This window comes from Coregonus clupeaformis, chromosome 10 (genome assembly GCF_020615455.1).
Source record: "Coregonus clupeaformis isolate EN_2021a chromosome 10, ASM2061545v1, whole genome shotgun sequence".
NCBI lineage: Eukaryota > Metazoa > Chordata > Actinopteri > Salmoniformes > Salmonidae > Coregonus > Coregonus clupeaformis.
In genome coordinates, this window is record NC_059201.1 from 22656467 (window position 1) to 22728118 (window position 71652).

The 71652-nt window shown below is 44.1% G+C and overlaps 3 protein-coding genes across 10 annotated transcripts; all 3 read left to right on the plus strand.

Moving 5' to 3' along the window:
* The first annotated feature begins 7504 nt into the window (after positions 1 to 7504).
* LOC121575363 (4'-phosphopantetheine phosphatase) lies at positions 7505 to 26390 on the plus strand. 3 transcript variants are annotated; one of them, XM_041888408.1, is made up of 20 exons: positions 7505 to 7652; positions 8005 to 8087; positions 8656 to 8864; positions 8991 to 9174; positions 9263 to 9355; positions 18214 to 18367; positions 18992 to 19173; positions 19657 to 19738; positions 20251 to 20351; positions 20689 to 20694; positions 21306 to 21461; positions 21584 to 21696; positions 21919 to 22006; positions 22285 to 22436; positions 22597 to 22652; positions 22772 to 22821; positions 23027 to 23131; positions 23299 to 23399; positions 23487 to 23555; positions 24820 to 26390. In XM_041888408.1, the coding sequence occupies exons 1-20, from the start codon at positions 7532 to 7534 to the stop codon at positions 25073 to 25075; spliced, it is 2361 nt and encodes a 786-aa protein (XP_041744342.1). In that variant the 5' UTR covers positions 7505 to 7531; the 3' UTR covers positions 25076 to 26390. The 3 variants fall into 3 exon arrangements, with proteins under 3 accessions (XP_041744342.1, XP_041744343.1, XP_041744344.1); XM_041888410.1 differs by having other exon boundaries at positions 7545 to 7635; XM_041888409.1 differs by lacking the exon at positions 20689 to 20694.
* Positions 26391 to 27007: 617 nt separating this feature from the next.
* Positions 27008 to 37456, plus strand: draxina (dorsal inhibitory axon guidance protein a). 5 transcript variants are annotated; one of them, XM_045222892.1, is made up of 8 exons: positions 27008 to 27183; positions 29753 to 29908; positions 33193 to 33718; positions 34097 to 34323; positions 36176 to 36296; positions 36827 to 36919; positions 37093 to 37182; positions 37331 to 37456. In XM_045222892.1, the coding sequence occupies exons 3-8, from the start codon at positions 33214 to 33216 to the stop codon at positions 37441 to 37443; spliced, it is 1149 nt and encodes a 382-aa protein (XP_045078827.1). In that variant the 5' UTR covers positions 27008 to 27183; positions 29753 to 29908; positions 33193 to 33213; the 3' UTR covers positions 37444 to 37456. The 5 variants fall into 5 exon arrangements, with proteins under 5 accessions (XP_045078827.1, XP_045078826.1, XP_045078829.1 ...); XM_041888411.2 differs by lacking the exon at positions 27008 to 27183 and adding an exon at positions 28396 to 28814; XM_045222893.1 differs by lacking the exon at positions 27008 to 27183 and adding an exon at positions 28396 to 28538.
* Positions 37457 to 41846: 4390 nt separating this feature from the next.
* On the plus strand, positions 41847 to 47467 carry LOC121575960 (type-1 angiotensin II receptor-associated protein-like). Of its 2 annotated transcripts, none has more exons than XM_041889252.1 (5): positions 41847 to 41995; positions 42414 to 42448; positions 42856 to 42964; positions 43208 to 43418; positions 45849 to 47467. In XM_041889252.1, the coding sequence occupies exons 1-5, from the start codon at positions 41876 to 41878 to the stop codon at positions 45977 to 45979; spliced, it is 606 nt and encodes a 201-aa protein (XP_041745186.1). In that variant the 5' UTR covers positions 41847 to 41875; the 3' UTR covers positions 45980 to 47467. The 2 variants fall into 2 exon arrangements, with proteins under 2 accessions (XP_041745186.1, XP_041745187.1); XM_041889253.1 differs by having other exon boundaries at positions 45852 to 47467.
* Positions 47468 to 71652: the final 24185 nt, after the last annotated feature.

Here is a 71652-nt window from a genome sequence, read left to right on the forward strand (position 1 = left end):
GATCAGGAACAGTCAACACCGGCATCTGAGTGTTGTCTCCAGGCACTCTCCAACCTATCTTAATATCATAGCTTTCTCAAAGGTCAGTAACAAATTACAAACCTCACATAGTGTTATCAAAGCTGCCATTAAAATGTAACCCATCACTGCCCCTACTGGCCTAATTGATCTTGCAACCAAATCCTCTCAGATCTCCCAAGTGCATCCCTTATAATGCATATATAACCCCAGTGATATTATCTGAACTATCTGGACTCAAAGTATAACTAATATTTATCAATATGATCTTCCCAAATGTTACACCATACCATGAATAAAGTCCCCCCTTCTCCCTTAGACTTATTCTTCAATGATAGGCTTGAAGACTATGACATGTAGCCTGTCTCTTTTCATCCAATTTCAAATCTAGCTTCAGATTTCTGTGTCCGGTGCTACCCCTCTTCTAATGGTAAAAACCTCATATGGAAGCTTCAACGTTGACATGTAACAAAATCCTATCCATCCATAATGTAAGAATATATACTTTATCACCACAAACCCTCAAAATATCTCTAAAATTCCCCATAGTCACATTGTCAAGCAAAAGCTAATCTTTTAACCCTCAAAGTCCTGCTGTTCCTACTACCTGGTACATAAAAATTACATTATATTTGTCATCTCTAACCTTATGTTCATGCTTATCCAAAGTCATCATATAATCATCACAATCTGATATTCCCATAAACATACCCTTTACCTCATATGTTTTATTAGAACAAAAACAACTTTTAGCCCTCAATGTTTCACCTGAATACTTCAGGGTTCCGTTGTTACCTGATTTTCCTTTCCCATTTAACAATTCCCATAGGTTAATTCACTTAACCTAATAACACCTAACCCTAGGCTTAAACAAATGTTTTGATAACGACATTATTCTATCTGTTACTGATTGCTGTAGCTGATACCATAGTCATGACAACGCATAAGATTGACACATACTTGATAGAGGTCGACCGACCGTCTCTAACATGTGTGGTTCTGGAATTCTCACCAGACATGGACCCTCAAAATTCCTCACTGATATTACAGAATAAGCTGCTGGAACCTGCCCATCTATCTCTAATCTTCACAACAGAAGAATCAAACCACTCCCTTTAGTTTCTCTCTTCCCTAACGAGCGGTACTGATCAGATACCTCTCCTTGTCTGTCATCAAAATCAAAGACCTCATTCTGTCCTCCATGATAGTATCCTTCACTATTTCAGATGAATCTATATTGACTCTCTACCATTATCTGCTCTCCTATTTTAACCCTATTCGTACTATCATTGATAGCACTCTCCAACCGTAACATAACCCCTGAGTCCTTCTTGCTAACCCCCTTTAATTTCAGAACAGTTGTTGTCGGTGTCATACTTCCTACATTTACTATTGACCTAATATTATCATTAATCCCTTCCAAAGTTACCATTAAAGTAGTTGATTTAGCTGCTGTATCAACCCTAATTACTTCTAGTGCAAAAGTTCCCATTATCCTATGTGTATTATTCACTGTTGGAGTGGCTACTGTAATCTACTCCTCCTGAACTCCTTCGGTGACTGCGGAAGCTTCAACAGATTTCAAATCTTCCATTATCGGCATCACTTTACGAATTACATAGCCTTTTAACCAATAATTCTTAACCGGAACAAATTTTAATGCTTGCACTAGATAAGTACACATATATTCTCCCTGACCTTTCTCTGTAACATTACGCAACATAAGTGAACAGTCACTCCTAACCTCTTCCACTTCATATCGTTGTACAAACTATCCCTCCTTTGACTAGGGGCAACAGCTTCTACTCCTGGTCCTGATAACAATACTTATTCTCCATAATTATCTCTCCATATGGGAGGAACGTCACCATCCTAACCCTAATAACAGTCTTTTCCCCCTATAATTGGTGCTGGACCCTTATAATCAAATGCGATATATTTATGACTTTAATAACTATCAATGTTGAAAGAGTTAAATTGCTTCTCACTGTTGTTTTACTAGACTCACGTGTTGATGTCCTTATTGTTGTTACTTCTAATTTCCCCAGTTTTCCCCTAAGACTTTGAACTCTTTACTTGTACTTCCCTCTATCACCACTAGTGTCACTTTTTCCCACTCTCAGTCCTACCTCTAAACTTTCAAACTTTTGATTATAACAAATACACCTATAATTACCTTGATCTTCCTACTCTACAGTGTCCTTCACCATTGTTCTCTCTCTTACTACTAACTTTGAAACTTAGCTTACTGTCTCAGAGTTCCTTCAACCCTAATCTACTCCTAACTTATTTTAATCTAATGTTTTCTCTCATAACATTTAAAACTTTTTCCCCTGATTTATTCACAAAATCCCTTACCACCAAATTTTTAGAATATGTGATTGGGAAAGTTCCCCACCTGCTTCTGACTCATTACACACAGACTTGGCAAACGACTAAACACCTTTTAGCCTAGCCTGAAATCTCTTAGTGTAAGAATGTAACCCTGAATAATAGTCACCCCTTTTAACTTTATTTTTCCAGACAGATTGTCTAATAGACAGAAACAATGCATCTCTTCCCAACACTGCAATAACAGTATCTTCTAATATTAGTACCTTAAGAGTAATTAACTGTTTTACTACCTCAAATCCCTATCCTAATTAGTTATCAATTAGTGAGATGTTTAACCTCTTTAGGCTGAACCCAGATAAGTTTTCCCCTATTCACTATCACTTCTAATGGTCGGTTGTTTCAACTGTTAGCTATTTTCTCTTCTTCTCTAATCGATGCTCTCAGCTGATACCCCCCTTCCGGATCTTCTAAGCACTCTAGAATTCTTAGGATTCACCTGGAGAACAGGTGATCTTGAATTGCCCCTGTATCTTCCTTAAAAATGTTCTCTGTTGTTTCCTCCTGACTTGTTGCATTAACAGGTAAAGTACCCAATCTGTCCACAATTATAACAGTCTTCTGAAAGTTGCTGGAAGTGTAGCTGAAATCTTCCTCCTCCTATTATTTCTTCTCGTCCTCTTCAATTCTGTGTCTGTCCAGAAACTGGCTTTGGATATAGAACAGCTGATACCCCCTTGGCTGGTACAATTGCATTTGATATTGTTCAGTTGAAGCTGTAACAGTGATTGTTGATTCGGTTCACTCTGATTCTTCATAACCAAAACTTATCTTCTCCACCCATTGTATGATTGAGTTTTCAGAGTTTCTTCGTCCTGTTCTTTCTTCTTCTCCAATTCTTGGGATCCTTTTCTCAGCAGTTTCTCCTCTTCTGTATCTTCAGCTGTGTTACTTCTAAACTATTTGCTTTATCCAGGCATGATAAGCATCGGTCTATATCTCTATTTCTTCTTTGCTAGTCATTGTAAGATAAAATCCTCTTGAACATAAAGCACCTTTAATCTCCAAATCTTCATCGCTTTCTTCATCTTCAACTTCCATCAGAGATCAAATCTCGTGTATCCTTCTTCTTTCCTCTCTTGCCAACTTCCTTCTGATCACAGAGTCATATCCACCCATGACCTCTCTCAATCACTCTCATCTTCATCATCCTCATCTTCTTTAAGTTCCATCCTCCTTAACCTTCCTCTTTTCTTCCAGACCTCACATTTTCTTCCTTCTGGAGTTTTGATCCATCTTCATCGTCGTTTCTGCTTGTCCTCTATCTATTATTCGTCTTCATCTCTGATGTAACCATCACCCTGCTGGATGATCACTGAAAGCTGAGGATAACCATCCCTAAGCTGTACTTTTTGCTGAATCCGTATGTGAGAAAGGTGTACTAACTTCTGCCATTAGTTTCTCCTAACACTACTTTCTAACACTACTTTAGTTAAAGGATTACTATTTTTCCTATATCAATCGGTGTAATCACCTTCATCTAGCCTTGCTGTCCTTTCTCCCCATTGTAACTACTCTTTTATATTCCTTTATTATGAATTATCTTATTTTAGACTGTATAGCCTATGGCTTCCCCCCCTCTAATTATTAATATAAAACTAACAACTCAATTAAATCAATTAAAAATCCTGAATAATTAAAACCAATTTTTATTCCTATATCCTATGTCACCAACTTATCCATTAGTGGTGGCTATATTACCACAACCCATCAAATGCAAGTAAATGAGTTTAGTCAACTTCAAAGCAATCCCAAAAACAAAGCCTCTAACCCTTCAATACTCCAATTCCCATAACCCCTTGCTCTATCAGCGTCTAATTATCTTAAATTTACAGAATAATGTCAATCCTTGATTCCCAACACAACTCCCATCAAACCCCAGTGATACACAGAGCATCCCAAATGCAATTTTTAATGAAATAGTATTTGCCAAGCCTATGTAAAATTGTCATAACATCACATATCTTGTAACAGTCTCAAAACCTTATTTTTTGACTTGATCCTCTGCCGCGTCACGTGATCACTTCCTGTATCTCCTCGCTCCCCCTCTCTCCTGTCTCTCATGACAAGGGACAAAGACACAGAAACAGCTTTTAGTAGTTAATGCAATCACTGAGTATTTCCAACCATTCAATATTCGTTCGTTCTACATTATTCACTCTAAGACTAACCTCAGAACTAAATAGATCGCTCAAAAACATTTTTATTTTATTTTAATCCGTCATTTAATTTAATTCATTATACTTCGCCAACATATATTTAATGTATAAATTCAATAGGTCACAAAACAAGTTTCATCTTTAACCATCGCCGATTAAACTAGAATACTCGTGTTAAAATCTCTCCTCTTTGTCTGTGTCCATTTCCCTTGCAGGGTAACGCCAAATGGGACCTATGACCTTAACCCACCATTTTGGTTTGTAGTTTTACAATACCCTCGTGTTGTAGTTTAGTGCCGTAAACCAAAACGTGTCCTAATCTCGTGCCATAAACTCCCCCTTTCTGTAGTGTAGTGTCGCAAAATTAAACGCATGCGCACATCCATTCAAAAATACTTTTTCACCGTGGACTCTCCCCAATCCCAAATAGACGGTTAACAGTCCAGCTGTAACTCCCGTTTCCCCCTTATAGTCAAACAACATTTAACAGCGCTCACAAAACATATAACCTGACTTACACACAGAGACAAATTTAAGAGACTTTAATCCATCGCAATGGAGTCTCTAAGGATACATTAGCATGTAGCACACAACACAATTAGCATTTAGCATTAGCCACGATGTACCATGTAGCATGAAACACACTCCCATTTATCACTAACCTTAGCCTTAGCCTTTAGCTAACTGCGGCCTACCCAGCCCTAAGTAACCTGCACCGTGGCCAAATCATTGTCCATCATTATCCATATCTCCGCCTAACTTTATGCTGCCGTAAGTTCTGGATAATCATAGAGAGGTTACCCCATGCATTATACTTCGTCAACTATACGATGAGCATAACATGCATATAATCCATCCAGCTTATAATTCCCAGAATCAACCTTACCACACCGAACGCGTTGCAAGGATTTCATGGCCCATTCCTAAAGAATCGCCTCGCTTCGAGGTCTTTACCAGATTCACGGTGCCCTAAAGAATGCGCATATCGGCCTTCTCTAAATTTCCCATTGTCAACCGTTACCAATGGCATCTATCTTAATGCTCCAAATTTCCCCATTGCCACCCGTTACCAATGGAATCTATCTTAATGCTCTAAATTTCCCCATTGCCACCCGTTACCAATGGAATCTATCTTAATGCTCTAAATTTCCCCATTGCCACCCGTTACCAATGGAATCTATCTTAATGCTCTAAATTTCCCCATTGCCACCCGTTACCAATGGAATAACATTTTAGCAGACTCTAGTCAACAGCAACAACGCCACCCGAGGCAAGGTCTTATGGTACATCTCTCCAGTGTACACAAGTCGTATCCAATCTAACAAACTCCGAAGCGGTAAGAAACACTCACCCTTTTTTGGCCATGCTTCAAAGCGAGTTAGCCTGGCGGTTGACTGAAACAAGGAAGAGACGCAAACCCAGCCCCACGTTGGGCGCCATTATGTCGTATCGGGTGAATGGTGGCCATTATTGCTGTCAACAAAGAGTCCGTCTATGCTGCATCGTGTTAGAGGCTTTTATTAAAATCACGAGGTTACAGCATAAATGACAGGTGACATGACACCCGGGGAGCGACGCCTCAGAATGGCTGCTCGTTCTTCCTCTCTTCTTCGTTTAACCCCCCTATTTATAAACAATGAAGCTCCCTCTTCTGGCCAATCCCCAGTCTCCCCTGTCTACAACACACTTCCGGTCTGCTGTATATGACGTCACACCCAAAACATTCCCTCTTGATACTAACACAAACAACATTCCATTTCTTCATGAAAAACATTTAACAAAGGCATAATCTTCAGATACGATAATCAGTTGTCAGAGCACCTTACCGATCACTGCACCTGTACACAGCCCATCTGAAATTAGCCCACCCAACGACCTCACCCCCATATTGTTATTAATTTTGCTCATTTGCACCCCAGTATCTCTATTTGCACATAATCTCTTGCACATCTATCATTCCAGTGTTAATACTAATTGTAATTATTTTGCACTATAGCCTATTTATTGCCTTACCTCCATTACTTGCTACATTTGCACACACTGTATATATATTTTCTGTTGTATTTTTGACTTTATGTTTTGTTTTACCCCATATGTAACTCTGTGTTGTTGTTTTTATCGCACTGCTTTGCTTTATCTTGGCCAGGTCGCAGTTGTAAATGAGAACTTGTTCTCAACTGGCTTACCTGGTTAAATAAAGGTGAAATAAAAATATATAAATAAATAAATGTGTCTATTGCAGATTGAAGAAAAACTTTCTCAAAACTCTTGTTTATTTTCAACATTCCAGTGTCTTTTGTAAAGACAGTAAATGTAGTCAATATCCCCATACCCCAGCCTGGAAGCCCATACTCTGTTAGAGTATGTCTTGGAGATTTTTCCAAGTTCTGTTTGTGATGTTTAATCACTTTGCACAGCGTCTCATTGAGACAATTTTAATACATTCAAAAACAATCAAATGAAATACTTTTTTTTCTTGTTCTTTATTTACTTTTTCTCATCTTTACTATGATAGCCTACATTTCAGCTCAATAATTGTGTTGGTGTAGGCCTAAACGTTAAATGCTTTTAAATTACCATTTTGTTATGAATATATTCCCATCACATCAGTATGATGTGCAGGAGGTTTATGATGATATGATATTGATTTTAGTTGCTCATCAAATGTGTGCCAAATAGTTTCGTCTTTTCACAAATGTTCACCTATGTGTATGTATGTAGGTTTACAGAAAATATCACAGAAGACCAGAGATTTCCTACAACAATATCACAGAAGTCCAGGGCCATGTTCAGTTGCCAAACGTTTTCGAACGTTGCAGATAGAAATTCCACGAATAGAGCCGATGTGATTCCTTATTCTACATGTCAGAGACCCTCTGAACATTCCAAAACGTTGCGTTCTACTGAACGCCCCAGAGATTTTTCCATTTGTTCCGTACCTGAACGTCATTGCGCAACACAAGATGGCGGCGGAAAGTGAGAGAGTGGACAGGAGTAGTCACAGCATGGATAAAAGCATAACTCTTCCACCCGATGAGATCTTCAGGAATTTGGAAAATGCAAAGAGGTTCGCAATAGACATAGGTATACGCTAAGTTATATATTCGTATCGCTACTTGAATGTATTCACTTGGCTTCTTACTTTGACAACACTGCAGCCACGCACGAGAGGCTAGCAAGCAACGACGTGTTGTCTGGCTGGCTTGTTAGCTTATTTAAGTAGTTAGCGACCGGTAGCTGGGAAGTTACCGTCGCGCCACTGACTTGCCACATAAATGTTAGCTGGCTAATTAGCGTTTGTTTATGTGCTAGATAGCTGCAGGTTTCTCAAATGGCAAGCTAACTAAGCCAGCTAATTTGACCGCTGAGTTGTCAATAGTCGACTGACGCAATTATCTATCTCACGTGAGCACAAACCTTTTTTTCTCCCACACAGGTGGATCTCTGACGAAACTCGCCTATTACTCCACTGTTCAACACAAAGTAGCGAAAGTACGGTCATTCGACCATACTGCAAAGGTATGTGGTGTCAATAAACTTTGGAACACTGTCAGTAACTAACGTTAGGTCCAAAGGAGCAGAGGACATAGCTACATAAGAGCTTGCGTCCAACGTGTATTGTACTATTTAAGCCATTTACTCGGCAACAATAACATCAAATGTCAGTGTTCCATTGAGGGGCTAAAGTGATTTGCTGCCCAAGTGCACTGCTATGCAGTGTTATTACAATGTTTAGGCCTGGAGGACTCCTGCCAGAAGAGTTGGGCTTATCTCTCAGCACACTGAACTGTTTCTTGTCTCAGGTCTCCAATGGGCCAACCTGATAAGTGTGTGAATGTAGCTACGGAAAAGTAAACAAATTAAGCTTGTATTAGTTAGAGAGTAGCCAATATGTGATTGCTTGAGTGTGGGGGTTGTGGTAGACATATAGGCTACTGATTCATGATGTAGGGCTTCAAAAAGGTGTGTACCTTGGGACAGTGAATGTGTAGACATACAGGTCTTACTGAGCCCACTCAGGTTGCCCTGGTGGTCTCGGGTCTGCAGTGCTGGCCTGGTTCTTTATCTGTGTGTCCCTCTTTACCAGGACACTGAGGATGACCCCCTCTATGAGATCTCTATGCAGGAGGAGATCTTGGCTCGCCTTCACTTCATCAAGTTTGAAAATGCCTACATCGAAACCTGCCTGGACTTTATCAAAGACCACCTGGTCAACACTGACACCAAAGTCATCAAAGCCACCGGTGGAGGGGCTCACAAGTTCAAAGATCTCATAGAGAAGAAACTGAAGCTCAGGTGAGAAAGGAATATATTGTTTTGAGGTATTTTGTTAAAATCTAAAACAGCTTTATTTTTAAAGACATCTTGACCAGTATAAGGTTGTGCTTATTATAATGTAGCTGCTCTTCATGTTTTGACTAGGGTGGACAAGGAGGATGAAATGACATGCCTGATCAAGGGCTGCAACTTTGTGCTGAGGAACATCCCCCATGAGGCTTTTGTCTATGCCAAGCATGCAGACTCTGAGTTCCGCTTCCAGAACACTCACCCTGACATCTTCCCTTACCTGCTCATCAACATCGGCTCAGGGGTGTCCATCATCAAGGTACCAATGCCTGACACAAATCCAGATCTGGTGTGACATGTGGCCTATGTACCAATTCATTCAACAAACAATATTTCTCTCCAAACAGGTGGAATCGGAGGATAAATTTGAGCGTGTTGGAGGAAGCTCCATAGGTGGGGGTACATTCTGGGGCCTTGGAGCTCTGCTCACAAAAACAAAGGTAAAACCCCTCCTCACCCCTATGCTGACACTTCAAGCAATAGGCTTTTTAAATAGTCAGGTTACCAAATTAACTGAAATGTATATTCTTATTTTCTGTTGGTTCTTGACAAATATCTTTCCAGTTGACATTACTGCAACTTTCATTTTTATTATCTGGAAGAATGCCCTCTGTACTTACAAGCTCTCATTCTGATTAGGGTTCAGGGGTTTTTCTGCATAGAAAAGTATTGGACTGGCCGCCTATGTCCAAACAGCATGACCATTATATAGGTGCACCTTGTGCTGGGGACAATAAAAGGCCACTCTAAAATGTACAGTTTTGTCACACAGCACAATGCCACATATGTCTCAACTTTTGAAGGACTGTGCAATTGGCAGGAATGTCCACCAGAGCTGTTGCCAGATAATTGAATGTTCATTTCTCTACCATAAGCAGCCTCAATGTCGTTTTAGAATTTGGCCGTACGTCCTCCCGGCCTCACAACCGCAGACCACGTGTTACCAGACCAGCCCAGGACCTCCACATCAGGCTTCTTCACTTGTGTCTGAGACCAGCCACCTGGACAGCTGATGAAACTGTGGGCTTGCACAACCGAATAATTTCTGCTCAAACTGTCTCATCTGCGTGCTCATCATTCTCACCAGGGTCTTGACCTGACTGCAGTTTCGCATCATAAACGACTTCAGTGGGAAAATGTTCACCTTCGATGGCCACTGGCACGATGGAGAAGTTTCTTCACGGATTAATCACTATTTCAACTGTGCCGGGAAGATGACTGACAGCGTGTATGGCATCGTGTGGGCGAGCGGTTTGCTGATGTCAATATTGTGAACAGTGTCCCATGGTGGCGGTGGGGTTATGGTATGGGCAGGCATAAGCTACGAACACCATTTTATTTTATTGATGGCAATTTGAATGCACAGAGATAACGTAATGAGGGGTCCCATGTGACTCAGTTGGTAGAGCATGGCGCTTGCAATGCCAGGGTTGTGGGTTTGATTCCCACGGGGGACCAGTAAGGAGAGAAAAAGTATAAAATATATGCACTCACTACTGTAAGTCGCTCTGGATATGAGCTTCTGCTAAATGACTAAAATGTGATGAGATGCTGAGGCCCATTGTCGTGCCATTCATCCGCCGCCATCACCTCATGTTTCAGCATGAAGGTGCATGGCCCCGTGTCGCAAGGATCTGTACACAATTCATGGAAGCTGAAAATGTCCCAGTTCATCCATGGCCTGCATACTAACCAGATATGTTACCTATTGGGCATGTTTGGGATGCTCTGGATCGACGTGTACGACAGCGTGTTCCAGTTCACACCAATATCCAGCAACTTCGCACAGCCATTGAAGAGGAGTGGGTCAACATTCCGCAGGCCACACTCAATAGCCTGATCATCTCTATGCGAAGGAGATGTCACGCTGCATGAGGCAAATGGTCACCAGGAAATAAAATTAACGCCTGCCAAATGCGGGTAGATTTAGGTATTGGCGGGTAAGAATGTCTATTTCACCAGCCACGTTGGCGGGTGGTCAATTTGCTTGGCTCTACAGTGCGAGCATTACATTTGTGGATAAAAATAGTCAAAAGTCAAGTATAATCACGTTACAAAAATGCTGCAGTAGCTGTTTTCAAAGTATTTTTGCTGCTTTGTTTCATAGCTGCTAATTGCACAAATAAATATTAATCCTATATCCCACCTTGCGCAGCAAGACTGCCTGGCAGTAAAGTGCAGATACTGTAGATGCAATTTTGGAGGCGCTGAGCACAGGCATACAAATTGTTCTAATTTACTCAAGTCTACAAAGTGAGACTTTGTCCCCTTGTTTCTTGTCTATTTACATTGTTTTGTTCACAAGCTCGGTTGTTTTTCAACTTTAGTTTGAGTCTGCTGCTTCAATTAATAGTCAGATCCCAAATCTCACACAGACACGTGACAGGACTCGAGTGGCCCCATTACCACGGTAATCTCCTGGCCTTAAAAGGGGCAGCTGAACATTTTATCTCTGCTATTTTGATTAAAAGACTCGGGTCACAAAAAATTAAATTAAATTAAAAAACATACCACATTATATTTTCTTTTTTTTTAGGAACATTACAAAGCATGGTCATCATAATATTTTAAAAAATCTGTGACCAACAGATGCATATCTGTATTCCCAGTCATATAAATCCATAGATTAGGGCCTAATGAATTGATTTCAATTGACTGATTTCCTTATAGGAACTGTAACAGTAAAATCTTTGAAATTGTTGCATTAATATTTTTGTTCAGTGTGTGAATATACAGTGGGGGAAAAAAGTATTTAGTCAGCCACCAATTGTGCAAGTTCTCCCACTTAAAAAGATGAGAGGCCTGTAATTTTCATCATAGGTACACGTCAACTATGACAGACAAAATTAGAAAATAAAATCCAGAAAATCACATTGTAGGATTTTTAATGAATTTATTTGCAAATTATGGTGGAAAATAAGTATTTGGTCACCTACAAACAAGCAAGATTTCTGGCTCTCACAGACCTGTAACTTCTTCTTTAAGAGGCTCCTCTGTCCTCCACTTGTTACCTGTATTAATGGCACCTGTTTGAACTTGTTATCAGTATAAAAGACACCTGTCCACAACTTCAAACAGTCACACTCCAAACTCCACTATGGCCAAGACCAAAGAGCTGTCAAAAGACACCAGAAACAAAATTGTAGACCTGCACCAGGCTGGGAAGACTGAATCTGCAATAGGTAAGCAGCTTGGTTTGAAGAAATCAACTGTGGGAGCAATTATTAGGAAATGGAAGACATACAAGACCACTGATAATCTCCCTCGATCTGGGGCTCCACGCAAGATCTCACCCCGTGGGGGTCAAAATGATCACAAGAACAGTGAGCAAAAATCCCAGAACCACACGGGGGGACCTAGTGAATGACCTGCAGAGAGCTGGGACCAAAGTAACAAAGCCTACCATCAGTAACACACTACGCCGCCAGGGACTCAAATCCTACAGTGACAGACGTGTCCCCCTGCTTAAGCCAGTACATGTCCAGGCCCGTCTGAAGTTTGCTAGAGTGCATTTGGATGATCCAGAAGAGAATTGGGAGAATGTCATATGGTCAGATGAAACCAAAATATAACTTTTTGGTAAAAACTCAACTCGTCGTGTTTGGAGGACAAAGAATGCTGAGTTGCATCCAAAGAACACCATACCTACTGTGAAGCATGGGGGTGGAAACATCATGCTTTGGGGCTGTTTTTCTGCAAAGGGACCAGGACGACTGATCCCTGTAAAGGAAAGAATGAATGGGGCCATGTATCGTGAGATTTTGAGTGAAAACCTCCTTCCATCAGCAAGGGCATTGAAGATGAAACGTGGCTGGGTCTTTCAGCATGACAATGATCCCAAACACACCGCCCGGGCAACGAAGGAGTGGCTTCGTAAGAAGCATTTCAAGGTCCTGGAGTGGCCTAGCCAGTCTCCAGATCTCAACCCCATAGAAAATCTTTGGAGGGAGTTGAAAGTCCGTATTGCCCAGCGACAGCCCCAATACATCACTGCTGTAGAGGAGATCTGCATGGAGGAATGGGCCAAAATACCAGCAACAGTGTGTGAAAACCTTGTGAAGACTTACAGAAAACGTTTGACCTGTGTCATTGCCAACAAAGGGTATATAACAAAGTATTGAGAAACTTTTGTTATTGAACAAATACTTATTTTCCACCATAATTTGCAAATAAATTCATAAAAAATCCTACAATGTGATTTTCTGGATTGTTTTTTCTCATTTTGTCTGTCATAGTTGACGTGTACCTATGGTGAAAATTACAGGCCTCTCTCATCTTTTTAAGTGGGAGAACTTGCACAATTGGTGGCTGACTAAATACTTTTTTTCCCCACTGTATGTATGTATGTGTATATATATATATATATATATATATATATATATATATATAAATAATAATATTTTTGAACATTTTAGGGAAGGAAAAATGTTTTCAGTGTAAACTTAAACAAGATATAAAGTATGTAGAAACGATAATGGACCTATATATTTTTAATTAAGATCATCTTTGAGAACTAATAATCACCAAAAATAAAAGGTAGACAGTCAGGGAGAAACAATTGTATTATGTTTGAGTCACTCAAATAGCATAAGCCATGGCCAAATGTGTAGAATTGCAGGAAATACGTTTTGAAACAGCTAAATTAGGATAGGATGAACTTTGGAAAATTGTCTTCAACACACCGTATTGCTGTATACAAAATACACTGTACATTACACACTCAACATGTACCAAACATTTGGAACGCCTTCCTAATATTGAGTTGCACCCCCACTCCCCTTTTGCCCTCAGAACATCAATCAATCAAATGTATTTATAAAGCCCTTTTTACATCTGCAGATGTCACAAAGTGCTTGTACAGAAACCCAGGCTAAAACCCCAAACAGCAAACAATGCAGATGTAGAAGCACGGTGGCTAGGAAAAACTCCCTAGAAAGGCAGGAACCTAGGAAGAAACCTAGAGAGGAACCAGGCTCTGAGGGGGGGGGTGGGCAGTCCTCTTCTGGCAGTGCCGGGTGGAGATTATAAGAGTACATGGCCATTAACACCAGATCGTTCTTCAAGATGTTCATAGATGACCAGCAGGGTCAAATAATAATCACAGTGGTTGTAGAGGGTGCAACCGGTCAGCATCTCAGGAGTAAATGTCAGTTGGATTTTGATAGCCGAGCATTGAGGTCGAGACGGAGAGAGAGAAAAAAAACAGCAGGTCCGGGACAAGGTAGCACGTCCGGTGAACTGGTCAGGGTTCCAAAGCCACAGGCAAAACAGCAGAAACTGGATCAGCAGCACGACCAGGTGGACTGGGGACGGGGACAGCCAGGAGTCATCAGGCCAAGTGGTCCTGAGAGAGAGAGAATACTTAAGTTCACACAGGACACCAGATAAGACGGGAGAATTTCACCAGACAGGACAGACTGACCCTAGCCCCCCCGGCACATAGACTATTGCAGCATAGATACTGGAGGCTGAGACAGGGGAGGTCGGGGTGACACTGGCTCTCTCCGACGATACCCCCGGACAGGGCCAACCAGGCAGGGATATAACCCCACCAACTTTGCCAAAGCTCAGTCCCCACACCACTAGAGGGATTTCAACAGACCTCCAACTTACTACCCTGAGACAAGGCTGAGTATAGCCCACAAAGATCTCCGAGACCGTGGGGGCACAAAACCGGACAGGAAAATCACGTCAGTAACTCAGCCCACTCAAGTCAAGTATTGCGGAAAAAGCCTTGAAGGGACGGCATGGAAGAGCACTAGTAAGCAAGTGACTTCGCCCTAGTAATAGGGTCAGAGGCAGAGAATCCCAGTGGAGAGAGGGGAGCCGGCCAGGCAGAGACAAAAAGGGCGGTTCATCACTCCAGTGCCTTGCCGTTCATTTTCGCACCCCTGGGCCAGACTACACTCAATCATAGGACCTACTGAAGAGATGAGTCTTTAGTAAATACTTAAGGTCTAGACCGAGTCTGCGTCTCTCACATGGATAGGCAGACCATTCCATAAAAATTGAAAGCCCTGCCTCCAGCTGTTTGCTTAGAACTTCTAGGGACAATAAGGAGGCCTGCATCTTGTGACGGTAGCGTACGTGTAGGTATGTATGGCAGGACCAAATCGTGGAGCTAGGTAGGAGCAAGTCCAGCTAATGCTTTGTAGTTTAGCAGAAAAACCTTAAAATCAGCCCTAGCCTTAACAAGAGGCTAGCACTTGAGAAATATTATCACATTTTTTGGTTCTAGTCAAGATTCTGGCAGCTGTATTTAGCACTAACTGAAGTTTATATAGTGCTTTATCCGGGTAGTGAAGCGTGATTCATCACTCCAGAGAACACGTTTCCAATGCTCCAGTTCAATGGCGGTGAGCTTTACAAAACTCCAGCCGACGCTTGGCATTGCACATGCTGATGTTCGGCTTATGTGCGGCTGCTCGGCCAAGGAAACCCATTTTCATGATGCTCCCGATGAACAGTTATTGTGCTGACAGTCACTGAGCTCTTCAGTAAGGCCATTCTACTGCCAATGCTTGTCTATGGAGATTGCATGGCGGTGTGCTCGATTTTATACACCTGTCAGCAATGGGTGTGCTGACATAGCTGAATCCACTAATTTGAAGGGGTGTCCACATACTTTTGTATATACAGTTGAAGTCGGAAGCTTACATACACCTTAGCCAAATACATTTACATTACATTTTAGTCATTTAGCAGACGCTCTTATCCAGAGCGACTTACAGTTAGTGAATACATGTTTTTATTTTTATTTTTATTTTTTTTATACTGGCCCCCTGTGGGAAACGAACCCACAACCCTGGCGTTGCAAACGCCATGCTCTATCAACTGAGCTACATCCCTGCCGGCCATTCCCTCCCCTACCCTGGACGACGCTGGGCCAATTGTGCGCCGCCCATGAGTCTCCCGGTCGCGGCCGGCTGCGACAGAGCCTGGATTCGAACCAGGATCTCTAGTGGCACAGTTAGCACTGCGATGCAGTGCCTTAGACCACTGCTCAAAAAAATAAAGGGAACACTTAAACAACACAATGTAACTCCAAGTCAACACTTCTGTGAAATCAAACTGTCCACTTAGGAAGCAAGACTGATTGACAATAAATTTCACATGCTGTTGTGCAAATGGAATAGACAACAGGTGGAAATTATAGGCAATTAGCAAGACACCCCCAATAAAGAAGTGGTTCTGCAGGTGGTGACCACAGACCACTTCTCAGTTCCTATGCTTCCTGGCTGATGTTTTGGTCACTTTTGAATGCTGGCGGTGCTTTCACTCTAGTGGTAGCATGAGACGGAGTCTACAACCCACACAAGTGGCTCATGTAGTGCAGCTCATCCAGGATGGCACATCAATGCGAGCTGTGGCAAGAAGGTTTGCTGTGTCTGTCAGCGTAGTGTCCAGAGCATGGAGGCGCTACCAGGAGACAGGCCAGTACATCAGGAGACGTGGAGGAGGCCGTAGGAGGGCAACAACCTGGTGGAGGGTCCGTCATGGTCTGGAGTGGTGTGTCACAGCATCATCGGACTGAGCTTGTTGTCATTGCAGGCAATCTCAACGCTGTGCGTTACAGGGAAGACATCCAACTCCCTCATGTGGTACCCTTCCTGCAGGCTCATCCTGACATGACCCTCCAGCATGACAGTGCCACCAGCCATACTGCTCGTTCTGTGCGTGATTTCCTGCAAGACAGGAATGTCAGTGTTCTGACATGGCCAGCGAAGAGCCCGGATCGCAATCCCATTTAGCACGTCTGGGACCTGTTGGATCTGAGGGTGAGGGCTAGGGCCATTTCCCCCCCCCCAGAAATGTCTGGGAACTTGCAGGTGCCTTGGTGGAAGAGTGGGGTAACATCTCACAGCAAGAACTGGCAAATCTGGTGCAGTCCATGAGGAGGAGATGCACTGCAGTACTTAATGCAGCTGGTAGTCACACCAGATACTGACTGTTACTTTTGATTTTGACCCTCCCTTTGTACAGGGACACATTATTCAGTTTCTGTTAGTCACATGTCTGTGGAACTTGTTCAGTTTATGTCTGTTGTTGAATCTTATGTTCATACAAATATTTACACATGTTAAGTTTGAAAATAAACGCAGTTGACAGTGAGAGGACGTTTCTTTTTTTGCTGAGTTTTATAAGGTTGATTTCCAACCTATGAACACAATCATCAATATCAATGGAGCCAATCACATTATCACACTCGACAGAGAAGACCTTTTAGGTGCCTTTTGGCAAACTCCAAGCAGGCTGGTGTGCCTTTTGCTGAGGAGTGGCTTCCGTCTGGCCACTACCATAAAGGCCTGATTGGTGGAGTGCTGCAGAGATGGTTGTCCTTCTGGAAGATTCTCCCATCTCCACAGAGGAACTCTGGAGCTCTGTCAGAGGGACCATCGGGTTCTTGGTCACCTCCCTGACCAAGGCCCTTCTCCCCTGATTGCTCAGTTTGGCCGGGTGGCCAGCTCTAGGAAGAGTCTTGGTGGTTCCAAACTTCTTCCATTTAAGAATGATGGAGGCCACTGTGTTCTTGGGTACCTTCAATGCTGCAGAAATGTTTTGGTACCCTTCCCCAGATCTGTGCCTCGACACAATCCTGTCACGGAGCTCTACGGACAATTCTTTCGACCTCATGGCATGGTCTTTGCTCTGACATGCACTGTCAACTGTGGGACCTTACATAGACAGGTGTGTGCCTTTCCAAATCATGTCCAATCAATTTAAATTACCACAGATGGACTCCAATCAAGTTATATTAACATCTCAAGGATGATCAATTGTAACCGGTTGCACCTGAGCTTAATTTCGAGTCTCATAGCAAAGGGTCTGAATACTTATGTAAATAAGATATTTCAGTGTTTTATTTTCTATACATTTGCAAAACAATGTAACAAAAAAAACTTCGTATTGTGTATAGATTGAGGAAAACATTTCATTTAATAAATGTTTGAATAAGGCTGTAATATAACTGTGGAAAAAGTCAAGAGGTCTGAATACTTTCCAAATGCACTGTACAATCTTGCGTAAAAAAAACATTTAATTAATTTGCTTTGGTCAGCTCATCTGGTGTGTACAAGGATTTTTTTGCAGGGTTCATGTTGGTGATTGTGTCAATAGGAGGGCCAACAGGAGGGCCTCTAAAACTTTCAGTTGGCAACTGCACCACTGGTCACGCCAATCACCTAAGCCCATTTTGATCCAGAAAAAAACATGGGGATGTTACAAATAGCTAGGCTATCTGGGTGAAAGTGCTGTTTTTAAAACTACTGTATTCCTATGTCCTCCTGCTCTCACCTAGAGATTTGATGAACTACTTCAGTTGGCCTCGAAGGGGCAGCACACAAGCGTTGACATGCTTGTCAAAGACATCTACGGGGGATCTTATGGGTCCTTGGGCTTGACTGGGGACCTTATAGCAAGCAGCTTTGGAAAATCTGCTACTGCTGACAAAGGTAAAGAGAGAACAGAGCCCTTGCAGTACGTTTATTCTTTGGCACCATAACCTGTTTTTCATTGCACTGTCTTCAGGAGTGGACTCCCTGGCATGCGATCTACCAGTGGAGGCTGGTGGGAGGAGCTATAGGAGGATGGGCTCATTGTAGTTGCTGAAATAGATTTAATGGAACGGAGTCAAACGTGGTTTCCATATGTTTGATACGTTCCATTTATTGAATTCCATTCCAGCCATTACAAGGAGCCCATCCTCCTATAGCTCCTCCCACCAGCCTCCACTGCTAAATACTGTAATGTAGGCTACATTCCTGTTGAGCACTAACTGATTGATTGACCTCTTACCCAGTTGCTGTGGCCTTGTCCCCTCTAGGCTGTGTGGTTACTGTTGAGAAATAGATGAGGCAGACAGCCATGGAGGCAAAGCAAGCCACTCATTCACTCACTCTATTAGATCGTTTATGTTTTTAATGTAGTGCGAAATAATACCTGACACTAACTGTCAATACATAAACCAACACTTTACTTACTTACTTCAATGGGATCTGGGCTTGTTGTCTAGAGTGACTCCATGTTTCTGGAGCTTCACTTGGCAGTATGTTGACTTTTGTTTCCTCCTGAATCAGAGTTCTCTAAAGAAGACATGGCTAAGAGCCTGCTCCATATGATCAGCAATGACATTGGGCAGCTGGCCTGCCTCTATGCCCGGCTCCACAACTTGACCAGGGTCTACTTTGGGGGCTTCTTCATCCGAGGACACCCTGTCACTATGCACACCATCACTTACAGTATCAACTTCTTCACCAAGGCAAGCCCCCCCCCCCCACCACCAATGTACCTCCTTAGCAAGCATTTCTTTCTCAATCCATGTTTTGCTCTCAGGTACATTTGATTGAGCTCAATATTTACCCCTGACAGAGCTGGATCTGATGTCAGCTGACTAAAATCAGGGATATGTCCCTTGGGCCTAGTTCAGAGCTTGAAAACCAGCAATCAAATCTGCCTTGCAGTATTTACACAGTAGCATGGAAATATACCCTTTTTCCTGAGTTCAAATGTATTCAGAATGTTTTTGGGTGCTGTTACACAGCAGGTAGACTCCAGTCACCTCACAGGTAAATTATTTCAATTTTCAGATGGAGACATTTGTGTGGGCAGTTAAAATATAACACATAAACATTGATATGACAGTTTGATTATATTGTGCCCATAGGCTACTTTTAAATGATACAATTTGTAAGTATAATGAGTTTATTCCTTCTGACTGGATATGTATATTGTGTTTTTGCAGGGTGAAGTCCAGGCGCTCTTCCTGAGGCATGAAGGCTATCTGGGGACTATTGGTGCCTTTCTCAAGGGAGCAGAGGAAGACAGTAAGTGGAGATGCTTTCAAATGTTTTCCTCTATGGAATTTCTTCATGACAGAAAGTGGCACAGGCAGCCATGGCTTATTACACTCTAGGTTTGGTAAGCTTTTTCCTGTTGATGGGAAGTTCTTTCTTTTGAGGCATTGTCTCCCGAGTGGCGCAGTGGTCTAAGGCACTTCATCGCAGTGCTAGCTGTGCCACTAGAGATCCTGGTTCAAATCCAGGCTCTGTCGTAGCCGGCCGCGACCGGGAGACCCATGGGGCGGCGCACAATTTGCCCAGCGTCGTCCAGGGTAGGGGAGGGAATGGCCGGCAGGGATGTAGCTCAGTTGGTAGAGCATGGCGTTTGCAACGCCAGAGTTGTGGGTTCGATTCCCACGGGGGGGCCAGTATAAGAAAAAACGATATATGCACTCACTAACTGTAAGTCGCTCTGGATAAGAGCGTCTGCTAAATGACTAAAATGTAAATGTAAAATGAGTCTTATTCACTGTTATTATAATTGTCACTTGATCTAGATCCTAACCAGTACAGTTGGGGGGAGAACTATGCTGGGAGCTCTGGCCTGATGAGTACCTCTCCAGACCTGAACCCCATGCAACGTGCACGCAGTGGAACTGTAAGTCCTTTGGAGAAGAAAATATGAAAATATTTAAGGTCAGCTTTTGACCACTAGGGTGCGGTCATAACCCACTTGTTGCAATTTAATTTAGGTGACATTTCATTCACCATTTGAGCTATTTCCCCCACACCTCCCTATTTTATCTGATTTCTGAGATAATTGTGTATATGATGTTTTCTGTGGAAATGTCACCACCGCTGTCCTTTTAAAATCCACAGGCCTGGTGTGACATCCTTCATTTATCATTTCAATCTAACATTTGGTTGTTTTCATCTCTTCTCTTCATATCCACCATCTCTTACCTCTGTTTACCTACTGTAACCCTTTCCTTCAGTTTCCCGTAAGTACTTCCCCATGCTCTCTGTGTAGTGGTTTGATTTGGGCTATATATTTCCTCATGTTTCTGGCTTTGTATCTCTACACCTGCCCCAACATTCACATTGGGTTAAATAAGGTTTCAGGGAGACAGTTGTGGCATTAACTGCTATATGCCAGCCTTTTACTTTCACATCGTATTACTTAACATCCTTTGAAGTGTTGCTTTAGGTAGTCACTGTTTTGAATTGTGTTGTAACGTGTTATAACCAACCTTCTACTTACCTGTGACACTGGAGAATAGTAATCAGGTCTGTTCACCTTAAACATTGTGCTTGATAGCATTCTCACGGCACTGACTGGTGTGAGGAGTCAGTATAGGCTACTTCTAAACTTTGATACTTTGGTGTGTGTGTCTACTGCACAAGCAGTGTACTTGTCCATGAATGATATGGAGCTTGACACATGCTATTGTCAGCTCAGCTCACTGACCACTAGGTGGTGTATTGAAAACAGATATTGGCATTTTGCGATGTTTGAAGGAGTCGGGTCGCTTTGGTTTCACTTTGATATGTGCATGAGTGCGTTAGCCCAGCACTATGTACAGTGCTTAGTGTGTCTCCTGTCCGGCTCCAGTTTGACATGTTGGAGATGGACCGTCTGGAGAGGCAGCTGGTGAACCTGCCCCTGCTGCAGGACCCTTCCTCCTACATCCCAGACACAGTGGACCTCTCAGAGGACGCCCTCGCACGGGAGTACTGGCTCTACTGCTTTGAGGAGGCCCTGGATGGGGTAAGAGGCAGAGCATCTTCCACTTGTCTACTCATCAAAACACACATTGCATTCATTGACACAGCGAGTCTTCATCCTTGTTGCTTTTAAAATTGCTGATCTGGGTGATGTGCTTCGGACAGGTAGTAAAGAGAGCTGTGGCCAGCCAGCCTGATCTTCCAGAGGCTGCTGAACGAGCAGAGAAGTTCCGGCACAAGTACCTGCATAAGCTGCAGACCCTCCGCCACCAGCCTTTGTAAGGGGAGCCCCAGCATCTAAATGCCACAGCTGCAGATCGTTTTCAAAGGCTGTAGACTACTAGAGCTGTTTCTTGATCATTTATGTAGATGCATATCTCTGAAGGCCTCCTAGTAGTGGATGAGATTGACTCTTGTACATGATGAAGTCTCACTGTTCCCTCTGCAATCTGTATGTGTTTCTGTCTGCTAATGTAGAGTACTTCTCTTCTCACCTCTAGTGCTTATGGATCCCTCACTGTCAGAAGTCTGTTAGACACAAGAGAACACTGTTTAAACGAGTTCAACTTCCCTGACCCCTACTCTAAGGTTTGACTGGATTCTATAGCTCTTTTCTATAGCTCTCTTTTTCTCTGTTCACGGTTCTCAATAGTGCTTCTCTTTTTCTGGTCTTGATTTACCTTAAAGGCTGAGTCATCTGATGATGAAGCTTACATGTGTGGTCTTGGGTGCATTTTAATGTCGTTTCATGTCCACTTGCCTTGATTAGTGTCTGTGTCTTTATATGATTTGCTAATGTGGTAGATTAGCTGTGAGAAGTGGGAGGAGGCTTCTGTGTCTCAGTTTTGTCTTCATCTCTCCCACAGATCAAGCAGAGGGAGAACGACATGGCCCTCAAGTACTTCCAGAAGGCAGTCAAATCCCTGGAGGAGCTGAGCTGGGAGCAGAGGCAGTTTGCCCTGGTCAGGGGCCTCCTGGCTGGGAATGTCTTCGACTGGGGAGCCAAGGCTGTTTCAGAGTGAGTCTTAATGAGTCTGTACTCCTAAAGTTTGGACTATGAAGGATTATTATGACAAAAATTCTGGCTATATATATATATTTCTTTCTTTCTTTTCTTGAGAATACATGGCAATTTTGGATGAACAAAGACTGTCGCTCATGCTCACATTTTCACTTAGTGTTCTGGAGTCTGATCCGGAGTTTGGCTTTGAACAGGCGAAACGGCAGTTGGAAGGTATGAAAGCCCTTGTTGACTGGGAAAACATTTGGATAGCTGTTTAAATGGATCCAACATTTTATACTGCTGCTGTAACCTATGTAGGCTACATAATGACAGTCCCATTTTCTCCATAGAGCGGCCGTGGCTTGTCGATGCCTATGACCAATGGCTCGAGAGACTGAAGGTAAGAATTGAAACTATGTTTCCTGAAGTTAGTGTTTCAATTTTGTGATTATATTAGCTGTATTCTGATTATGGACCACATCCTAACTTCAGGTCCACAGAAGTTCTATGCCTGGATCTCAATTTAGGATTTGTCCCAAAGATGTGTATGACTTGATGCTTTGGAACAGTAATTGAATACCATGCCTACTGGCTTTCTTTTGCAGGGCCCACCTCATAAGTGTGCATTATTTTTCGTAGATAATAGTGGAATAGACATCATACTGGGAGTGTTCCCATTTGTCAGAGAGCTTCTCTGCAGGGGAACAGAGGTAAGGAACCACACCTTCCGTCCCCTAATATCTTGAAATGCTGTCACCTTCACCACCCCTTCAAATACACACTGCGTTTAATAAAACAAGATGACCGCAGCCAGATTAAATTTGTTCCACTTTATGATATTTTCGGTCTTTGACACCCTGCGTTTGCTGTTTTCCAGGTAGTCCTTGCCAGCAACTCAAGCCCAGCTCTGAATGATGTGACAAACAATGAGCTGCAGATATTGACTGAAAGAATAGCTGCAATGGATTCAGTCATACAGTGAGTATTTTAGCACTGCATTTGTGACTGGATTATGGATCCATGGTCCTTTTCCACCATTTCAATGTCATTTCATGTGTTTTTCAGGTCTGCTGTGAAGGAGGACAGGTTGAAGCTAGTCCAGAGTGGCTCCAGCTCTCCTTGCTTAGACTTGAGGTTTGTTTTATTTCCTATGCATTAATTCTATTTCAACATAACATATCTGTGTTAACTGTTTAAAAACAACCTTACTGCAAGAATGTCCACCAGAGCTGTTGCCAGAGAATTTAATGTTAATTTCTCTACCATAAGCCACCTCCAGCGTCGTTTTAGAGAATTTCGCAGTATGTCCAACCGGCCTCACAACCGCAGACCACATGTAACCACGCCAGCCCAGACCTCCACATCAGGCTTCTTCTTCACCTGCGGGATCGTCTGAGACGAGCCACCCGGACAGCTGTTGAAACTGAGTTTGCACAACCGAACAATTTCTGCACAAACTGTCAGAAACCGTCGTCTTGCTCGTCGTCTTGACCTGACTCCAGTTTCGGCGTCGTTACCAACTTCAGTGGGCAAAGGCTCAACTTCGATGGCCGCTGGCACGCTGGAGAAGTGTGCTCTTCACAGATGAATCCCGGTTTCAACAGTACCGGGCAGATGGTGTCGTGTGGGTGAGCAGTTTGCTGATAACATTATGAACAGAGTGCCCAATGGTGGCAGTGGGGTTATGGTATGGGCAGGCATAAGCTACGGACAACAAACACAATTGCATTTTATTGATGGCAATTTGAATGCACAGAGATACCGAGATGAGATCCTGAGGCCCATTGTCGTGTCATTCATCCGCCGCAATCACCTCATGTTTCAGCATGATAATGCACGGCCCCATGTCGCAAGGATCTGTACACAATTCCTGGAAGCTGAAAATGTCAGTTTTTCCATGGCCTGCACACTCACCAGACATGTCACCCATTGAGCACGTTTGGGATGCTCTGGATCGACATGTATGACAGCGTGTTCCAGTTCCCACCTATATCCAGCAACTTCGCACAGCCATTGAAGAGGAGTGGGACAACATTCCACAGGCCACAATCAATAGCCTGATAAACTCTATGTGAAGGAGATGTCGTGCTGCATGAGGCAAATGGTGGTCACACCAGATACTGACTGGTTTTCTGATCCACGCACCTACCTTTTTTAAAGATATCTGTGGCCAACAGATGCATATCTGTATATTCCCAGTCATGTGAAATCCATAGATTAGGGTCTAATGTATTTCAATTGACTGATTTCCTTATATGAACTGTAACTCAGTAAAATCTTTGCAATTGTTGCATGTTACATTTATATTTTTGTTCAGTGTAGTTTCTTAAGTAATTTATTCTAATTTACATGTTTAAGGTTATTCTTGTAAATGTGTTAATTTCTCTCTCCACCTCAGCCGTCTGGACAAGGTGTTGGCTGGGGTTGTGCGGGAGCGCCACACAGACCTGGTGATCATCGAAGGTATGGGCCGGGCCATCCACACCAACTACTACGCCATGTTGAGCTGTGAGAGCCTCAAGATGGCCGTCATCAAGAACTCCTGGCTGGCTGACCGGCTAGGAGGCAAGCTATTCAGTGTGGTCTTCAAATATGAGGTGCCACCAGGCCACAAACCCACCACCCTGGATCATGTTCCAGTGACGCCTTCATGATCTCATCACTCTCCTTTTTAAGTCTGAATATGGGACAGGTTGAACTGTTTCAGGTACTAGTTGGAGAGGTCCAGCTAGCTGTAATGGGGTTGATTTGACCGACTCATGATTGACATGCTGATTGTACAGGGAGGAGTTTTTTAAGATCAGTTATCAGTGGGCTTGGATTAATTTGGAAACTTGGTGGCCTATTTTAGCAAGGATGTCAAAGCAGGGTAGAGTATAACATTGCTTAGGAACATCAATATGTAAATGTATTTTTTGAATATACAACCATACATTGCACCATGTTATGTGTTCTTGCAGATCACAGCCTAAATTCTAGTTATGGTATCAGAACAAACAAACTTGTCAGTGGTAGAGGTGTGCTCTTTGCAGATTGACTGTCAATGCAAGTGAGATCCTCTACTGACTGCATGTATAGACAGATTATCAGTACCCTGCTGGTTACTCACAGCATCCCAATGGTTACCATGACAACAAGGTGCCCCTTTCAGTGGTGAAGAGATACTTTGCGTGTGCTGTGCTACCAGGGTAATTATAGCAATCTGTGGTGAATCTTCACAAATATATGGTAGATGTGCCTTGAGGTGGGAGTGATAAAAAGCATAGCTCATTCAAAATGCAACCAACCTGGTTTAATTTCTAGTGCAGGAGAAACATGGATGTTTGTTACCAGGGGCTACATGAAAGTGGCTTTTCTTTGAGTTCATGTTCTGTCTTCCTTTTGAATCCCAAGATTTTCCTCCTTTCATCACTGCCACTAGGTCAATTGATATGATTACCTTAATCGTGTGACGATCATTGCCTGAGAAGCTAAAATGTTGCTTCAGGGAATTTGTTTGGCACTTTTTATTGAGGGGTTAAAAATGAAATTACTGAAGGTGGCAGTATTTTCATGTGAAAAAGAGCTCCTAACAACCAAATTAATGATAAGTATATTTTGTTTGTTATTCATTGGATGTTCTGAAAGAGAATTGTCAAAATCGAAAAGTGTATTTAAGGTAATTTTATTGCTCATTTTTAAGCTATCTTTTTTATCATTAACATTCTTTTGGCAGCCTTGGTAAATTCAAGGAGTTTGTTTGGGTTGCTGTCCAAATGTTTCCATGACTTTATTTACATAACCTGTGGACTGATATTCTGTATTATCATGTGTATATACATGTGAAATAAGTGTAAATATAATTCATTTGCATTACTTATGAGTTCAGGATGCACAGACATTTAGGGAAAGTATTGTTCTCTTTACAATCACTTGTAATTAGATGTGAATTTATTTTAATGTAATTAAATTTCTCTTTGTATTTCTTGATTTTGGAGGGCGGTACTTCTGGAATTTTAGGGAGTTGAGAGGTGGATAACTGCTAGGATGCGAGGGAATACAACGCGCTGCTCTAGCATCATCAAAGCGCTTTTAGTGCCGGTGGCGCTATGTGAGAATGGAGTGCGGGTGTGTGGCACAGTAGCTGCTCGTCGTGCGCTCTTGCTAGGGAGTCATGCTGATAATGCACGGTGCCAAGCAGGGGGTACTCCACAACATGCTGTGCCTCTGCTTCTTCATTACCCCCTGCTACCACATGAACGGATGCCAGTTATTAAATTCTACAATATTCTTACACAAGAAGAAACCCTATTCTGTATAGTTTTGTTTTTCTTGCGAAATTATTTCTTGACGCACACTTTGTGTACCAATTGTTTCAATGTTCAGTTCCCAATGCATGTAGGAAACTTTATGAAATAATTCACGAAGGTGATAATTGTGATCAAAGAAGGATTACATTTAGTCAGTTTCTCACTTTACCAGGCAACACTAGCGACAAATTGACGTCTCCTATCACACGCTCAGGAAAACTATTCGCATACGCCTCACCTAATGGGACAAACGCTGACATCAGTCCCCGCATGAACGCGCATACGGTTACGCGCTTCCAGCCGGTGACTCTTAAAAAAACAGATCGAATCCCAACGATCAGCACACAGACCGTGAACGGAGCCTACACAGACGGAATTTGAGTCCTGTGCGCTTTATCAAACTATATCGGTCATCCCATATGACTGAATTCCCTTTGCAATAATAGTCAACCTCAACGGATTAACCAACGCGGGTGAGGTAATTTCTTTTGTCTTTTTATTCAAGTGTTAAAGGTTCTCTGTCGCAATAACGAACTATAGCCAAATGTGCCACCTGTATCATTCATTTTGCTTTATATTGTTGCATTCAATAGACTACATCTTGTACTAGCTAGTTCATTAATAACACCGACTTTTGTTTCTTCTAAAAAGTTATTAGGCTATATGAATGGACTCCACTGAAGGCAAGATATAAACTGTGGTGGCCAATTATTCTAAATTGAAAGAAATATGTGAAATTGTTTGCCTTTGTATTATACTCAATATTGCCTTCAATATTCGTAATTGGTTAGTGGTAAATGTAATGATAATCATATCTAAACAAAATTATGTTATGTTATTTGGGTATGGGATTTTTTTTTCTGTTTTGGTTCTGTATCAGGAAAATAGCCCAAAGAGTATTAATGAATATGTTATAAGAGACAATAATATATTTCAATTATGTAGAGAGAGGGGGATATATTTTAGGTGGGGGGTCTCCATGTGAGATCATGCAATATATTAATTAACTGTAAGTGAATATAAAGCAGACACAGTTGGTGTACAGTATTTGTGGACTCATCGTTAACGAGCCTGTTAATTAAAAGCAAGCCAATCAGCAGGGATGTGAATGTGATCACTATGAGAACCGTGGAGAGACCTGACTGTGAAGCTCCCAGCAGGGTGATCTGGGGGCCACATCCAGTCCAAGATCACTAATGAGAGAAAATTCATAGAAAATAATAGGAAACTCAAGGACAATATGGAATGATTAATCATGACTTTATGGTTCCCTAACCAAGCCTTAATTCCCATAAAAGTAATTCCCCCCATTCCACTTACTTCTACACTATCACCATGCTGCCTCTGTTCATATAATGGGTGGGCTTGGTAAAGTAGTGAGCTGTGCCAATATAGCAAATCTCTTCCATTATGGACTACATTGGTGATCAACTAACTAGTGTAGCCACCATTTCCATGTCCTATAATGAGAGTTATAGTGTGATATGCTGTCAGCCGTGATGTTTTCAGGTTCAAGGTTGGTTCAGTCTGATTGGTTGTTGTTGTGTTTTGGTTTTTGAACAGTGGCCCCAGCTGGTCTCCTTATGTGACATCAAATGAGAGAGAGAGAGAGATTCCACTGTCACTCTGTTCCAATTAACCCTGCCCTGGATAAATGTTCTCTCTCTCTCTCAGTTCTCCCCCCCGTCTCTTTGTCTCTCCCTTGTCTTTCTCTCTCCTCTCAGTGGGACGTCTGTAGCTCTGTTCTCCTGGTGCTGTTTGTGTCTCAGAGCGTTGCTGGAACGTGTTTCTCTCTGCTCTGTGGGTATCTGGAGGAGGTTGCCCCGCTGTGAGTGTGTGTGTGTGCACTGAGCATGCTCTACGGGAAGATCAGGGCCACATTGCGGGATGTCTGTGATGTTGCTGTGCAACCGTGGCAATGTTCGATCTCGCACCACATCTGTTGTACCTGCAACGAAATTGCCACAGAATCAGTTTGTGCCTCTCTGCGTCGGCTCACTTGCTGACAGATGGGCCTTCCTTATGGCTCTTATCACACTGAGCAGTTTCCAGGGGCTCAGCGGATAATGCTGCACACTCAGAGCTGCAAAGCTCCCAGTTGATGGTATGAAATCTCCAATATTGTTCTCCAGAGAAATGAATAATTAAAACTGTTTAAATCAGTGGTCCTAAAACCCAGAAATGAGTTACCTCTGGTTCGTTCAGCCATTCCTATGGGGAAAATGAATGGGGAAAGAATAGGGTTTTGGGATAACCTCAGGCCTTATATTTGGTGTTTAACACAGGCTTATACATTTTGTTCTATGAGATAATATCAGTCAGTTAACATGACCTTTATGAATTATGAAGCTGTTATGTGCTTAAAAGTAACAAAAAGTGACTTTAGCTGATGAAGATGATCTCATAGAACAAAATGTATAGGATATCCTAAGCCTGTTTACCACAGACCGTATTTTCAGCGTTTATCCAAAAACCCTACAAAAACTCCATTCATTTTCCTATAGGCTTTGTCCAACGAACCATGGTCGAGTTAGTGCCTACAAAAAGACGCCATTGCTATTGCTCTTTATTGATTGGGCAGTTGAAATGCTACTTGCTGAAACAAACTTTTATAGTGCTTTCAGCAGCTTTCCTGAAGTATTTGTTGAGAAATCAGATGGAAATCAGACTTATGAAAGTTAAGTGTTGGTAAACATTGAGAACCTTATGTGTTACATACATGGCAAACACCTGATGAACAGCATAGGTTAATCGGCTAATAGATACATGACGGCATCAATTGACCCTTTAAGTTTGCCAAATGATTGAGAAATCGATACTTTCTTGAGCGTTTACATATACAGGCTATTGAATTATCTTTTTCTATGCGTTCTTATTTTGACTAGAGTGTACAGTTATCGCAGTGGATCACCAGCTGTGTTTACCACAAGACCTCACATTTGGTTTTGTTTTGGGGGTGGGGGGGTTATTGGCATTGTTCACTGGAGGAGCAAAGAAAGGATGGTGAATTAGTCATGCGTTTCTGATCTGGTTGGTGTGAAGTCTGTTGTTCTCCAGTGAGCCGTATGTGACGGGGACAGGGACCAGAGTCCACCTGAGCCCAGCCACCCCCTCCCTTCCTGACTTCCCATTGTCCTCTCACTGTCACATTACACAGAAGGCACACACTCTGCAACCTGATGGAACACTGCTAATCAGGTAAATAATCTGATAGAAATGTGCTTTTAGACATGGCCTGTAATCTCTTTGTGTAAACCGAGAATGATTCCGGGCGTTTTGGGGTCTTTGTTTGGTCGTTCATCGTGGCCAGGCTGGTTGCTAGGAGAGACAACAGGACAGGAGCAGATGGCTTCTGGAGGCTTGTGGCCCAGCAGGTGAAGTTATCTATGCACATAAAACAGAGTCCACTGCCAGCCCAGTGCCTTGTACCTCCACTGCTTCGCCTCACCTTGCCTTGCTGCTCCCCTTATTACCACCAAGGCCCTCTTCAAACTATCATTTCAGCTGTGTCCATGATCTGCTGTAAACTGGGCTTTTGTGAAGCATGTCGGGGCCTGATATCGTTGAGGAGAGAGGTCTCAGATCTCAGTGTTTAATGAACCAGCCCTCAGAGGTGGCCCTTTGCACTCTGCTGCTAGATTACCCATCATCACTGGACCTACCTCTGTCTGAACACTAATTCATCTCTATTGTTTTAACCCAGCTAGCGGCCTGCAATTCATGATGTGCAGTCATTCTACAAAGTCCTCCAGAATCTGTGCTACCGTGGTTTCTTCTTCCTCAGTTTTTCAATAGGTTTTTCAATACATTCACAGTTTTCCATGTATATAAACTGAAGGTACACCACATACTGTATCCTACTCCTACTCATGCACTCTCAAAGCCCTCTCTGTCTTCAGAAAGAGTTTCATGCTTCTCCACTATCCCTCTAACCCTGCTAATGTGGCCCCCCTGGCCTGGCCACTGCCTCAGCGCCAGATGCTAACCCCTGCTGCGTCCTACCTATATCACACAGCGCTGTATAATACACTGTTTAGTAGGGGCTGCTTATCATCAGAAAATGCTGAGAACTCCACCCCAGAGTGTTCTATTACCACCCCCATCCTGAGTCTTCTCAAAGGACCACCTGTTAACGGCTACATGAAAGGGCCAAAGGAGAAGGGGCTCCGCTAGGCAAAGATGCTCTTTGCCTCTCTGTGCCCCTCTACGTCACCCACTGCCTTCCTTTTAAGGCAACAGGGCTATTCAGGCTCCGACTAGCAGTCCACTCCGTTTCTATGGAGGCGCCCCTTTTCTCTTTGTGTGAGATAAAAATATTTGTGGTGCCATTCAATCAGGCTGCTGCTCAGCCTCTGTGTCTGTGCCCCATTATCTGCACACTCATTTCAGAGGACTCTGTGATCTCCAATATGAGTCTGGGCTCAGTCAATATGTACAGTACATCATGTGCATTTTGATTATTTTAAATTTGTATGAACTGGTTGATTGGTTCATTTTATCAGCAAGGCCTCATGGATCTCACTCCTCCAGAACTGAGCAGACCAACAAGCTAGAGTGTTTTCTAGCAATACCAGTTTTCTGGGAAGTCTCCCCATTCTTAGATTAAAAATACCCTTCTCAACCACAGCAGTGTGTCAAATGTACAAGGCTGGAGGATGAGATCAAGCCTGACCAAACACTTTGTGTGGGATATGGCACAGTACCTCTCTCTCAGACACACACTGTAAGGTTGGAGAAGATAAAGGTCTCACCTCAGCAGCTACCGTCCCACTGTTGTTTGCAAACTGCACAGCGGGTAGAACTCCCTGTAGAGACAGGCAAGATAAAGCAGTTTGTGTCTAATCCCCCAGCATGCCTGCTTGCAATAGCACCACATAACGCAATCTCCTAGTCCTGGCCTGTTTTCGAAGCACCTAAATAACCCACTGTAAACCTCAGGGTGGAGTGTTTGAAAGTGTGTGTGTGTGTGATTGAAGAGGAAAGGCTATCGACCCACAACACCCCAGCAGCAGCGGGTCAATACTTCTCCCCTATAGATTTTCTGTATGGGCCGCACCGTTGTCCGACTTTAACATAAAGGATTGGCCCGCCAGTCATGCTGCATTGCCAGGGCGATGGATGGTCCCGACCCATCAGAGAGGAACAGAAAGCCCACCTTGTTCTTTTAATAAACAACCCAAATGAACTCACATGAACTAGACCAGGGGGTTAGAAACAAGGACTCTGACATTTTACTAGGACATCCTGAGTTCAATACAAATGAAGATGGTCAATTAGCTAGTGGGTATTAATCCTCAGGATTCCTTGTGGCCCATGCCCATATTCCCAGAAAATCCACTGTACCAATCACCTTTTGATCTCCTTAGTGCAGTCAGTGGCAGTGCCACTAGTTGGGTTATGTCATTATTTCTCAGTCACATCGACCTCACACTCGATTCTTACTGTTATAATAAATAGACAGGTGGGTTGGAGATACAGCTCCTAGAGCCCACAGGTATACATAATAAAAGGCTGTGGTGGAGAACGGCTGCAGCATCTTATGATGAAGAGGATGTTCCAAGGCCAAAGACAGACCGGGAAAGGCATTTTTACAACACATTTTTACAGCACTAAGGGTCTGTATGTCTCTGTCTCTATATGCTCCTAAAGAGCCACTGCAGTTTGAGAGGCTAGCACAAGAGGTTAATGATTACTGCTAGGACTGATGAGTGCTGCCGTAGCATAGCATCAGGGATGGTGGTGGGGTGGAAGGGTGAGTAGGCTATGATATAGTGGTACTGAGTGTTTCTGGGAACAGAGGACAAGGGAACAACATACTGTCTGGGGCCTTCCGAGGAGGATAGTGTGGCTGCCTGGTGGTGGACTCCATGGCAGAGGAGGATAGTGTGGCTGCCTGGTGGTGGACTCCATGGCAGAGGAGGATAGTGTGGCTGCCTGGTGGTGGACTCCATGGCAGAGGAGGATAGTGTGGCTGCCTGGTGGTGGACTCCATGGCAGAGGAGGATAGTGTGGCTGCCTCGTGGTGGACTTCATAGCAGAGGAGGATAGTGTGGCTGCCTCGTGGTGGACTTCATAGCAGAGGAGGATAGTGTGGCTGCCTTGTGGTGGACTTCATAGCAGAGGAGGATAGTGTGGCTGCCTCGTGGTGGACTTCATAGCAGAGGATGATAGTTTGGTTGCCTGGTGGTGGACTCCATGGCAGTGGCTCAAAGCCACAGGCAGTCACAGAGGGATATCACACCAATCAGCTGTGACTGATGTTTCTCCAAAGGAAAGACTGTTCTGTAGGGATTATATAAAACATGACGAGGAGCCAAGTTTCTCTACATACTGTATATTTGAATGTACTCTGGACTTTCTAAGAAGTATAGTTCACCAGCCCAGTCCATAGTGTGTCTGTGTCATCATAATGTAGCTGCTTCTGTCCATTTTGTCAAGTAAAATATAGAATGAGTGTACTGAAAACTGTTGTATTTTTACAGCAGGTGGCGCTGTGTTTATAGATGATGTCTTCCACCTGGTGTCTGTCTCTGGTTCTCCTGGTCTCCATTCTGGCCATTTCACACAACGCCGAGCCCGGCTCCACACATGCCAAGAGGAGACTGGCACAGCCCTCGCCAGGCAGTGGCAATGCCCTCCAATACCCTGATCAGGGCTTCCAGAGTCACGGGCATGGGCACGGCAGGGAGCGTGGAGGGGGGCATGGGGGCCAGGGGTCCCACGGTGCCAAAGCCAGTACTGGGGCTGGGCTTCTCTCCCGCAGGCCACTGCACCCTGCAGCTCGGCCTGAGGATGATGGGACGGGTCTGGAGGGCCTGAGCCCGGTGAGACTGGAGATGGGTCCTGTGGGCAGGGAGCAGGAGAAGACTCACGGGGGCTTCAGGAATCCGTCTCATGCCCGGGACAACCACCCTCTGGGGCCACGCAAGGGGAGAGGCCATGGACATGGGCACCACTTTGACCACAGGAGACATGGAGGTCGGAGAGATAAGGGTCGGCTCACTAAAGGTGAGTCTCTAATGAATCTAGGGTTATCAGATAATGAGCCGTGAGCCTGTTTGGGATTAGTTGTGTTTAAATACCATAATGAGTTCTGAAAGAGCCCAAATACTTAGATACTAATCAATTAAAAACATAAATGTTAAATTCTGTGATTTTGTCATAGGGCATTGATAAATTGATTAAGTGTGTAGTAGTTGACCTTATACTTAACAATTAAAATATATATATATATATATATATATATATATATATATATATATATATATATATATATATATATATATATATTGTCATCAGGGAGAGATCTTATTAGGTGTATATCATAATGTCTGGCTGTCCTTCTCCTCCCCCACCCCTGTTCTGTCCATCCCTCCCTCATTGTAGGTTTTCTCCCTGTGCCTGAGCTAGGCTCTGTTCTGAAGAACAGGGATATGTCTGAAGAGGGATCTGTCTCCTCCGCTGCTGCAGCCGCCTCCCCCTCTCACAGATTGACCCCGCCCACTGAACCCCCCTCCCCCATCTCCGCCGTCTTCGGCTCCGGCTCCTATGCGGTTACCACGGTGATGAGCGAGCATCCCCCAACACTGCCCCCAGCCTCCACCAAACCCCAGGTACCCCATAAAGACATGAGTGCTTATTACAAATAACATTGTCAGTTGTGCCTCAGTTTTGTAGGGTTTATAGAGATATGTGTTCATGGTAAAGAAAGAGCGACTGTATTTCCTATTTGGAATTACCTAGGCTCTGTAATGGACTTAATGTATCACATAGCTCATTATTCATCTCAGAGAAATGAGGAGACAGGCTTTTTAAATGACCTATCAGTTGAGGGTGGCTGGAACATAATAGCCAATATGGTAGACTGGTCTCAAGGGTTTTTAGATATTATTATGTTAATCTACATAGCACATGCCTCGGGGGTCAAGTTCATACCATCATTGGTCAAGTAGTAGAACACCCTCTCTGTTACTGTCTTTGTTATTATGTATTCCTGTCTGGTAAATCCATATATTGAATGTACTGCTTGGAGCACCATGTACATCTAGGAGGCAATGTGTGAGGAAGGGGGTTATAGAAGTGTGGTGGGCGTGGTGTAGCTCTCTGGCCCCTCCTCCTCATAGACATCTGTCAGTCACTTTACATTTTATATTTTAGTCATTTTAGCAGACGCTCTTATCCAGAGCGACTTACTGTTAGTGAGTGCATACATTTTCATACTGGCCCCCCGTGGGAATCGAACCCACAACCCTGGCGTTGCAAACACCATGCTCTACCAACTGAGCTACACGGGACTTTCTCCCAGCATGCAGCCTGCCATCACAGTGATCACACCCACAGAGTTAGATATATTTTCTGCTCCTCACATACAAATATTCCTTCTCATCTATCATCCCTCTATTTATCACAGGATGCTATCAAACCACCAACACACTCATTAGACTGGTTAACAACAGTACTCAGCTGTTCTGGGGAGCCTACTCTTTGTCTGTTGTGTTCTCCTCTCTAGGCCTATGGTGTTTTCCTCTCCCAGGCCCATAGTTCCAGAGTTACTGTCTGGCTTTACTGGCCTCTGTGAGTGTTTGATGTCTGGTCTGTCTGACTGCTTGGTATGCTGTTTACAAGCTGCCAGAGAGCCCTGGAGACCGTGTGCATGTCTTTATTCAGGAGCTGTCTGATACCGGCCTGTAGTGATGCGATAGCCTCGCTTGGAGGGGACCTGGGTTCAATGACACAGGGATGCTGGGAGTGTTCTTAAGTAATGTTCGATCCCGGCTGATGGCTAAATGAACAGCCAAGCACTAGTATCCCACCGCCATTTATCTAATTGATGTTCCTCAATGTTTCCTCGGGGTGAGACGGAATGAGCTGGGATCAATGTGCACCAGAAGCCTGGTTGGCACAGACCCTTATTTCCTGATAAATGTGCTTCACAGGTCCAGTCTCTCTAGACATCACCAGGAGACCTCTCAATGTCAAATTGACTTCATAATAACCTGTTATTATTTTGTCAAGACCAGAGGAAATGCATTATGTAAAGAGTTTAGTTGAAGTTTATGACATCGGTTTTGGCTGAGTAATCCTCAGAGGAGTTGTTTTGTTCAATATTGACTTCCGCTTAAAATTGCTTCAGCTCAGGGTTTAATATTGAAGGACATCGTTGACAGTGTTGGTAAAACCACAGCTGTGTGATTCAGCACAGGCCTTCTCCTCTGACCAGTAGTAACACTACCATCTGATGTTTGGTATAATGTATGTATGCTGCCTCAGGGCCATAAACAGTGTAGTAGGTAGCCATGTCCTCAGTAAAGCACTAAGGGGTGTGAAGTCCTGGGTGTCCACAACTAACAGGCCGTTTTATGGACCAGGTGGCAGTGCACATCAACACCCCAACAGAAACATACTGGAATGTAGTTAGAGACCAATGGTATGAGGCTATAATGGGGTATTTTCTCTGCATTATAGAAGTCTGGCCAGGGGAAGATGCAAGGAGAGGTGATGCCCACTCTGGACATGACTCTGTTTGACTGGACAGACTACGAGGACATGAAGCCAGTGGACGCCTGGCCATCCTCCAGGAAGAAAGGTCAGCACTTTAGATGTTTTGAGAAGATACAGCTACTGTTAATGTTGGTGGAAAGTCACACATGAATATGTGTTCACTCCCCCCCAAAATTAATACAGATGTAGGATCTTAATTTGAGCCAGTCTACTACAGCAGGAAAATAATCGTGCAGCAACAATAAATATTAATTATTATGTGGATTATAATTAATGGACATTTTTGTAGGGGTTGATACATTTTTTGATACATAATGTGGAAATTACAAACTTCAGAATCCTTTTTAAACCTCAAATACACTACAAATTTAACATTTCCTACATTGCAGGAAAGTTCTCCTGCAACAGGGTGATCAAATTAACGTCCTACATCTGTAATTATCCCTTGGGATGTATTGAACACACAGCATAGAATAAGCACGTTTGATATATCTGTTATTTCCTTGACATTTAAGTGTTTGCTTGATAGTCCATCTGTTAGTCTGAGCCTGGGTTGAATCATTCAGTCCAAGTACTTTATTGGCAATCTGTTGTTGGTTGTTTTGCATGCTGAAGACAAGCGGCGCAGTAAGAACCTGAGCAGTGGCAACGTGACGGTGGACGCTGATGCCATCGAGCCATGTGACCACCATCTGGACTGCCTCTCAGGTCAGTGACTAAACTGTCACCCATACACTACTCTCCTGACCCTTGACCTCTGACCACTCAGGTCATGGTCTCCTGAACGATCGTTATGATAAAGGCCATGTGACGGTTGAAACATTTGTTTTTGAATTTACAACCGAAAGTCACTTGGTTTCTCCCTCCACCCCCTCCTATAGGCTCCTGCTGTGACCTGAGACAACACGAGTGCAAGCCTCACAACCGGGGCCTCAACAACAAGTGCTATGACGACTGCATGTGCGAGGAAGGTGAGTAAGGGATGTATCAGGCGAAAGCCACAGAACATCAGAAAATGTAAGAGAGAACACAACCAACATACAGTAGGTGATTGTCTCTTTTTTTATGTCAGTAGCCTGCTTATCCATCCTCTGATATTGTCCTATTACTTTGTCTAAGGGTTCCGTTGCTATGCCAAGTTCCACCGGAAGCGTCGTGTGACCAGGCGAAGGGGCCGCTGCGTGGTGCCAGAGTCAGCCAACAGTGACCAGGGTGCCTTCATCACAGTGTGAGGGGCGACAGACACACACCAGAGGCCCCCACACACACCACACACTGAACATGACCTCTCCCTCTGACAAAACAGACAGAACACAGGCTATACAGAACCTGACAGTGATAGTTCATTCAGCATTTTCATACTACCAACTCATATGGTCTCCCCCACTTCATGTACATTAGGTCCAAAACAACAACTGTGCAGTGTCTGATTATCTGTGTCCTGTACATATGTATGTGTTTTCTGAGAATGGATTGATTACCAATTGCTTTTCTACTGATAATGTTACACTACTCTTTAAAGGTAATTAGTATGATAAGCAAAAATGTTTGTTTGAGTTTCCTTTTATATGTTTAACTATATGTTTTATTTATACAATACTTAAAACAGAACTCTCTGTCTATATTGTGTTTTTTCAACTTAATTTTATGTGATTAAAATTCTTGTACAATGATGACGGTTGTCCCTAGTGTTCTTGAGTGTTGAGTGTTGATCTTTTGTGTGCAGGATTTAGCCATGTCAAATGTCCAGGACCTCATGTTATGTCATCCCACAGGGTTTCACATGATACAGAGAGAGCTATGGCTCACATGAGTCAATGGGGGTTCATGTCCTTTGACCATTTAATGGACAGGCAGGGCAGAGACAGGCTTGGTTAAGATTCTTATCATTATGCTACCTCTCTATGTATTCAGTTTGTTTAGTCACGGGGATCAGGGTCTTTTATGAAACATTATACTCCATGACACCAGTGAGGATAATTCTTCTCAGTACTCTGTGTGGAGACAGACGTGAGAGTTGGTTCCAAAGAGCCACAGGAGCTCCGAGGATGGGGCTGTATGCCCCCTGCTCTCAGTGGGATGCTGTGTGTCAGAGCCCAGGGCCCCCTGGAGGAGGACAGATGCTGTCGCTCTCGCTTTCTTTCTTTCTCTCTCTGTCTCTCTCTCTCTCTCTGCTCCTACGCAAGTGACCTTGATCCTCCACAGTCTCTCTGCTGCATCCCTCTCTCACACTATTTCTCTCGTCTCTCTCTTTCACATGGAGAAACAAGGTGGTCAAACAAGACTTGAACCACAGAGTGTAAAGAAAGGGAAATCAATGACATCAAGTGTATTGGTGAGAAAGCATTAGCTCCCACTCCCACCACACAATTGCACCTGTATCCATATTTGATCAGGCAGAGTAAGTAACACTTGTTTTTCGTCCCAAACAACCAGCACACTGGGAGCACCATGTTGCTCTCACTCTGATTTACAGTCGTGGAATAAAAGCAGTAGTGATGTATTTTTGATAATAACCTCTGAGAAAGTGTTTTGCTACTGAGTGCACTGCTGAAACTTGGAAAGCAGCCAGTCGAATGATGGATCACACCCAGCCAGATCGTGGCAGGATACATAGGGACAGCAGCATCAATAAGGGACCTGCCTAGACTGTAAAACAGCCCGTAAAGCATTAGATAGAAAGGAATGGAGAATTGTTGTTTAAAACTTAGTGTATGGGAAGATGTTTCAGAGGATTGTTGTTGCGTAATGTGCAGTCTATCACTCTCTTGGAAGGTGACAACCACATATTCTATTAAATTCCGATTATTGACTTGGCTCCCAAGTGTAAAGCAAAATTGCAACACAAATTAAAGTAATACATCCATCTGTCACAAACACCTCCCTCTCTTTCTATCCCTCCCTCTCCAGTCCCCTGTAGAGATAGAGGATACCCGACCAATTTACAACGAGACAGATGTGGCTGTTTCTACAACATTTTGAGATTAAACACGTCTTTAAATTAAAATGACAGAAATTACACCTGCTTTGAATAGAAACAATGTTGCATGAACTCTACGTTGGTTACTGTCGCTGATGTCACAGAGGTCAAAGAGGTCAACAGGAGGTCAGGTCAGGGGTCGCACCTGCTACGGCAGGCCAGTGGCCATCTGCCATGTTACTGTCACAACAAATGGGTTTATTACCAGCAGGTTGCGAGAGGACAGACACCCTAAAAGAATTGGGGAACACTAACGGTAACCAGGACTGTCTAATCCCAGTCACACCATTAGAGATAGTTAGAGGACTCAACTTGGTTTATAAATCGTTTTAGCATGGACATTACCATTGAGGGCTTCCACCATCTTAAAGTAGTCAACTGGATGGGGATCCCTATGGGTTGGGAGCAATCAGCCAATGGGAAGATCTCAATTGCATACTCCTCAAATCCCGTTGAAGGAGAAGGTCAGAGGGGAGGGATGCCTTTCTCATCAATGGGTTTTGAGAAGGAGACAAGGAGAGAGGATGCGAGGAGTATGAAATTGAGACCTTCCCATATATCAGAGCGGGACACACTCTTTTCAAGCGACTTCGATACAGCTATGACCAGAAGTGATTTTCGTAGCAGGTTAGGAGACCATTTTCGAAGTAACTGAGTGGGCATATAATGTAAACGCCTAGCAACCCAAAGGTTGTGAGTTTGAATCTTGTCACAGACAACTTTAGCATTTTAGCTAATTAGCAACTTTTCAACTACTTACTACTTTTTAGCAACTTAGATAGAGTGTTTCTCAGATCAGAGCATTGCCTTCTTCTTCAAATTGGGTGCTATGGTTTCTAAATGGCTTCAAGCTATATCACCGCCATCTAGTGGCCACAATAAATTAATGATGCACAAGATTTGGTTCAGGACTCCAGCACAGCAGGTGGCCAGCCTTGTCTCATAGACTAGACGTAGCATAGTAAATGTAGATTTGAGACACTCAATTTAGTATGATATGTTACGTTTGGCATGTTTGCATAAGACATAAAGTTACTTAAGGCACAAACAAAAGGAGGGTGGTTGGTCGGGGAGGATGGTTGGGGTATAACGCTAAGGGTTCCGTTGCTATGCCAAGTTCCACAGGAAGCGTCGTGTGACCAGGCGAAGAGGCCATTGCGTGGTGCCAGAGTCAGCCAACAGTAACCAGGGTGCCTTCATCACAGTGTGAGGGGCGACAGACACACACCAGAGGCCCCACTGTCTCACTGCACGAATCAACAGCCATTCATAAAAGTCGGTTTCAAGGCTAGCAACTTTCCTTTCAATCTATAAAATGGGCCTACTAGAATGTCGATATATTTTTCAAAGTCCTGCTCCATTTATAATACTTCCAAGAGCAGTCCTAGCTCCCACACTGACTGAGACTTGGATTATAATTGAGTTTATAGTAAAGGAAATTGAGGCTGTGTCTTCTGGCTTTAATACAAAAAAATGGGGTGAGGATAAAGGATTTTCTGTGGTTAGCAGTGCACCTCAGAAACAACTATTACTTTACAGAGATGTACCTGTAGAGGAGGCTGCTGAGGGGAGGACGGCTCATAATAATGACTGGAACGGAGCAAATAGAATGTGTGATGTATTTGATACCATTCCACGATTCCGCTCCAGCCATTACCACGAGCCCGTCCTCCCAAATTAAGGTGCCACCAAACTCCTGTGCTGTAGAGATACATAACAGGGTGATACTGTATACTTTGCACAGCATAGTTTCATATCTACCTCATTTGGATTTCATGAGGAGCATGACAAACTGTCCATTAAGAACCCATTTAAGGTGAGTTACAGAGAGATGAGATACATTAACAATTCCCTGAAGCATATGCTGATAGACCACTGACTGAGGTGGTCTATCTAAGTTGCTAAAAAGTAGTAAGTAGTTGAAAAGTTGCTAATTAGCTAAAATGCTAAAGTTGTCTGTGACAAGATTCAAACTCACAACCTTTGGGTTGCTAGACGTTTACATTATATGCCCACTCATCTGTAGCTAAAAAGTAGTTAGTTGTTGGAAAGTTGCTAATTAGCTAAACATTTCTATGAAGAGATTCAAACTCACAACCTTTGGGTTGCTAGATGTTTATGTTCTATGACCACCCATCCACTCACACCCATACTTAAGTAACCATCTTGTCTTATGTAACCATACCAAACATATCATACTAATTCGAGTGCCCCGGATTTACGTTTACTATGTTAAGTCTAGTCTATGAGACCAGGCTGACAGTAGTCACCTGGGTGGGAGATAGCAGAGAAGAAAATCATCAGAGAGATTTTATTTGTCATCCATCCTGGAACAGCCATTTATAGACTTATGGGAACAACACAAGATATTCAACTTGTGATTTATATTATCTTGAACATTTCACTCTTGTGACATGTAGCCTATGAAAAGTGGCCACTGTAACCAGTTCAAGCAGAATGCCTGTAATACAGTTGGTATGTTTGAACATGAACATGTTTACCCACATTCCAATAAATAGCCTGCCTACATGGTCTAATGTTTATGATAATTGATTTACATGACCAAGACCAAGCAGCTGATGCTCACGTGTTTGTTTTTTGCAGTATGAAATGATGGGGATGGGGGGGCTGTGTCACATGGTTTGTGTTTGCTGCCTGGTTAGTGGGAGGGGTTGAGACATTTTATGAGAGAACTTCAACAGTTATGTATTAAATCTTCAGAAACGTCAAAAGTTGAAAGGGACCACACTATATCTGCAGTGCATTGGCCTGAAAATATGGAAATTCCTGCCGTAAACCTCAAGGTAAAGTCGGTTGTTAACATGTTTGCAATAGTTGTCAGTCATACAATGCTGACTTTATTTACGCTGCTCTTACTTGATACGCATTTCGACAGTATTAACATTATTTTTATTTTATCAAAGTGTCACGTTACAGGAACACAAGCTCTCTGTCATTGTAGACTAAAAAATAGCAATTGTGTAACATTCTTCTCCCTATCATGCGTGAAATGACTCAGTCAGAGCTTATCACGAGATGCTGAGTTCGTGGTTAAACTTCTCCAATCAATTCAAATTCTTAATTTATTGTGAATCACTGATCGTTTAATGAAATGTCAGGCATCCGTCATCAATTCAAGTGGAGTTGACGCAAATTCCCTCTCATTGGTTACCAAAAAATTTAAAATCACGTGTGTGATGTTGTCTTTCTTTGTCCCCACAGGCCATAGTACTAGTGCACTGGCTACTAACCATCTGGTGAGTGAGTGAGTGAGTGGGTGGGTTGGTTGGCTCCTCTCAAGGGTTTTTCATACACCTGTGGAATTTCGCTTGTTGCTGACTCCAATTTAGGACAGTGGTCTGCATGGTTCACTTGTGTTGTGTTTTCTCTATGGATGGCTGCACACACATAATGCCCTACCTGAAGACTTCATATAGTCAGTCAGTCACACAAGAGGCGGTCTTTAACCACAGGCTGATAATGGACCATTTCTCACCTACATGCTTTGGCTCCAGAATTTGTCAAATACAATTGTCAATCTGGAGATTTATATTAGGCCTACTCTTTTTGAGACTCTAGTTGACTCTTTTTGAGACATGTTGAACATTTGGAAGCATTTGTAAGTGTCTGTTGGTATTTCTGACTGCATGTGTGTGGTTCCTAGGGGCTGCATGGCCTGGCTGCCCCCCTCCTATGCCTGGGGGAACTTCAGTGTCCTGGCTGTGGGTGTGTGGGCCATCGCTCAGAGGGACTCCATCGATGCTGTACTTATGGTGAATCACTGCCTCATACTCCTGTACTATCTCAGACAGAAAATGCCAAAGAATAGCCCGCAATTACACACAACATTACATAAAATGACATCGGAGCTCCAGACCACCCACACTAGTCGCCGCTCAACACTGTAGTAAATCATGGAGTTGAGTTTAGTCGGCTAGCTATCAATAAGAATCATCCTACCTCATCAGGCTCTTATACGCATTTGTCTTGTTTCTCCATCTGCATTTCTCTTCCAGTTTCTGATTGGGATTGCAGTGACGATACTGACGGACATCATCCATCTTGGGATCTTCTACCCGCTGGCCGAGGGTCTAGCGGAGAGGAACAGGGACACATTCCGCTTCAGTGCGGGCATGGCCATCCTGGGTCTGCTACTCAAACCTGTCTCCTGCTTCTTCATCTACCAAATGTACAGAGAGCGTGGAGGAGATTACAATGTCAACTTTGGTGAGTATGACTAGGTGTGAGTAGAGGCAGCAGGCGTTAACCATTAGCTTACAGTAAAGCTAGTTACTCACTGTCACTTCTAATGGTAAAAATAAGGTTTTGGGGTTTGTAGAACTAGTCTCAGACAAAGGACTATCCCTGGACTGGTCTGGACAAAGTCCGAAGCATGGTGCTATGTGATGCATGTGCTTTGGATAGTGATATCATCCTAGTGCCAAGGAGTTGTTGAGAGGAAATAACATTCTCCAGGCTGTAATCTTGCCTGGGCTGTTTCATGTTGTTGGCCATGAGAGGATTGTAGTGCACAGGCTGGCTGCTCAGAGCCTTTGTGTAAAACCGTACTGCAGGCAGATCAAACCAGAGTCAAGCTAATTGAGTTACAGAGACGGTCACAAGACCAATGCGCCTGAGACACCCACTAACTAGTGGACCAGCCTAGCCAGGTCACATTTATATAATCGATTAGCAAAATAATCTGATTGGAGTTCCTCTGTCTTGCCCAGTTAATTGGAAGAATACAGTATAAAATAAAGGACAATTAGACAGTAGAATCTATAATGGCAGTGGCAGAACCCGTTCCCTTCTCAACTTGATCTAAGTCAAACTGAGATGTTAGCACAACACAAGTCCTGGGTGTTTTTGCAGAGGTTTGGTGACTGTTCTCAAAAAACTTACTGGAACAGGAATGGCATGTTAAGTTGCCCCATAGAAAAGTAGGACATGCCTGAAATCCATTTGAATGGTGTGTTCATACTAGATGATTTGATGGTTCTGTCAGGCTTTGTTACCCAGAGTAGACAAAGATATGTTTTGTCAAAAGTTGTATAAGTTGAGCAACCCAATTTGTCTCCCTTGTTTATTCAAATAAGTATAGAGCATTAATGAAGTTGACTTTTCTGTGGTAAAATGTAATGATGCACAGCAGGTACATGTGACTTTGATTGGAAACTAGGTGATTAATGTAGTTAATTTTCTAAGTTTTCAAGGTTTCTTTTAAATGCTCTCTGATTGCTTGACATTTGGGGGGTCAAGTTGGCATCATGCAGTGCTATACACCAAGGACAAGGCAATCAGGTGTGTCGATTTAAAACCATTTAACGCTGATAAGTATGTGACTGCATGTGTGTGGTTACAAGAATATTAAAGGTAGACTCCGCGAAATGACATTGCCATCAGCAGCACTGCAGATATTGAGACTAGATGCAAGACTTCGCCCTCACACAGTCACACAGTATATGCGCATGTGCATGGGTTCGCTTCACGCTGTTCACAGCGTGGTAGCCTGGGCACCAAAACAGCGGAGAGGTTGAACCTCGCACTTCAACGCTCTCAGTTGTTGCGGAAATTGACCGACTATGCTGTTTACTTGCTACATCTACATCATATCTGAGTCTAACTTTGTCAGGGCACAAAACCCTGTTCTAGTCGACTTTCGTCATCCCATACCAAACATCCAATTGTCACCAGTTCCTTTTCACTAAACCTCACTCTGTCGCACTACTAGTGATTGAATGTTGTCTTTAGCTTTCTGTCTGTGAGTGGAAACAATCCTCTGTCTTGTCTGTTGTGTCTCTGTTCTGACCCTGTTTGCATTTTGTCTCCATCTGTCCCCCCTCTGCTGCTTGCCTCTGACCCCTCAGACTTAGACACCTCAGTGGACAGTCGCTGCACCACGGATAGTGCCGACAGTGCCTTTATCGGCCGCCGCTACTGATCCTCATCCTCTTCTGTTTCATCATTCCTTTAGTTAAATGCTATTTAAGTGAAAATGCTCAATCTATTTTTGCGTCAGTGTTTTCGTTATCTGATTTTCATTATACATATTGTGGTTGAATGCGAAGGTTGGCTATTATATGATAGAATTGAGTGCTTGACGTGATCAATGTTCCCAGGTTTGGTTTTAGGCAGCCATTGGTATTCTGTCTCAGTGACCGTACAGGACTGGGTGACTGTTCAGTATGCACTAGTGCTTCATCATGAGTGAATATTGCAGCCTGCAGCATTATCCCCACATATTGCCTCTTCAAAAGTGTGTTGTAAATCATTTGTTTGAGATGTGGTGTTTGTAGGGACTCTCAGATACAGGGTTTTCAGTGTAAACAATTCCCAAGGAGTTTGGCTTTGTAGATATTCATTCCTTTATCTCCTGGGTAGTGTTCTGTTCCTCACTTTTCATTCTCTATCATTTGACTGTGGGTCACCTGACTGTGGTAGGTCTAACATAGAGCTATGATGTGTGTGTGAGTCCTGCAGATTGGTCTCATTGAATGTAATTAATCAAATGTAATTTGCTGTTTTCTGGATGAACTTTCAACCTTAACATGAAGGTTGATGTTGGGTTTTATGTTGAATCAATGATAAAAACATTTTACAGTTTAATGTTCTGTGTATCAGCTCTATGTTGAAAATATCTGTCTTGTCTCTACACAGCAGGCTTCCCCAGTGTAACACGAAACAGAGATGCTTACCAGTCCATTGACCAGCAGGACCAGTCCACCAGCTCAGCCAACCCCTTCAACCAGGCCGAGGCCACAAAGCCTGGAGCACCACGCTCCTACTGAGATGCAGCACTCACTTTATTCACTTGGAAATGCATGGTGTCATGAAGGAATCCATCACATCCATAATGTTTTTGTAAAAAATTTTGTTTTTTCCTTTCATATGGGTATTTGTGAACTGCAAAAGTCCTTTGTCGATTGTCCTGAAATTTATTCAATCCCTTACCAAAAATGCCCTGTTCTAAATACTCACTGTCATGGTAAAATAATATGATTTGCTTACTGTATGCTTGATGCTCAGGATAATGGCACATACACTAGAATATGGATAGAACTTGAAATACCTTGGACACAAGCCCAACACTAAAATGATAGATGTGATGACGTTTTTGATTTTTATGGTGCAGTAACACTGGGATAATAATGTAGAAAATACAGTTTTACAAAATTATACAGCCAAGTTTGCCTGCCCTCTTACCAATATCTACCCTGTCCTAAATGCTACTATATTTCTTACTTTGTGACTTTATTTAAAAGATGCCTGATGTAAGATCTGTGTTGTCCTAACCCTGAAAGATGGACATGAGTGGTTACAACAGTATTATTGCCAGTGTTTGGAATAACCAGTGCTCTGGTTTTGTGTTATTTTTAGCAAGCCTTATGTTACTGTATCCTAAGCTATTCTCAGCACCACCATCTACTCAAATCAAAACGTATGTGAAGATGACGTCAATAGGATAATGGTGGTGCAGTTTGTAAACCCTTCCATTTTACTTCATTTTACCACATGAATGCCGTCTGACGTTTCCAGTTTTACCTCACCTTCTGACTAGATGGCAGAGCAGTACAGCTTTCAGGGAGGACGTGTATCTCTTTGTTGTGAAGTGAAACATAACCCTCTAATGAGTGTTTTGAAAAGGTCAAGATGTAGAAAGCGTGCCAGTCATTTGGTCTGCAACGGTTCTGTGACATTCTTTATTGAAACTAGTTCACTGTGAGTATACTTTTAAAATCAGATTTATCTCTGTCAGAATTAAGAATATGAAAGACTTTCTGCCTTCAATACGTTACGGGTAGGATTTACCTCTGAGCTGAGAGAGCAGATGCCTGTTACAGCCCAGTAAATATGAACCAGGAAGAACAACTATATTCCTGGATGTGATTTGCATAGCTTTGTGTTTGACAGGGCACTTTCCTTGTAAAATGTTAGCACTTGTGTCCTCAATCATTCCAAATGCAAATGTTTTTTATGTAGCTGATCAAGTTTGTACGATTTTTGTCTTTTCCTTTCATTTGTAAATGCACTAAAGCCTTCGTCAAAGAGCACTACTCTTAATTTTACATTGACTGTGAGGCAATTTTCTTGAACAACCAATGTGTTTGGCCCAGCAGTGTTGAGTTGTTCTCTTGATAAAATACAGAAACTCTTTATTGATCTGAATTAGTTACAAGCCATATTGATTTGAGTAACATGGGTGAATACCAAACATTCAAAACCTTGAAATTCTATCCACAAGTTAATAAAAAACTACAGCTCTGTCATAACATTTACATTTTTCATGGAGTGTTTTATTGAAGTATTATCCAGGGATGAGAAAAGGGAATGCAAAATGTACTTTTTTAAAATAAACGCTGCACTACTTGCACTTGCAACCAAATGCTATGCCGCTTGCACTTGTCTATGAAAACACTAGACAATTAAACAACTTTATACACTAAACAAAAATATTAACGCAAAATGCAACAATTTCAAAGATTTTACTGAGTTACAGTTCATATAATGAAATTAATTAGGCCATGATCTATGGATTTCACATGACTGGGAATACAGATATGCATCTGTCGGTCACAGAGACCTTAAACAAAAAGGTAGGGCGTGGATCAGAAAACCAGTCAATATCTGGTGTGACCACAATTTGCCTCATGCAGCGCGACACATCTCCTTCGCATAAAGTTAATCAGGCTGTTGATTGTGGCCTGTGGAATGTTCTCTGGCAACAGCTCTGATGGACATTCCTGCAGTCAGCATGCCAATTGCACACTCCCTCAAAACTTGAGACATCTGTGGCATTGTGTAGAGTGACAAAACTGCACATTTTAGAGTGGCCTTTTATTGTCGCCAGCACAAGGTCCACCTGTGTAACGATCATGCTGTTTAATCAGTTTCTTGATATTCCACACCTGTCAGGTGGATGGATTATCTTGGCAAAGGAGAAATGCTCACTAACAGGGATGTAAACAAATTTGTGCACAAATTTTTTGAAAAATACACTTTTTGTGCTTATGGAACATTTCTGGGATCTTTTATTTCAGCTCATGAAACATGGGACCAACACTTTACATGTTATGTTTATATTTTTGTTCAGTATAAACAACATATGTTTTACATTTGCCTTTATATAAGACTTTGCCAAACAATACAGAGCACTGTTTCTACAAGGTGCACAGCACAAGGCAACATGCATACTGGCTAAATTGCTTCCATTGACTCTTTATCGGAGAGCCTGTCTGACAGGCATTATAATAGAACCCACTTGAGCTCTTCTTAAACATATCATTGACAATTTATAGTGCTGTATGATTTTCAAAGTCATTTTTATTAAGGTGACTCCTAAACAGGCTTTACCATCTCATACATCTCCCTCATGCATCCTGATAATATTCCCACCATGTCCCTTCCTCTTTCTTCTTCCCTCTCTTTCATTCTGTCTCTCCTCTAAGACATGTCTCTGATAACCTTGGCACTGCTCTTCCCTGCCAGGAGCCACTCCACAGCCCCATCACTGCTTTGATGTATCAGAGTAGACTGGACAGGACACTGATCTATCTTAGTTTACAGCCCTGCCCCTTTTACACTCAACTGTATTTATTCTGTAGGTATTATATTTTATACATTGTCAAAGTTGATTTAAACTCGAAAAATCTAAGGAATCTAGGAATAATTTATTAATTGGCTTTTGGGGAGAGATCACTCTGGTATGCAGTTCTTCTGCTACTGTTAGTTTATCAAAGTTACCGGAATCTTCAGTAATTTTGGTAACAGAAAATCTATGGCACTCTATCGTAACTTTAGTAATTTATACTTTAAATTATTCATATATATTATTCATTTTTTACATCGATCTCCATATTTTCCATGAGTTTCTAATAGATAGACATTTACATTTACATTTTAGTTTAATAGACCTTATGGTTCAAGAGAAAATAGCCTAATTAATGAAAAAAGCATCTAATCAACAATGGCATTACTTTCAATTAACTCTGCAACTCTTCCAACTATTGACAAAGTAAAATAAATAAAGTTCTCTAAAAAAATATAAAGGATATTTCATGCTGAAACCCTCACCCTAGACCCACTCCAATTTGCATACTGCTGCAACAGATCCACAGATGATGCAATGTCAGTTGCACTTCAAATTGCCTCTCCCACCTGGACAAGAGGGGAAATAACTATGTGGGAATGCTGTTCATAGACTATAGCTCAGCGTTCAACACCATAGTCCCCTCCAAGCTCATCACCAAGCTAGGGACCCTGGGACTGAACCCCTTCCTCTGCAACTGGATCCAGAGGGTGTTAATGGAAGCCTCTCCAACATAATCCAGGTAGAGTCAGGCATTCCCCAGGGCAGTTGTCTAGGCCCCTTCTTTCCATCTTTACTAATGACCTACCATTGGCTCTGAGTAAATCCTGTGTGCCTATGTATGCTTCTGACTCAACACTATAAATGTCAGCTACCACAGCAAGTAAAATCACTGCAACACTTAACAAAGAGGTGCAGTCAGTGTCAGAATGGGTGGCAAGAAATAAATTAGTCCTAAATATTTAAAAAACTAAAAGCATTGTATTTGGGACAAATCATTCCACTAAACCCTAAACCTCAACTAAATATTGTAATGCAGAATGTGGAAATTGAGCAAGTTGAGAAGACTAAACTGCTTGGAGTAACCCTGGATTGTAAACTGTCATGGTCAAAACATATTGATGCATCAGTAGCTAAGATGGGGAGAGGTCTGTCCATAATAAAGCGCTGCTCTGCTTTCTTAACAATGCTATCAACAAGGCAGGTCCTACAGGCCCCAGTTTTGTCGCACCTGGACTACTGTCCAGTTGTGTGGTCAGGTGTCACAAAGAGGGACTTTGGAAAATTACAATTGGCCCAGAATGGAGCAGCACTGCTGGCCCTTAAATGTACATGGAGAGCTAACATTAATAATATGCATGTCAATCTCTCCTGGCTAAAAGTAGAGGAGAGATTGACTTCATCACTACTTGTATTTGTGAGAAGTATTGACATGTTGAATGCACGAGCTGTCTGTTTAAACTACTAGCACACAGCTCAGACACCCATACATACCCAACAAGACATGCCACAGAGGTCTCTTCACAGTCCCCAAGTCCAGAACAGACTATGGGAGGCGCACAGTACTACATTGAGCGATGACTACATGGAACTCTATTCCACATCAAGTAACTCATGCAGGCATTAAAATCGGATAAAAAAATCGGATAAAAATACCACCTTAAGGAACAGCGGGGACTGTTTAGAGACAAACACACAGGCATAGACACACATACACACACATATGATAACATACGCACTATACACACACGTTCACATGGAGTTTGTGTTGTAGATATGTGGTAGTAGAGTAGTGGCCTGAGGGCACACACTTAATGTGTTGTGAAATATATTGTAATGTATTTAACTGCCTTCATTTTGCTGGACCCCAGGAAGAGTAGCTGCTGCCTTTGCAGCAGCTAATGGGGATCCATAATAAATACAAATCCTGGACTTCCTGACAGGTCGGCCCCAGGTGGTGAAGGGAGGCAACACAACCTCTGCCTTGCTGACCCTCAACAAATCACATTTTATTGGTCACATACACATATACTACCGTTCCAGGTTTCTTGGTTTCATCAGACCAGAGAACTTGTTTCTCATGTTCTGAGAGTCCTATAGGTGCCTTTTGGCAAACTCCAAGCGGGCTGTCATGTGCCTTTTACTGAGGAGTGGCTTCCGTCTGGCCACTCAACATTTACATTTTAGTCATTTAGCAGACGCTCTTATCTAGAGCGACTTACAGTTAGTGAGTGCATACATTTTTCATACTGGCCCCCCGTGGGAATCGAACCCACAACACTGGCGTTGCAAGCGCCATGCTCTACCAACTGAGCTACAGGAGGCCTCTACATATAAATTTTAGTCATTTAGCAGACACTCTTATCCAGAGCGACTTACAGGAGCAATTAGGGTTAAGTGCCTTGCTTAATGGCACATCGACAGATTTTTCACCTAGTCGGCTAGGGGTTTAGAACCAGCGACCTTTCGGTTACTGGCACAACGCTCTTACCCACTAAGCTACCTGCTGCCCATAAAGGCCTAATTGGTGGAGTGCTGCAGAGATGGTTGTCCTTCTGGAACGTTCTCCCATCTCCACAGAGGAACTCTGGAGCTCTGTCAGAGTGACCATCGGGTTCTTGGTCACCTCCCTGAAAAAGGCCCTTCTCCCCCGATTGCTCAGTTTGGCCGGGCGACCAGCTCAAGGAAGAGTCTTGGTGGTTCCAAACTTCTTCCGTTTAAGAATGATGGAGGCCATTGTGTTCTTGGGGACCTTCAATGCTGCAGAAATGTTCTGGTACTCTTCCCCAGATATGTGCCTCAACACAATCCTGTCTCAGAGCTCTACGGACAATTCCTTCGACCTCATGGCTTGGTCTTTGCTCTGACATGCACTGTCAACTGTGGAACCTTATATAGACAGGTGTGTGCCTTTCCAAATCATGTCCAATCAATTGAATTTACCACAGGTGGACTCCAATCTGTCACGGTTTCGGCCGAGGCTGCTCCTCCTCCTTGTTCGGGCAGGTTTCGGCGGTCGTCGTCCCCGGAGTACTAGCTGCCACCGATCTATGTTTCATGTTCGTTTTGCTTTGTCTTGATGTTGTACACCTGTGTCTAGTTAGTCCTCATTAGTGTCCTATTTAGTTCTCGTTGTGTCTGTTTGGTGTTGTGTGTGATTGCTCCTCTGTTTGGTGTTCTGAGCTACGTATCTTCCCTCCGTTGTTTGGAGAGGTTTTCGCACATGTTAGTGCGCCTTTTGTTTGACGCCTGTGTGCGCCTTTATTTCGCCTCCGGGCTTATTGTTCTCGTGTACTACGTGAATAATTCACTAAAGTCTTTTGGACTTAGCTTCTGCGTCCTGCGCTTGATTCCTGCACCACACCCACCTTCAGCACCCCTGACAGAATCACACACCTTAATGAATGGAATCAGCAGGAGCAACAGTCACGCCTGAGTCGCTGGAGGAGCATGTCCGCTGCCAGGATGACCAGATCCGACAACTGGGGACCGCTCTACAGGACGTCATCAACACCCTGCACCGATGGGAGTCCAGAGGGGTACCCACACCTCCAACTACCCTGCCACCCCCATCGGCTGGTCCACCAGTCCCAGGTCCGGAACCCAGTGGGATTCGGCTCGCGCTCCCGAGGGCGTATGACGGAACAGCTGCCGGGTGTCAGGGGTTCCTCCTGCAGGTGGAGCTCTACCTGGCCACTGTACACCCGGTGCCCTCGGGACACGAGAGCGTTTCCGCCCTCATCTCCTGTCTCACGGGCAAGGCGTTGGAATGGGCCAACGCCGAGTGGAGGAGGATGGACGCCACCACCATCTCCTACGCCGAGTTCTCCCGTCGCTTCAAGGCCGTGTTCGACCATCCACCTGAGGGCAAAGCGGCGGGGGAGCGTCTATTCCACCTGAGACAGGGGAGGGGGAGCGCACAGGCGTTCGCGCTGGAGTTCCGGACTCTAGCGGCAGACGCAGGGTGGAATGAACGGGCCCTCATCGACCATTTTCGATGTAGCCTACGGGAGGACGTTCAACGTGAGTTGGCCTGCAGGGACACCAATTTCACCTTCGACCAGTTGGTCGATATGTCCATCCGTCTGGACACCCTGCTGGCCACCCGTGGACGTCCCGAGTGGGATCCGTCCATTCCACCCTCCGGCACCTCCGAGCCGAGCCCTATGGAGCTCGGGGGTGCTGGCGCTAGAGAAAGGAGGAGGAGGAGCCCGAGGGGGCCTGTCCCCTGCACCAAGTGCGGTCGTGGAGGGCACACTGCGGCCAGGTGCTGGGGGAGGGTTCCCCGAGGGAGGAGACAACAGGCCACGCACTGGGGAGCCTTCCCAGGTGAGTAGACGCCCCACTTACCCAGAGCTCTCTGTTGCGCACTTTTGTATACCTGTTTGTTTTCCACAGGTTGCACCTCATTCCCAGCATAAGGCGCTAGTAGATTCAGGCGCAGCTGGGAATTTTGTTGATCGGAAGTTTTGTTTTGATTTAGGGATCCCTCTCCTACCTGTTGACAAGCCTTTTCCCGTTCATACTTTAGATAGCCGCCCGTTGGGGTCGGGGTTGATTAGGGAAGTCACAGCGCCACTTAGGATGTGTGCGTAGGGGGTCATGAAGAGACTATACAGTTGTATCTGATCGACTCTCCTACGTACCCGGTGGTGCTGGGGAATTCCTGGTTAAGCACCCATAACCCTGCTATTTCGTGGCAACAGAGGGCTCTCAATGGGTGGTCTGCTCAGTGCGAGGGGCGATGTCTGGGTGTTTCCATAGGGGCAACTTCGGTGGAAAGTCCAAACCAAGTGCCCGCACTGCACATTCCGCCTGAATATGGGGATTTAGCTCTCGTGTTTAGTAAAGCTAGGGCGACGCAGTTGCCTCCTCATAGACAGGGGGATTGTGCGATTGATCTCCAGGCAGGAGCAGCGCACCCACGGAGCCACGTGTATCCTTTGTCTCAAGAGGAGAGAAAAGCTATGGAAACTTACATAGCCGAATCTTTGAGACAGGGATACATACGGCCCTCCACTTCTCCCGCCTCCTCGAGCTTCTTTTTTGTGAAGAAAAAAGATGGAGGGTTGCGCCCGTGCATCGATTACCGTGGTCTCAATCAGATTACTGTGAAATACAGTTATCCACTCCCACTGATTGCGACCATGACGGAGTCATTGCATGGAGCACGGTTTTTCACAAAACTGGATCTCAGGAGCGCGTATAACTTGGTGCGCATTAGGGAGGGCGACGAATGGAAAACAGCGTTTAGTACCACGTCAGGTCATTTCGAGTATCTCGTCATGCCATATGGGTTGATGAATGCTCCATCAGTCTTCCAATCCTTCAGTAGATGACATTTTCCGGGATATGCAGGGGCAAGGGGGTGGTCGTGTACATTGATGACATTCTAGTGTACTCGTCTACCCGAGCCGAGCATATAGCCCTGGTGCGTCGTGTATTGAGGAGGCTGTTGGAGCATGACCTATATGTCAAGGCAGAGAAATGTCTGTTTTTCCAGGAGTCGGTCTCCTTTTTGGGTTATCGGTTGTCCGCGTCAGGGGTGAGAATGGAGGTGGATCGTGTGTCAGCTGTGCGTAATTGGCAAACCCCAACCACTGTCAAAGAGGTGCAGCAGTTCTTGGGCTTTGCGAATTACTGCCGGAGGTTTATCCAGGGTTTTGGACAGGTGGCAGCTCCCATCACGTCCCTTCTGAAAGGGGGGTCCGTGCGCCTGCAGTGGTCAGCTGATGCGGACAGGGCCTTTAGGAGACTGAAGGACCTGTTTACGTCGGCTCCGGTGCTGGCGCATCCGGATCCCGCATTACCCTTTCAGGTCGAGGTGGACGCGTCTGAGGCCGGTATAGGGGCCGTACTCTCTCAACGGTCCGGCACGCCACCTAAACTCCGCCCCTGTGTTTTTTACTCAAAAAAGCTCAGCCCGGCGGAGCGAAATTATGACGTCGGGGACAGGGAGCTGTTAGCTGTAGTTCAGGCCCTTAAGGTGTGGAGGCATTGGCTTGAGGGGGCTCAACACCCTTTCCTCATTTTGACTGACCATCGGAACCTGGAGTACATCCGGGCAGCGAGGAGACTGAACCCTCGCCAGGCTCGATGGAGTATGTTTCTCACCAGGTTCGTATTTAAAATCACGTACATCCCTGGGTCCCAGAATGGTAAGGCAGATGCGCTGTCCCGGCGGTATGACACGGAGGAGAGGTCCGTTGAGCCTACTCCCATACTACCGGAGTCTTGTCTTGTGGCACCGGTGGTGTGGGAGGTCGATGCTGAAATCGAGCGAGCGTTGCGTACCGACCCCAGCCCTCCACAGTGTCCTGAGGGTCGGAAGTACGTTCCGCTCGAGATTCGGGATCGACTCATTTACTGGGCTCACACGTCACCCTCCTCTGGACATCCGGGTATTGGCCGGACAGTGTATTGTCTTAGCACTAAATACTGATGGCCCACGTTAGCCAGGGATGTGAGGGTTTATGTCTCCTCCTGTTCGGTGTGCGCCCAGTGTAAGGCGCCCAGACACCTGCCCAGGGGTAAGTTACAACCCCTGCCCGTTCCACAACGACCATGGTCCCACCTCTCGGTGGATTTTGTGACAGACCTTCCCCTCTCTCAGGGGAATACCACCATCCTGGTCGTTGTGGACCGGTTCTCTAAGGCCTGTTGTCTTCTCCCTATGTCGGGTCTTCCTACTGCCCTACAAACCGCAGAGGCACTATTTACCCACGTCTTCCGGCATTACGGGGTACCCGAGGATATAGTGTCTGATCGAGGCCCCCAGTTTACCTCCCGAGTATGGAGAGCGTTCATGGAGCGTTTGGGGGTCTCGGTGAGCCTTACCTCGGGGTACCACCCGAGAGTAACGGGCAGGTAGAACGAGTCAACCAGGATGTGGGTAGGTTTCTGAGGTCGTATTGCCAGGGCCGGCCTGAGGAGTGGGCTCGGTACATTCCCTGGGCCGAGATGGCCCAGAATCTCTCCGCCACTCCTCTACTAACCTAACCCCCTTCCAATGTGTGTTAGGTTACCAGCCGGTTCTGGCACCTTGGCAGCAGAGCCAGATCGAGGCCCCTGCGGTGGATGATTGGATGAGGCGCTCGGAGGAGACGTGGAACGCTGCACACGTCCACCTGCAGCGGGCCATCCGTCGTCACAAGGCGAGCGCCGATCTCCACCGCAGTGAGGGGCCGGTGTACGCACCCGGAGATCGAGTCTGGCTCTCTACCAGAAACCTACCCCTCCGCCTGCCCTGCCGGAAGCTGGGTCGGTGGTTTGTGGGGCCTTTCAAAGTCCTGAGAAGATTGAACGAGGTGTGTTATAGGTTACATCTGCCTGTGGAATATTAGAATATTAACCCCTCGTTCCATGTGTCTCTTCTCAGGCCGGTGGTAGCTGGTCCACTCCAGGAAGGTGAGATAGGAGAGACTCCTCCGCCCCCCACTGGACATCGAGCGTACACCGTTCGGTCCATCTTGGACTCAAGACGCCGGATGGGGGTCTCCAGTATCTCGTGGAGTGGGAGGGGTACGGCCCGGAGGAGCGGTGCTGGGTGCCGCGGAGGGACATCCTAGACCCATCTCTCCTGTCGGAGTTCCACCGGGACCATCCCGCACGCCCTGCTCCGCGCCCTCCTGGTCGTCCCCGAGGCCGGGGTCGGCGCACGGCTGGAGCGCGCGTCAAGGGGGGGGTACTGTCACGGTTTCGGCCGAGGCTGCTCCTCCTCCTTGTTCGGGCAGGTTTCGGCGGTCGTCGTCCCCGGAGTACTAGCTGCCACCGATCTATGTTTCATGTTCGTTTGGCTTTGTCTTGATGTTGTACACCTGTGTCTAGTTAGTCCTCATTAGTGTCCTATTTAGTTCTCGTTGTGTCTGTTTGGTGTTGTGTGTGATTGCTCCTCTGTTTGGTGTTCTGAGCTACGTATCTTCCCTCCGTTGTTTGGAGAGGTTTTCGCACATGTTAGTGCGCCTTTTGTTTGACGCCTGTGTGCGCCTTTATTTCGCCTCCGGGCTTATTGTTCTCGTGTACTACGTGAATAATTCACTAAAGTCTTTTGGACTTAGCTTCTGCGTCCTGCACTTGATTCCTGCACCACACCCACCTTCAGCACCCCTGACACAATCAAGTTGTAGAAACATCTCAAGGATGATCAATGGAAACAGGATGCACCTGAGCTCAATTTTGAGTCTCATGGCAAAGGGTCTGAATACTTACGTAAATAAGGTATTTCTGTTTTATATTTGTAATACATTTGCATACATTTCTAAAAACCTGTTTTTGCTTTGTCATTATGGGGTATTGTGTGTAGATTGATGGGAAAAAATACTTTTATCAATTTTAGAATAAGGCTGTAAGGTAACAAAATGTGGGAAAAGGGAAGGGGTCTGAATACTTTCCAATTGCACTATATCTACCTCAAGTACCTCGCACCTCTGCACATTTATCTGGTACTAGTACTCCCTGTATATAGCTCCATTCTTGTGTATTTTATTTTATTCCTCTTGTCTTAGTTACTATTTAATTTTTTATTTAATTTGATAAATGTCACGATCGTCAAACAGAGATGAGGACCAAGGCGCAGCGTTGCAGGCAAACATACTCTTTAATTAGAGACACGATCAAAACAACAAACGATACGTGACAGTTCACGGTCTAACATAAACAGACTTGAAACAAGATCCCACAAACACAAATGGGAAACAGACAGTTTAAATATGGCTCCCAATCAGAGACAACCAACGACAGCTGACACTCGTTGCCTCTGACTGGGAGCCACTCAGGCCAACATAGAAATACACATACTAGATAAACAAATGAAATGCACACCCTGGCTCAACATACAAGTGTCCCCAGAGCCAGGGCGTGACAGTACCCCCACCTAAAGGCGCGGACTCCGACCGCGTCCACCAAACACCACAGGGGAGGGACCGGATGGGCACTCCGCTTAGGCGGCGGATCCGGCTCCGGGCCTGATCCCCGCTCCCTCTCCAACCCCCCAAAGTACCCCTGGTCCGGTCTAGCCCCGCTGGCCGGAGCTGGACTGCACACTGGTGGAGCGGATTGCTCTAGCTCCGGCGTGAAGCATCTGACCGGTGCCGGACCAGCCACCGGTGGAACAGGCACGGGCCGTGCCGGACTGACGACGCACACCACTGGCTTGGTGTGGGGAGCAGGAGCGGACCGCGCCGGGCTGGCCAAACGCACCACTGACTTGGTGCGGGGAGCAGGAGCGGGCCGGACCGGGCTGACGAGCGCACCACTGACTTGGTGCGGGGAGCAGGAACGGGCCGTGCCGGGCTGACGAAGCGCACCACTGACTTGGTGCGGGGAGCAGGAACGGGCCGAGCTGGGCTGACGAAACGCACCACTGACTTGGTGCGGGGAGCAGGAGCGGGCCGGACCGGGCTGACGACGCGCACCACTGACTTGGTGCGGGGAGCAGGAACGGGCCGCGCCGGGCTGACGAAACGCACCACTGACTTGGTGCGGGGAGCAGGAGCGGGCCGGACCGGGCTGACAAAGCGCACCACTGACTTGGTGCGGGGAGCAGGAACGGGCCGTGCCGGGCTGACGAAGCGCACCACTGACTTGGTGCGAGTGGCAGGAACAGGCCGGACCGTACTGGGAACACACACCACTGGCCCTACGTGGGGATCAGGAACAGGCCGGACCGGACTGGCAACACACGCCAGTACCTCTCGCCGTGCCTCTACATCCTCCTTCCCCCTGGTGACCAGTGACTCCCGTAACCTGGTGGCCTCCTGCTGCCCCGTCGTCCACGGCGTTAGCCCCCCCCTAAAAAATGTATGGGCTTGTCTCTCCCCCGTGCTCATGGCCTCCATCCCTCTTGCCAGACTCTCACTCATCTCCTCCCAGGTCCATCCTCTCTCCTCGTCACGCTGCTTGATCCAGTCGAGGTGGGATCTTCTGTCACGATCGTCAAACAGAGATGAGGACCAAGGCGCAGCGTTGCAGGCAAACATACTCTTTAATTAGAGACACGATCAAAACAACAAACGATACGTGACAGTTCACGATCTAACATAAACAGACTTGAAACAAGATCCCACAAACACAAATGGGAAACAGACAGTTTAAATATGGCTCCCAATCAGAGACAACCAATGACAGCTGACACTCGTTGCCTCTGATTGGGAGCCACTCAGGCCAACATAGAAATACACATACTAGATAAACAAATAAAATGCACACCCTGGCTCAACATACAAGTGTCCACAGAGCCAGGGCGTGACAATAAAACTGCGTCATTGGGAAAGGTTCGTAAGCAACCATTTCACTGTACTGGCTACACCAGTTGTATTCTGCCCATGTGATAAATCCAATTTTATTTAATATTGTTAGGTTCTGAACAAACAGAGTAAACCTCTGGGTCATACAGCTTCAAAGACAAGGTATGATTACACAAGCACATATATTTATAACCTCCTAATAGGCGGGGTCAACTCCTTACATATCTAGACAGCCAATACATCTCTGTTGCTAGGCAGGATCTTAATTGGTTCATCTCACTGGTGTAGTCATGGCCCTTTCTGATGCTAGAACCTTTGTGGGCGTGGAAGTGTATGCGTGTGAGATAGGACTGTAGTAGGAGGATCGTTGTAGTGGGCCCCTCTGGCCCCCCTCCCAGAGGTTTCTTCTCACTTCATCTGTTGACTTGACCTCGAGCCGAATTCCTCGCTCCTCCCTAGATCCGCAGCTGGCCTGCCTTATCAGAGATAACTAACTATTGCCCTTCACCTCCCTCCTTAGAAACATGGAACAGAATATGAACTTTCTGCACTTCCCATTATCTCACTCAGTAACTTTCCATACACCAAGTCCCTATCTACCTTTCATTGACCCCAACATATACATTCCTTATACATGTAAAGTAATCAATAAGTTCTAGTATGGTAACATGAATAAGTATATTTCAAGCTAGAATCCAACAATATTAAACACCAAGTTGATGATTTATATTTAGGATAATTTCTTACAGCTTTGTCATTCTATTTTGTATTTATCTTATTTAATGATTTCATATATTTTACACGTGATAAGGCCACACAGAGGGCCAGAGATAATTACAGACACCTGTAATAATCTGAAGTACCCAAAAGGGCCACTAGACCTGTTTAAGACCTTCAAACAGGTCAACATTCAGATCCTAAAAAAGTTATACAGCTGCTCCATTGAGAGCATCCTGACTGGTTGCATCACCGCCTGGTATGGCAACTGCTCGGCATCCGACCGCAAGGCGCTACAGAGGGTAATGCGTACGGCCCAGTACATCACTGGTCCAAGCTTCCTGCCATCCAGGACCTCTATACCAGGCGGTGTCAGAGGAAGGCCCTAAAAATTGTCAAAGACTCCAGCCACCCTAGTCATAGACTATTCTCTCTGCTACTGCACGGCAAGCAGTACCGGAGCGCCAAGTCTAGGTCCAAAAGGCTCCTTAACAGCTTCTACCCCAAGCCATAAGATTGCTGAACAGTTAATCAAATGGCTACCTGGACCATTTGTTTATTATCTATGCATAGTCACTTTACCCCTACCTACATGTACATATTACCTAAATTACCTGGACTAACCTGTACCCCCGCACATTGAGTTGGTACCGGTACCCCCTGTATATAGCCTCGTCATTGTTATTTTATTGTGTTACTTACTTTTTCACTTTAGTTTATTAAGTAAATATTTTCTTAACTCTTATTTTTCTTTAAATTGCATTGTTGGTTAAGGGTTTGTAAGTAAGTATTTCGCAGTAAGGTCTACACCTGTTGTATTTGGCGCATGTTACAAATAAAATGTGATTTGATTTGATTTGAGATGTGATAGATTACATAAAATCCTTGAAAGATACCAAAATTCGGGTAGTTTACCGATAAACCTCGAAGGTAATATACCCTCCCTTTGCAACCCTAGTTGGGAGTGCCTTTCTTCTTCTTCTTCCTCCTTTTTCTCTTCCTTTCTTTCTTTTCTCTCTCCCCCTGTGAGAGCATCTGGGAGAGGTCTTAATTAACGAGTAACCGATCTGTTAATGATTCATTCCTGCTGAGCTCCTAACGAGAACGGAGGCTGATGTCTGGGAGGAGGAGGAGAAGGGGGAAGAGAAGGAGGAGGAGGAGGAGAGCAGGGGGCTGGCAGCCCCAACGAGCTGTTGATTAATACAGGGGCTGCTGGGCTGTGTCTCCTGAGTCCTGCATGGTGCTGCTGGGTTGACACATCCTCAGGCACACACACCTGTGATTCCTCCCAGTCAAGGACACGGTGACTGCCTTTGTTGTTCTGAGCATTAAAAAGAGCTCTCATTGCATTAGAAACAATCCTCCAGAGAGGCTTTCTGTGAGTGAATTCCAAAGCCATAAAACTAAGTAATGCCTCATCAGTATTGGATCGACCATATTTATGCTTGTTTTAGCATTACTTTGGAATTTTGTAAGTATTCTGTGTAAAAGAAGAAGGAATGGCAATGAGGCTGTTCCCTAAAGAAGATAACTAACTCTGCACGCCTTGTCAGCCTCACATACAAGGCATACAGTATTTACCACTATGTGTGTGGTTATTGTTAGGAGGGGTCAATATGTCCCTCTTTTCTCCTCCTACTTCCTTCTATACTGCGACACTCAGAGGCAGATAGAAGGGAATCAAGAAGAGGCCAAGGTTCCAGCGTATTATCTTGAGCTGTAACACACTGCTACATTATGATGTATTTATCTGTTCTTCACAGGAGTGTGACTATACAGACAGCTGGAAAAAGGCCTTCCATCACTTCTCTGCGTGTGAGTGACCCAAACGGTGTGTGTGTTCCTGCCCTGGTGTCAGTGGATCCAGTGGGTGGGTCCCTGTGTGGGCTGGCCACTGTGTTCTTGTCACTCTGTTCCATCAGCATCTCAGCTCCTGGTCTTCAGAGAGACAGGGGTCAGATTAGAAACCTATGCTGAAAGACATCTTTCAAATTATACAGCTAAGAGACAGGGAATAGTAAAGGAAATTGACTTGCATTAACATGCATTGACATTGTCAGTGAGCCTGTGTGCGTGCACATGTGTCTGTGTGTGTGTGCACATGTTGAGTGTCTATGTGTGTCTGTGAGTGTGTATGTGAAGAGGTTGGTTTGGTGCTAGTGAGATATGTTTTTTCCTTTAAGATCAACAATCCCATGGGACTACTCTCTCGCCCTCTGACCTTTTTACATGGCTGCCCCTGCACCTGTCACAGTGGTGATAAGGGCATCAACATTGATTCCAATTACTGTCCAACACTGGCCATCAGGCTGGGATCAGTCACGGGCCGTCAACATCACATCCTCTATAGTCGACAGGGGATGAAATAAGGTTTAGTTTAGATGTTCAAGTACACCCTGATCCATGTACCCAGGATGGTGGCCTATATCCCAGACGAATAATATGGGTTCTGAGGATCATTTTGGTCCTTTAACCTCTTTCGACCTTTCCAATGGATTTGTGCAATATTTTAGGATCATTCTGTCATGCATGTACACAACAGTAAAGGTTACAGGAGTCTGTGTTTAAGGCTGTTGCTAGAATGATCTGAAGCACAATAACCAACCAGTAAGTGTGCAGAGAAAGTATGAGGAGCCAGTTCAATGAGGGGAAATGATATACGACCATGGGGAGGCAGTGGAGGCACAGAGCAGTGGCACACTCATTTTTTACTCTGCTGTCACAAATGTATTTTTAATGAGTGTGCACCCCTGACTCCTCTGCACAGGAAAGGCCCTGTTCTGTTCTGTAGGGCAAGTCTGACCCTAATATTTTCTGAGAAGCAGCGGGCTGAACAGACCTCACATACTATAATGTAAATAACCTTCAGCCTCTGCTCTATAGAGACATCCATCTGTCTGTGGCCTGGTTTTACTGCATAGTTTACTGCATTAATTTAATTTATACCAACGTTAAAACATTTTTTGTGAAGGGTTCAGATCACATTCAGGTAATAATGTTCAAAAGGTACATACAGTGCGAGGTACGTCAGGTAGATACAGTGCATTCGGAAAGTATTCAGACCCCTTCCCTTTCTCCAAATTTGGTTACGTTACAGCCTTATTCTAAAATGGATTAAATTAAATAATTTCCTCATCAATCTACACACAATACCCCATACTGACAAAGCAAAAACAGGTTTTTAGACATTTTAGCACATTTATTAAAAATTAAAAACAGAAATACCTTATTTACATAAGTATTCAGACCCTTTGCTGTGAGACTCGAAATTGAGCTCAGGTGCATCCTGTTTCCATTGATCATCCTTGAGATGTTTCTACAACTTGATAGGACTCCACCTGTGGTAAATTGAATTGATTGGACATGATTTGGAAAGGCACACACCTGTCTATGTAAGGTCCCACAACTGACAGTGCATGTCAGAGCAAAAACCAAGCCATAAGGTCAAAGGAATTGTCCGTAGAGCTCCGTGACAGGATTGTGTTGAGGCACAGTTCTGGGGAAGGGTACATAAAAATGTCTGCAGCATTGAAGGTCCCCAAGAACATTCTTAAATGGAAGAAGTTTGGAACCACCAAGACTCTTCCTAGAGCTGGCTGCCCGGACAAACTGAGCAATCGGGGGAGAAGGGCCTTGGTCAGGTTTGTGACCAAGAACCTGATGGTCACTCTGACAGAGCTCCAGAGTTCCTCTGTGGAGATGGGAGAACCTTCCAGAAGGACAACCATCTCTGCAGCACTCCACCAATCAGGCCTTTATGGTAGAGTGGCCAGACGGAAGCCACTCCTCAGTGAAAGGCACATGACAGCCCACTTGGAGTTTGCCAAAAGGCACCTAAAGGACTCAGACCATGAGAAACAAGATTCACTGGTCTGATTAAACCAAGATTGAACTCTTTGGCCTGAATGCCAAGCGTCACGTCTGGAGGAAACCTGGCACCATCCCTACGGTGAAGCATGGTGGTGGCAGCATCATGCTGTGGGGATGTTTTTCAGTGGCAGGGACTGGAAGGCTAGTCAGGATCGAGAGAAAGATGAACGGAGCAAAGTACAGAGAGATCCTTGATGAAAACCTGCTCCACAGCGCTCAGGACCTCAGACTGGGGCGAAGTTCACCTTCCAACAGGACAACGACCCTAAGCACACAGCCAAGACAATGCAGGAGTGGCTTTGGGATAAGTCTCTGAATGTCCTTGAGTGGCCCAGCCAGAGCCTGGATTGGAACCCGGTCGAACATCTTTGGAGATACCTGAAAATATCTGTGCAGCGACGTTCCCCATCCAACCTGACTGAGCTTGAGAGGATCTGCAGAGAAGAATGGGAGAAACTCCCCAAATACAGGTGTGCCAAGCTTGTAGCGTCAAACCCAAGAAGACTCAAGGCTGTAATCGCTGCCAATGGTGCATCAACAAAATACTGAGTGAAGGGTTTGAATACTTATTAACCTGTTTTTGGATGAGGGAAAAAAACGATTTAATCAATTTTAGAATAAGGCTGTAACGTAACAAAATGTGGAAAACGTCAAGGGGTCTGAATACTTTCCAAATGCACTGTATGTAAAGTAACGAAAAACAATAGAGAAAAAATAAAATAAGCATTATTTGTCCTGTCTGTCCCATCTCCCCTCTCCCTCCCGCTTCTTAGTAAGTGCGACCAATCGCTATTCCCCCCTCGCTCCCTCCTTCAGGTCATTCCTGTTTCTATCCACAATATAAGAGGGGGATATTATACTGAACAAAAATATAAACGCAACATGCAACAATTTGAAATTTTACTGAGTTACAGTTCATATAACGATATCATTCAATTGAAATAAATTCATTAGGCCCTAATCTATGGATTTCACATGACTTGGAATACAGATATGCATCTGTTGGTCACAAATAGCTTTAAAAAAAAGTAGGGATCAGAAAACCTGTCATTATCTGGTGTGACCACCATTTGCCTCATGCACCGCGACACATCCCCTTCGCATAGAGTTGATCAGGCTGTTGATTATGGCCTGTGGGATGTTGTCCCACTCCTCTTCAATGGACGCACACACAGGTAAAGACATGCATACGCACACACACACGCTAGCACACACACTCTACACACACGTACATTGTAATATTGTTGTATGGTGGTATTATACATTATACATTATGTATTGTGGATATGTAGTGGTGTAATAATGTTATATGGTGTACTGGTTTATCTTTTGTTTTATGTGTGATGTAAGTGCCTTAATGTGTTTGCCTTAATGTGTTTGGGACCCCAGGACCCCCTTGGCAGCAGCTAATGGGGATCCCTAATAAATCCAAATACAAATAAATACAAATGGCTGTGCGAAGTTGCTGGATATTGGCGGGAACTGGAACACGCTGTCGTACACGTCGATCCAGAGCATCCCAAACATGCTCAATGGGTGACATGTCTAGTGAGAATGCAGGTCATGAAAAAACTGGGACATTTTCAGCTTCCAGGAATTGTGCACAGATCCTTGCGACATGGTGCCGTGCATTATCATGCTGAAACATAAGGGGATGGCGGTGGATGAATGGCACAACAATGGCATCCGCAGGATATCGTCACGATATCTCTGTGCATTCAAATTGCCATCAATCAAATGTAATTGTGTTCGTTGTCCGTAGCTTATGCCTGCCCATACCATAACCCCACCGCCACCATGGGGCACTCTGTTCACAACGTTGACATCAGCAAACCGCTCGCCCTCAAGACGTCATACATGTGGTCTGCGGTTGTGAAGCCGGTTGGACATACTGCCAAATTCTCTAAAACGATGTTGGAGGCGGCTTATGGTAGAGAAATTAACATTCAATTCTCTGGCAGCAGCTCTGGTGGACATTGCTGCAGTCAGCATGCCAATTGCATGTTCCCTCAAAACTTGAGACTGTGGCATTGTGTTGTGTGACAAAACTGCACATTTTAGAATGGCCTTTTATTGTCCCCAGCACAAGGTGCACCTGTGTAATGATCATGCTGTTTAATCAGCTTCTTGATATGCCACACTTGTCAGGTGGATGGATTATCTTGGCAAAGGAGAAATGCTCACTAACAGGGCCGTAATTAAATTTGTGCAGAACATTTGAGAGAAATAAGCTTTTTGTGCGTATGGAACATTTCTGGGATCTTTTATTTCAGCTCATGAAACATGGGACCAACACTTTACATGTTGCGTTTATATTTTTGGTCAGTGTACTTACCGGGGAAGCAATTACTTTCTAAGGAATATTTTGCACATTACTAGTAGCCTATGTTGTGGACCTTATTATACAGACAAATATTCAATAGACAAGTAACAAAAAAACAAAGCAAAATACACCAGATAGAAATGTACAGTTAAATCTTTATTGAATTCAAAATGTGTGCGATCTATGTTTACCTGGTACGAAAAGGGCAAAGGAGGATTCAAGGGGAATGGAGAAGAAGAAAGTAGGGTGGAAAGAGGGTGGGTACAGAGAGAGAGAGAGAGAGAGAGAGAGAGAGAGAGAGAGAGAGGCCTGCTGATTTCCTGGTGGGGGGAAACCCTGGAGCGTGCTGCTGACACTTTACTAATGTGCTGGAGGAGAGGACAGGGAGGAACACGGAGGAATACATTTCCTGGGCTGTGCCTGTGCCTCGGAGGGGTGGAGAGAGAAGGAGAGAGAGGGGGGACCGGGGGGAGAGAAGAGGTGGCAGGAGAAAGGCGGAAGGGATGCCTGCCTGTGCCTTACATACGTTTCACCAATTTGCTGCTTATTCTTGGGTAAATTAAGGAAACCATGCTATCAACACTCACCCCATTTCACCATGATTAATGCACAGTTTACATGCACATTAATGCATTATTGTCACGATCGTCGGTGAGAGAGGAGGACCAAGGCGCAGCGTTGAAGGCGAACATATTTATTTAGAGAATGATCACACGATCAAAACAACAAAACGATGACGTGACAGTCAATGGTAATACACAAACCAAATACGAACAAGAAACCACAATGAATGAGTGCCAAACGGCTACCTACGTATGACTCCCAATCAGAGACAACGAGCTACAGCCGTCTCTGATTGGGAGCCACCCTGGCCAACATAGATCTACAAAACCAGAAAGTGAAACCTAGAACACACATAGACTATACACACCCTGGCTCAACATATTAGAGTCCCCAGAGCCAGGGCGTGACAATTATACACATGACTGCACTTTACATTTGGACTGTTCTATTTGTTGGTGTCACACCATAACTATCTATGACCTCCTGAGGATGAGGACCAGCAAGCCATCCATCACCAGATAGGTACATTCCCCTATGTACTGAATATGACAACTAGTGATCATATGATACAAATACAACTATTGGTTTAAGAACCATACAATCAGACAGAATTGACCTTTCAGGATAACTCACAGCATAACAGCATATTACAATATCAGAAATATAAACTAAGGAAGAACTCTTCCTCTGTATGCTATTGTAGGTCTGAACCATGCATCAATGATTCAGTCCATAATGAGAGGTGAGTCTATCAGATTGATCTTTTCACGTTGAGGAGTGAGATCAGAGGGGATTCACCCCACTCTCAGTGAGTCCATTTGTTTTTGTATTTATTAGGGATCCCCATTAGCTGCTGCCACTCTTCCTGGGGTCCAAACACATTAAGGCACTTACAGTACATATAAAACAAAAGACAAAACAGTACATCATATAACACTATTACACCACTACATATTTACAATTCAAAATATATAATACCACCATACAACAATATTACAATGTACGTGTGTGTAGAGTGTGTGTGCTAGTGTTTGTGTGCATATGCGTGTGTCTGTACCTTTGTGTGTGTCTCTTCACAGTCCCCGCTGTTCCATAAGGTGTATTTTTACCTGTTTTTAAAATCTGATTATACTGCTTGCATCAGTTACCTGATGTGGAATAGAGTTCCATGTAGTCATGGCTCTATGTAGTACTGTGTGCCTCCCATAGCCTGTTCTTGACTTGGGGATTGTGAAGAGACCTCTGGTGGCATGTATTGTGGGGTATGCATGGGTGTCCGAGCTGTGTGCTAGTAGTTTAAACAGACAGCTCGGTACATTCAGCTTGTCAACACTTCTTACAAAAACAAGTAGTGATGAATTCAATCTCTCTTCCACTTTGAGCCATGAGAGATTGACATGCATATCATTAATGTCAGCTCCCCGTGTACGTTTAAGGGCCAGCCATGCTGCCCTGTTCTGAGCCAATTGTAATTGTAAACACTACTGAACAGTAGTCCAGGTGTGACAAAACTAGGGCCTGTAGGACCTGCCTTTTTGATAGTGTTGTTAAGAAGGCAGAGTAGCACTTTATTATGGACAAACTTCTCCCCATCTTAGCTACTGTTGTATCAATATGTTTGACCATGACAGTTTACAATCCAGGGTTACTCCAAGCAGTTTAGTCACCTCAACTTGCTCGATTTCCACATTATTCATTACGAGATTTAGTTGCGGTTTAGTGAGTGATTTGTCCCAAATACAATAGACACACTGGCATTACTCAAAGCCAGTGCCATGTTGTTAGTAAAGATTGAAAATAGTAAGGGGCCTAAACAGCTTCCCTGGGGAATTCCTGATTCTACCTGGATTATGTTGGAGAGGCTTCCGTTAAAGAACACCCTCTGTGTTCTGTTAGACAAGTAACTCTTTATCCACAATATAGCAGGGGGTGTAAAGCCATAACATATACGTTTTTCCAGCAGCAGACTATGATCGATAATGTCAAAAGCCTCACTGAAGGCTAACAAAACAGCCACCATAATCTTTTTATCATAAATTTCTCTCAACCAATCATCAGTCATTTGTGTAAGTGCTGTGCTTGTTGAATGTCCTTCCCTATAAGCGTGCTGAAAGTCTGTTGTCAATTTGTTGTCTGTTGTCTCACTTTACGGAATTCAAAAGTACAATGCTTGTCTTTTATAATTTGGTCAGATATACTTGGATGTGTAGTGTCAGCATTTGTTGCTGACATGTCATACCTAAGTTTGCTAATCTTGCCAATGAAAAAAACATTAAAGTAGTTGGCAATATCAGTGGGATTTCTGATTAATTCAATGAATGATGGGGCAGTTTGCCTTTTTTCCAAAAATGTCATTTAATGTGCTCCAAAGCTTTTTTACTATCATTCTTTATATCATTTATTTGTGTTTCATAGTATTAAAAAAATAAAATAAATTACAAACGTTTTAAATGGGGGTAGACCAGCTTTAACATTGCAGATAGATTGTAACTTCCATCAGTGTAATTGTCTGCATCACTTCCAATCCCCCATATGTTTTTTTCTCGCATATATATATATATATATATATATACACAAATATATACATATATACAAATATATACATACATATACATATACACATACACATACATACATATAAATACATATACAGTGGGGAGAACAAGTATTTGATACACTGCCGATTTTGCAGGTTTTCCTACTTACAAAGCATGTAGAGGTCTGTAATTTTTATCATAGGTACACTTCAACTGTGAGAGACGGAATCTAAAACAAAAATTCAGAAAATCACATTGTATGATTTTAAGTAATTAATTTGCATTTTATTGCATGACATAAGTATTTGATCACCTACCAACCAGTAAGAATTCCGGCTCTCACAGACCTGTTAGTTTTTCTTTAAGAAGCCCTCCTGTTCTCCACTCATTACCTGTATTAACTGCACCTGTTTGAACTCGTTACCTGTATAAAAGACACCTGTCCACACACTCAATCAAACAGACTCCAACCTCTCCACAATGGCCAAGACCAGAGAGCTGTGTAAAGACATCAGGGATAAAATTGTAGACCTGCACAAGGCTGGGATGGGCTACAGGACAATAGGCAAGCAGCTTGGTGAGAAGGCAACAACTGTTGGCGCAATTATTAGAAAATGGAAGAAGTTCAAGATGACGGTCAATCACCCTCGGTCTGGGGCTCCATGCAAGATCTCACCTCGTGGGGCATCAATGATCATGAGGAAGGTGAGGGATCAGCCCAGAACTACACGGCAGGACCTGGTCAATGACCTGAAGAGAGCTGGGACCACAGTCTCAAAGAAAACCATTAGTAACACACTACGCCGTCATGGATTAAAATCCTTCAGTGCACGCAAGGTCCCCCTGCTCAAGCCAGCGCATGTCCAGGCCCGTCTGAAGTTTGCCAATGACCATCAGGATGATCCAGAGGAGGAATGGGAGAAGGTCATGTGGTCTGATGAGACAAAAATATAACTTTTTGGTCTAAACTCCACTCGCTCGTGTTTGGAGGAAGAAGAAGGATGAGTACAACCCCAAGAACACCATCCCAATCGTGAAGCATGGAGGTGGAAACATCATTCTTTGGGGATGCTTTTCTGCAAAGGGGACAGCGACGACTGCACCGTATTGAGGGAGGGATGGATGGGGCCATGTATCGCGAGATCTTGGCCAACAACCTCCTTTCCTCAGTAAGAGCATTGAAGATGGGTCATGGCTGGGTCTTCCAGCATGACAACGACCCGAAACACACAGCCAGGGCAACTAAGGAGTGGTTCCGTAGAAGCATCTCAAGGTCCTGGAGTGGCCTAGCCAGTCTCCAGACCTGAACCCAATAGAAAATCTTTGGAGGGGAGCTGAAAGTCCGTATTGCCCAGCGACAGCCCCAAAACCTGAAGGATCTGGATAAGGTCTGTATGGAGGAGTGGGCCAAAATCCCTGCTGCAGTGTGTGCAAACCTGGTCAAGACCTACAGGAAACGTATGATCTCTGTAATTGCAAACAAAGGTTTCTGTACCAAATATTAAGTTCTGCTTTTCTGATGTATCAAATACTTATGTCATGCAATAAAATGCAAATTAATTACTTAAAAATCATACAATGTGATTTTCTAGATTTTTTGTAAGTAGGAAAACCTGCAAAATCGGCGGTGTATCAAATACTTGTTCTCCCCACTGTAGATACTTTTGTACCTGTTTCCTCCAGCATCTTCACAAGGTCCTTTGCTGTGGTTCTGGGATTGATTTGCACTTTTCGCACCAAAGTACGTTAATTTCTAGGAGACAGAACGCGTCTCCTTCCTGAGCAGTATGACAGCTGCGTGGTCCCATGGTGTTTATACTTGCATACATTGTTTGTACAGATGAACGTGGTCCCTTCAGGCATTTGGAAATTGCGGTCTTGGCTGATTTCTTTTGATTTTCCCATGATGTCAAGCAAAGAGGCACTGAGTTTGAAGGTAGGACTTAAAATACATGCACAGGTACACCTCCAATTGACTCAAATTATGTCAATTAGCCTATCAGAAGCTTCTAAAGCCATGACATCATTTTCCTGAATTTTCCAAGTTGTTTAAAGGCACAGTCAATTTAGTGTATGTAAACTTCTGACCCACTGGAATTGTGATACAGTGAATTATAAGTTAAATAATCTGTCTGTAAACAATTGTTGGAAACATTACTTGTGTCATGCACAAAGTAGATGTCCTAACCGACTTGCCAAAACTATAGTTTGCTAACAAGAAATGTGTGGAGTGGTTGAAAAATGGGTTTTAAATGACTCCTACCTAAGTGTATGTAAACTTCCGGCTTCAACTGTATGATATACCTGAGCTGTTGTCAGACAGAAGTTAAAACCCTCTGGTTTCTGGGAAATTGTCATTTTACATAAAAAGGGGTGGTCTGAATGGAACTCCTGAAAGGTAACTTTATAATAATAATCTGGGGAAAAGGAAGGTTCATAGTGATCGGGGTCATTTCCAATAGGGCAATCTGGATCCCCAATAAAGGGTGAAACAGTGGCAAGATGCGTCAGGTCTTTTAAGTTCACTTCTTTGGTCATGACCATCTGGTGGGCAGGAGATACTGCTGTTTCACACAATCTCCTCACCAAGGACATCAGGCATGAGAACATACAGAACATT

Excerpts from the sequence above, each read along its gene's own strand:
- draxina (XM_045222891.1), top strand. The coding sequence starts at position 33,214 with ATGATGTCTTCCACCTGGTGTCTGTCTCTGGTTCTCCTGGTCTCCATT. Across the intron at positions 34,324-36,175 it reads CAGCCTCCACCAAACCCCAG|AAGTCTGGCCAGGGGAAGAT; the intron begins GTACCCCATAAA and ends TCTGCATTATAG. Across the intron at positions 37,183-37,330 it reads CGACTGCATGTGCGAGGAAG|GGTTCCGTTGCTATGCCAAG; the intron begins GTGAGTAAGGGA and ends ACTTTGTCTAAG.
- LOC121575960 (XM_041889252.1), top strand. The coding sequence starts at position 41,876 with ATGAGAGAACTTCAACAGTTATGTATTAAATCTTCAGAAACGTCAAAA. Across the intron at positions 41,996-42,413 it reads TTCCTGCCGTAAACCTCAAG|GCCATAGTACTAGTGCACTG; the intron begins GTAAAGTCGGTT and ends TTGTCCCCACAG. Across the intron at positions 43,419-45,848 it reads AGATTACAATGTCAACTTTG|CAGGCTTCCCCAGTGTAACA; the intron begins GTGAGTATGACT and ends GTCTCTACACAG.
- LOC121575363 (XM_041888408.1), top strand. The coding sequence starts at position 7,532 with ATGGCGGCGGAAAGTGAGAGAGTGGACAGGAGTAGTCACAGCATGGAT. Across the intron at positions 8,865-8,990 it reads GAGAAGAAACTGAAGCTCAG|GGTGGACAAGGAGGATGAAA; the intron begins GTGAGAAAGGAA and ends TGTTTTGACTAG. Across the intron at positions 22,437-22,596 it reads GGAGCCAAGGCTGTTTCAGA|TGTTCTGGAGTCTGATCCGG; the intron begins GTGAGTCTTAAT and ends ATTTTCACTTAG.